The sequence below is a fragment of the Triplophysa dalaica genome, chromosome 2 (genome assembly GCF_015846415.1).
Source record: "Triplophysa dalaica isolate WHDGS20190420 chromosome 2, ASM1584641v1, whole genome shotgun sequence".
NCBI lineage: Eukaryota > Metazoa > Chordata > Actinopteri > Cypriniformes > Nemacheilidae > Triplophysa > Triplophysa dalaica.
Window position 1 is genome coordinate 8,311,279 of NC_079543.1, and position 60,948 is coordinate 8,372,226.

The window sequence follows — 60,948 nt, forward strand, 5'->3', positions numbered from 1 at the left end:
AGCAAAATAACTACATGCAACTATTGTACGTATTTGGACATTTGTTTACTGTAAATACATTAGCTACTTATTAAAAAAAAGTTGAACACATTTCTATTTATGTAAATCTTGTTTTAACACGTAGAGCTAGCTTATTGTGTAGGCTTGCTTAGGAAAGCGTATCAATATTGTTAAATAAGTGGTGTTAGAGTGGCAAAATCCTATAGAGATTCAGAGAGATTAATTTGTATACGTTGATTGTTGCACAATCTGCAGGCCGCAAAGTCATATTGTGTGTAGCTTATTTTAAGAGGCGCTTTCCATGGTGCTGAAAACAGTGGACATTTACCACAACCCTTCCGCGAAAGTGTGACGAATGCGATGCTTATGTTGTTATGACTGTATATATTATATACTTTATTTATTGTTTTGTATCTATACTATAAAAGGCCATATTTTGTTTTGCTATCCAAAAAGGTATGGCTAATTATAATTAGATTACAGAGAGTAAAAGTAGCTTTGTGCGTTTTTATCAAAGGCTTGAATAGTTATGGTTAAAACATGTTTGAAAGTAAGTATTGTTGTAAAGATAAAAGATGACGTGTACAATAATAAGATGGTAAAAGTAACCATGAACGAGGGGACACAAATAATGCGAGTTGCTAAGAATCTTTTATTTTATTTTATTAACAGTGCAAACCTTACAACACATTTGCATGCCCGTTTATTAGAAATGTACGGTATGTAAATAAAAAATAAATATTTCTAAATTCATAGACATTAAATTAAGACGTTAATGTAATTTAATTAGCCTGAACTTTTTGTACAAAACAAGTATCTGACAATATAAAAAAGTGACTGCTTCTGAGTTGTCTATACCGTTATGTGGTCAGCTTCTGACCAAAATTAAGCCTGGATAATAACAACAAACAGCTGTTCATATATTTTATTTTATGCTACAGAGGAAATTAAAATATTAATTTATTTTACACATTTTAAAGCTCTTTACATTTGTTCTTGTCAACATCCCATGTATTCGAAAACGCAATGTAAAGCATATATTTTGAATTAGCAATAGATCTGGGCTGGCTCTCCCTCGTTCCCTTACATTGAACGACAAACTTGTTGAAGCGTCAGAACCGTAACTCTCCTTTTATGGGGAAGCCCGTCATATCCTCTGTCCATATATGGTCACGAAGATGACACGCAGCGGGGAATCCTCTCACTGGAGACAATGAATGGGGAGGAGGGCTGATCGGTTAGACGGAGTGTATAAAAGGCGAGCGAAGGGAAGCCGTTAGTGTGAGAATCAACAGATCTACTTATCAACAGATAGCTGGAGAGCTATAATACCTTGACGCATATCTAAAAAAAGGGAATTCCAGATCATTTACGTTTCTTTTGGACGAGCACCTTTACGGACTTAACTATCGGATCCGTTTCTGTTCACACTTGTGTTTGCATACCACCTTTTTTAATAACCAGCTTGGACTGACAGCCATTGGGAAGCAATCGTTTTACGGGAAAATGCTAAACAACATGGATTTAAACTCTCAAGATTCTTTCTACTCTCAGTTTGAAAACTGTAACAGTTCTGCTATCGGCATGGAAACTCACGGCTCGAAAGACAGCCAGGATGCCTTCGTGGACTCTGGAAGGACAGCACCTACCCAGTTTGCACACGGTGAGTTTCTGACAGACTTCTGCACCGCAGTTTCTTAAGCTGTATTTGTTATAGACTATGTGGGGTTTGCATACTTGTGCATAGAAAATATGTAATACATAAAGGAAAGTTAAATCATTTTAGACCGCCCCTCAAACTGTATAACGTGTGACATGTAGTTACATAACTGATTTGCGCGTTCCACTAAAAGCTTTTCGTATACTGACGCATGGCTGTTTTTCTCCATGGCAGGTGCACCTATTACCCCCAAAACAGAGCCCACCAGTACAGACCAGTACAACTCTTGTCACGGTCCTAAACAAAGCTACGCAACCTCCTTGGCTTACTCAGGCAGTTTCTACGTGGAAACATCTCAAGGAACGCCGTGCAGCACGGAAACATTGCTCAACATGATCACCGAAATCGTAGGCATCTCAACAACCCCCGTGTCGGACGCCCGTCAGTGCGCGGACGGTACGATGATTGGCACTCCTTCCACTGTGCCCACTGGCAGTAGCAGTTTTGGCGACGAGGCGGTCCAGAGACAGGCCTCCACGTGCTCGATCGGCAGCGCCACCCCGCCGCTGTATTCCCCGGGACAGGCAGGCCACAGCTACCCAGACTCCCAGACCACCACGCAGGCCCAGGACTCTGCTGCATCGCACCTGAACTTTTGCTCTTCCGCGCAGGCTTCGACCCATGACGCGGAGCCGCTGTCAGAAAGCGCCACGTTCCCTGTGGTGATAAAAAATGAATTCGAGAGCAGCTGTTATGAGTGGGGAACTTTTAATAAGTCGGATAACTACCTGGATGCTGGCTTTCAGTCAGAGGCATTCGCAATGTCCAATAGTTTTTCAACCGATCAACAGGTGGACGTGAAAGAGCTTTTGGACTCCTACTCTCCCATGTGCCCAAACCCAGAGATTGAATTCAAAGTGGAAGGCACCCTAAAACAAGAGCAGTGCTTTGGAGATACTTGCACACAAGGTTTTAACACCACCATGTTTAACTACTCCGCTCCAGTGATGGATATCCAATCCAACAGTCTTTTGAAACCCACCGTATTTCCAAATATTGACCTCCAGTCTAGCTGTGACACAACTTACTCGACCTCAACGATAGACTCAGTCTTGTATTCATCTTTATTACCAGAGTCCTTTAGTCAAACTTACACACGGGCTCAGAAACCTAATAGAGCGAGAAAGAGCCCTGCCTCATCCACCGGGCCCGCGAAGGAGAAACCCTTCTCGTGTCCCATGGAGACCTGCGACCGTCGATTCTCTCGATCGGATGAGCTCAACAGGCACATCCGCATCCACACGGGACACAAACCTTTTCAGTGCCGCATCTGTTTGCGAAGCTTCAGCAGAAGCGACCATCTGACCACGCACACGCGCACTCACACGGGTGAAAAACCTTTTTCTTGTGATGTCTGCGGCAAACGCTTTGCCAGGAGCGACGAGAGAAAACGGCACGGCCGCGTGCACCTCAAACAGAAAGAAAAGATGGAGTTGAAGCCACAAGTTGTTAATTCATGGCCGTTTACTTTGCCCGAAGCCATTTGAACGAGAATTGCGATGGGCGTCACGGCCTCTTGCTGTGCGTAATGTTAAATCTTACCGTCTTGGAAGATTCAAGATTTCTATTGTTTAAGGTACAGATTACGACTCCAAAGCTCAACATAAACGTTGTGGCAATTGTTGCAAGCGACCCGTACGAGCGTAAAGGTCCACTGAGGTGACAGGTTGCCTAAAAAGGGGGACAAAAATCATAAAACGGGACCTCCCACAATGAACCTTGCTGCATGTGCAGCAAGTGCGTAATGTTGTGGATTTGTATCGTTTTCCTCGGCCATTATCTTTCCCTATCGGGGAGCGTGTGTTGCAGAACACATGAACTGAAGTTCAGCACTTTGACCATGGAACAGCTCCAACCTCGACCTTGCATTGTAACGCGGTGGTAAAACGCACAGCTGGAATGTATTGCACTTATCTCCACTTTCGAACTTCAAGTGTTTTATTTCGTGCTTTTTTGGTCTTTTATATTCTAACGCCGTCACCTGTAAGACTTCTTTAAAATGCATGTATATGTTTGAGTGATATTAATAATCTCTGATGGATGCCTTGCTGCAGATGTCAGATTTACCTCGTTTTACAACATGGTGGCATTATTGGTTAGTGTGCCAAGGTTTTTACAACGTTTTTCCCCTTTTATAAATGTTTCATTTTGTTGCTATGCTATCGAATGGTAATTGTGTTGTACAGTTAAAGGTTTCAGTTCTGCTATTGTCAAATCTACATAGCCAATGGGAAGAAATAAATACATTTATATTCCAATGATCATTTGTATTTTTCTAACAACTGCTACTTTTTACATTTAATTTTAGTCAGAGAAATGATTTATATCTCTATTTAAAACGTCTCCTGTGTGAAGACACAGGCCACACCAAAAGATGTCTTGAACTTACATAATCAGCATCTATTTGAATGTATTATTCAGGTTTTAATACCCCTGTCTGCCCAAGGTATCTGCTATAGGACATTTCTTTACCAGATCATACTTGTGTATTACTGTTCGAAATTATGACCCTAATTATGATTCATGAATCAATTATCCAGTTCACATGACTCCTATATTTTGTGATGTAATGAGGAAAAAAGTAGAATAGCACTGGATTTGACATTGCTGTTATGTGATTAGAAAGCATACACTGCTGCAGATTTCAATAGCTCTTTTACATCTTTGAACAATTTTGATATGCCTTTCAGACTAAAAGCTTTTGTTTTGTAATAGCTGAATTAATCAAACGCAGTAATAGGGGAAATGTAGAAAAAAATTGAACTTGCCTTAAGTTATAGTAATTACACTGGAGAACTGAATTTGTACATATCAAGACAGTTTATACGCAATACTTTGGATGAAAATTGATGTTTGTTATTTTTATGACAAATATTTACAAATAAAAACATTTCTTGAGGTGTTTAAAGAGAAGGCTGTTCACTGAAAATGATAATTTATCCATGCTATAAGTGCAGTTTTGCATATATTCCACTGATCTGTCCATGTCTCTCTCATGCAGACACACCTACATGTTTCAAGTTCTTGCAATCTGTCACCAAAAGCGTAGCAGCAAAAGAGACTCCACAACACGTAGGCTGCCCTGTACGCATGACGCGTCCCACTCCGATGCTGTCTCACTGATGCTTAGGCACTGTAACCATCAGGACGTGATGGGTTTTATATTACGCCACACTACATTTCATCAGACAGAGGAATAGATCTCTTTAAAAAGTAGATTAATATGAAACCAGGATGATAAGGAGTTAAATGCTGCCTTATATTACAGTGTGCATATGATAGTACAACATTTCATCTATGAGGGATTGTTCAGCTATTCGTCAGAAAGGTTCAGAAGGACCAGATGGAAGCAGATATTCATAACATGCCAAAAATCATACATACCATGTTTTCTAAACGCAACCAAAAGGAAGGGCACTAGATGACTCACAACCAAGGTTCCACAGTTACTACTCTGTTGAGAGAATAAAAAAAATAAAAATGAAGTTCACCCTAAAATGAAAATTCTGTGATCATTTACTCACACTCTCGTTATTTCAACCTGTAAAACTTTCTTTCTTCCGCATAACAGAAAATATTTTAATGAATGTTGTTAACTGGCCCCCATTCACTTGCATTGGTTTTGTGTCTATACAATTGAAGCGAATGGGTGCCAGCGCTGTTTGGTTACCACATATCTTCCTTTGTGAAAGAAAGAAAGACATATAGGTTTGAATAACAAGAGGATGAATAAACAATCCGTTTTAATTTTGACTCTTCAAATTAAATTTTGCTCAAATTTTGACCTAAAGTCACCATGAAAAAAAATGAAATCCTTATTTTCCATCTAATATGGCAGTGTTTTTTATACATGATTTATTGGTGTGGGTCATTATACTTTTTTTGTTCATGAACCTTCATAATCTTTAATCAAAGTCAGAAATTTACCCTCCAATTCCAAACTACATCCCTTCTCAGCACGATGGCCAGAGGGAGAGACTCTACTCACTGTACAATTGAGTTTAAGCTGAATCACCCTGAAAACTTTTACCAACCAATAATATAAAGAATTTGATTGGTTAGACATAAATCCAATAGACATAAAAATGTTAAGTTTGAATAGGTACATTCTTCAATCCTGTGAATCGTACAAAAAAGTACGATAACTAGAAAAAATTCTAAAAAGCTCTAACTCCACCCCTACCCGAAAGACACTGGCATGAAAGCAAATTGGACAAAAATGTACAAATGATTTAGCACGAATTGATACAAATTAGCCAAAATTGGCCACAACGTACAATAGTTAAAATTTTGTCGTGAGATTGTGTTTGGTTTGTTGCTGAGGATGCTATGTAATAAAATAAGCCTACTAAAGGACTAGTTATAAGGACTAAGTACAAGGAAACACTAGCTTACTGTATAGGTTTATTCATTGCCTGTCGAAAGGCCCGTCTAGGTTTCTAGGTGCATGAAATTTCTTCATGCCGGTCAAATTAAGTGTTTGTTTTATGACGCGTCAAGGCCGACTTTTAAAAGCCGGAGGTCTCGTTAAGTGCTACTAGCTATATAGGTCTCAAGTACACCTTATTAATCATAGTTGCACTTCAGACTAAGCTAAAAGACGATGCGGCAGCGAGATTGATCCATCCCAGCGCAATCATTGCGTGATTTTATATCCACCTTGACGATGTGTAGCCGGTGTAGCACGGTCCTCGGGTGGGCTTTGTAATCAGGGTGCATAATCATAAGCCACTGATGGCAATCAGCCTTAGCGGATTAATTCGTCGGATGGCTCCCTGGCCCGACGGTCCTGTCTCCGATCGTGAAGAAGGGTGTGGGTGTTTTGGAGAGTGCAAATGATTAAGATGGAGAAGTGGCGAGGTAAAAGAGCTCGTTATGCAAACATTTAAGTGTTTGATTCTTACCATTGTTCCGTAAGCGAATTTCTTCATTAATATTACCAGTCAGGATAGACACTAGTGTAGGGATTCGAGAACTTGCCGAGGTGTTTTTATTCCGCACTAAATGGCAAGTTAATCCAAGGGGTCAAGGAGTCTCGTCCAGGCTACCGCTGTATTCCACGGTGAAACATCACTATGGCAACAAGGGTTAAGCGTCACGGTGCGCCAAAATGGAATGGAGAGGTGAACGTTTTGAGTGAGATGAATTGCCTGAAAGCAATTCAATCACATGGTAGAACGGCTCAAAGCTGTCCTTGATGGTGCGGTGGAGGCAAAGAGCCTTTAGACCCCAGAACAGTTCAAAACTGTTAAACTGTTAATGCAACGCTGTCAATATAACACCGTAAGCTTTGAAGCAGGTGAAGAAGAGCATTCCTACGAACAAAAAGTAAGTCTTTTTATAGTTCCAGTATTGCCGAAGGACAATGTTGTGTTAGTTTCATGCTGTGTGTAGTTCAAAATAAACATACAAAAGTAAGTTCTCACTTTTTACAAATTACATATTCTTTCTTTATTTCTATTTTAAAAGATGGAAAAATTAATGTGTTATGTGATGTGCCAAAAACAATGCATGTTCTTGAGAGACAACATACAATTTATGTGAATTACATGTGCAAACCAAAAGCAATAATACCATACAAACATACAATAGTTATTAATTTTCATGAGTCCATTTTAAGTTTGAGGAAAATGGACCGGGATGCGACAATTCAATTATCTGACTGCGGAAAATGTGATCATTTTTTTTGCCGACAATTCACATATTGACATCTGACCAGTATGATGAAAACCTTTGGTAAAAACTTGATTTTGTTATCTTAAGGTTGGCATTTGCATGGAATTGTGTAAACTGTAGCTCAGCTCTGAGAAGAATTTCAGGAGGACTGGCAAAACATTACAAACCAAACATGTGGACAGTTTATAAAGACAGCCCAGGAGAATGATTACAAAATATTACCGCAAGAGATTAACCACAAATTAGATTTTCTTTCCTTTTTTTACTTGTGGCCTCTATAATATGACTTTGCCTGTTGGAGAACATTTAGAAAGATTCATGGTGTATGATTTTTTTGCCCATCTTTTAAAACGAACCATTCAGCCGCTTTCTAGGCTTATTGTGAAATCCATATGATCTGCCATTAAACACCAACAGTTGCCCTTTCTTACAACTTACAAGTTGTTTATCTTGAAACTCAATGTTATGATTAGCAATGATTATCCAACACTTTACCTTCAACTAAAATGCAAAAATACACATGTACCCATATGGCACATTCTGTAGTCATAAGGCAGGAAAAGCCTTGAATAGAGACTGTTACCCAGTTCTCAGTGGGACAGTGATTGTGGTGTGGCTGACATTTGTGCTGCGGTAATGAGGCTTGGCCAGCAATGGCTATGTCACATTTGGCCATCCATGTCAGCGTGTGTCAGAGTATGAACGGAAGAGGTGAAGAAAGAGAAAGAGAGGATGAAATTGTGCATGATAAATGGAAATAAACAGCATGGCGTGTATTCAGATTAGTGCGGGACCATGATTAAAATTAAGAGATGAAGATGGGCTGTTACATACACAGATGCATAGATCGCGTCAAATTAGTGAGTGCCATGATGAGGCAACAGTTACCTCAAATGAAGTTTACCTCATTCATGAATGTGCAATTGGAACTAGCGCTGTAGTGCTTATGAATCGCCAGGAATCATTTCTCTTTTATTTATAGCATATGATTTTGGTCTCACTGTTTTGATAGACTTCTAGGTTTATGGAACATTTCTATATAGTAATACATTTCTGCGTGTTTTCTGATTTTTTGCCACCCCCAACCCCCCTCCACCCCCACACTATCAGAATGTAATAGTTGAAATCCTTTTTCCAAAAGGGCATTAGCAAATGAGTGGGTTGGGTGTGCTTAACTCACACTGTCAGGGCTCAGCGGGAGTAGTCTATACATACACTTTCAGTACTATTCCTCAAAACTCTGCTTAAGAATAATGTGCTATTATATGTGCATGAGCCGTGTGCACATATATCATTTGTGTGTGGACAGAGCTATCACTATTCATGTGGATATTATTGTGCTTGAACAGGCTATAGAACTGACAAGTTTGTTGTAAAAATGACTGCATGTGCTTGCACATGACTAGATAGAATGCTGTACAAGGTATAGAATGACTGTGCTCTTCTATGTCAAACCATCCTTTATTTATAGAGCACATTTAAAGGTTTTGATATTGCTTAAATCAAGAATCTAATGTGTTCAGTAGTCCTTTGAGTGAAAATCGTTCCACCTAACCCATGAAGAATGTTTTTTATTTTATTTCATTGAATTGCAAATCATTTGCTTTTATTCTATGTTTCTGTAAAGCACCATGGGTTATCTTCTTCTGTTAAATGAAGTATGAAATATGTGTTTTAAATAACGTTTTTTTAAGAATAGAAATTCTTTCCTATAAAATTCAGATGAATTGTGACTGAGGTCAAGGGTTGACATTGTCAGGGTAAGTAAATAATAACAGATTTTCGTTTTAGGTGAACTATCCCTTTAACATATATGACAGGCTTGAACATTGGTGTTGAAACTTTGTGTGTTGCAATCTGACTGCACGCCTGTCTATCATTCTAACAATTTAACAATCTAATGTGAAGCTGAAGGCCATTCTCCGACATATCACATAACACACTAAGGACACCTGTCTGCTGCATTCTCCACAATGTGTCTTCAAATCAAATTGCTACCTGTATTACTGAAATCCTGTAAGGTGACTGTTGAACAGTGACATTCATTATTCCTCATGTAGTTGCTCTTTTCTGACTTTAAATGATGACATTTTATTATAGATAGAATAAATGTAATTAAAGGAGTTTCCTTAAATCTCAAATTTGCCATTTTGTCTTTAAATTAAAAGAATGTGTTAAATTATCAATAGGATAAATATAGCACTTGACGTTTCATGCATATTTGGACATTATAGGGTTCATCATCAATAAGTGATAAATACAGTAGGAGAGTTAAACGATTAATCACTATGCATCGCATCCAGAACAAAAGTTTGAGTTTACATAATATATGTCTGTGTACTGTGTGTATTCATTTTGTATTCATAAAAACATATGGATACACGCATATACATTTAAAAAGATATAAAATTAAACATTCATATCTGCTTTAAATTATTGGTTAATATAAATAAATACATCAAAATCTTTCCTAAATATGTAGGAACATTTATAAAGGATGTGTTTACAAAATTTATATACACAGTACACAGATTATGTAAACACAAACGTTTATTCTGAATTCGATTAATCACGATTAATCGTTTGCAGGCCCCCTAAAATATAGTATTCTTTCCTAAAATACAGAGAAGTACGTAAGAAATATATTTTCAAGGCTGCAGGTAGCACAAATAAAAATCCTTTAAGCAAGGCATACTTTTAAAGGGTCCCTTGCATATTGAATTGATATAATCTGTTTTAGGAAGGAAATTATTACATGTTTATATTTTGTTCTTTATTGTATCTCATCTGAGATTTCAAAGCATTGCCAAAGTCATTGGGCATGTAAAGCAATTAGCTTTAACAGTCTCTGGTGCACAGTCTCCTTTTTGTGAAAAATATGAAAATGTTTGTTTAATCTGGTTCATTTTAGGTTCGATTTCAAACTGTGTTTTATTTGTTAATGGTCTTTTGGGAATATGTGCAGAGAAGCAAACATTTTTCCTTCCATTTTTTTTCTACAGTTTTCAACAGAAACTGTAAGAGCCTTGTTATCTCCCCACCCCCTCTTCTTTAAATCGTGGTACAGTCCCTCCCACTGTGACTTTTTACTGAAAATGGATTGTCACAGAGAGTGGGGGGGGGGGGGGGGGGGTGGGGGGGAATGGCATGAAATGTGGGTTGTGGTTTCTCTGTTTGGGACCTTGCTGTGAAAACACAGTACCCCTTTAAGGACTCCACTTGGCCAGCAGGTAGGCAAGACCCTACCACAGAATGAAACTGACCTTCTCTAGTATCCTGCAGTGCTTGAACATTTACAAAAGCTCTTCAATTACTCACTTAATTACAGAGCCATTATAAATACTGTAATTATTTGACTTCATCCAAGGTATGCTGATTATCGCGATGATATAGGTGGATGAGATGTGGCTTGTGCAAATTAAATAGGACATTTCATTTTAAAGCCTAACAGGGACTGATGGCAGCTTCCTCAATTTAAAAAACCTTCTTCTCTTATTCCTGTGAGGGCAAATAAGGTGAGATGTTTGTGAGCCATTGGGAGGACAGATGCATTCTCTTCTTGGCAGTAATTATCAGCATTTACTACTGAGAGGAAGTGTTACCGATTGCGATTTAGCTTCCCCGATCTCTGTATAAAATCACATTAGGATATATATTTACAAATTCAAGATATCGTCAATCCCTGGACGCAATACAATCTTCACCTTAGTAAATGTGATGTTTTCCAACAACACGGACGCTTGTGGCCATTTTCACAACTCTGAACAATTGTGCTGACAAATCAAACAAGATACAAAAATGTTTTTTAAATAAAATCTTCAATACAGGGGAACGTGATTGTAGCGTGAAGGAAAGGGTACCATGCATCAAACAGCAGGAGCACCTCTAATCCATTGATGTTCACTTCTTGTTTACATCCTTTAAGAGTCAGCCGACCATTCAGAACTATTAGAAGTCGGTGGGAGACAGATCGCACTGCTGTTTCTCTCGTCCCTCTCTCAGTAAACTGTGGCGGTGGGCTGGATTGATGGCTCAATGCATTCATGAGGCGTCAGTCATGTGGCGAATACAGTAGATAAGACGTGTTTAGAGGCTAAAATCTTCGCGAAGTTTCGCGCTCAGGCTCACCTTGTTCGGCTGATTAAGACGGGGACGTGGGTGTGCAGCAGCCGCTGATTCTGTGTTCATAATTCAGTAAATATTTTACTAAGCTAGCTAGATAAAAGCAGGTCATGTAGCAACAAAAATAAGTTTTGGAATACAGGAATAGGGCAAACTACCTTTCTTTTTGAAAAACTGTGTGACATACTGTCGACTTTGGCGTTCTCTGTCTTCTCTTTCCTTCTTTTCTTTCCGTATTTGATGCCCTGACTTTTGATGTGACATGCCTGCGTGTGTCACTGTCTGCGCTGCATCATAACAAGTCTAATAAGCAAGAGACGTCACACTAGCGATCGTAGCTCGGACAGCGCAGGTGGAATGAACCATTGTGAGAGGGAGCAGGGAGGGGTGTGACTGAAAGAGTAATTACATTATTTGTTTTTTAAATATTAAATCTATGGTCAAAACGGAAAAAATGCACATTTATTGCACGAGGGGCCCTAGCACATTTAATGTATGTATTAAAAAGAGAAAATAAATAGGAAAATAAAAAGGGGGTCTGCTCTTCTGGGCCCTGAATCAGGCTGGGCCCTTAGAATCGTCCTAACCTTCCACCCCTTTACGGCGCCCATGGCCATAGTGACGGCTCATCCAAACAATTGACTAAGTCGAAGATCTTCATGAGCATGATGGCCGTCTTCAATCCTTAATGGGGTATACTAGATGTTTGCTTTGTTTTTAGCAACACCTGACAAAAAGGTACTTTGACTTATCCACATTCATCTGGTTCTAAATGTACTGGTTAATTCACAACGGTAACTGAAGAAAACATATTTTTCTGTTGAAACTATGCTGGACGGATACAATCATATTGTTTGTTTGCATTCAAAACCATTTGGCTGTAACATCAACAGCATTTTATCAGGAATACTTTGTTTACTGACTCTCTGAGTTGCTTTGTCAGATGGAACTCCTGGTGTTGGATTGGCACAATAAGCTTTGGGCTGGTAATTAAAAAAATGTGTGTTTGAACCCCTAAAAGTTTTACCTCCTAAAATATACCTTTGTGATGTTGATGTTTCATTCATGAATGTAGGAACATTAAATTAACCATGTGCCATATTTTAGTTACATAAGAAAGAAAATCACAGATGAGATCTCTGTATAACCTCAACTATTCTTTCCAGACATTTATAAGACGCAATGGAGAGCAAATTGAAACTTCTAGGTACGTTTTTTTTCTCCTAAGAAAAAAGACCCACAAATGTTTCCGCTAGAGTTTCAAGAATTATCTTTACAATGTTTCAAACAGAATTTGGATTTTCTACATCTGCAGTCAAAAGGCTTTTGTTAAAGCTTTTACTTCATGGTTGCAGTGACAAAAAAAATGCTGTTACGATATAATCATAATATTTAGTTAGTCAAATACATCTTAACTTTTGTTTATTTTGTGTTTTCTCCTTTTCTGGCCATAAAAATGTCACTTAAAATTTGAGGGTAAGGACTAGAGAGAGAGTTTGTAACCATTGTGGCTTATTTACAAAAATATGTGTAGAATTAACACAATATCAATAATCATGTTCTTTTTTTAAGTTACCATCAGTATAAAGTGACACTTCTAATATGAACTCAAACATTTCCAAATCCTGAAATCCCAAATTTCAGCTATCCAATATTTAAGAATTTTACACCCCTAAAGTATTTTAACAGTTGTCTCAATTGTTTATGCTTTTGTTTCCCCCAAACAATTTTTGGTTAAATATCTGAGACTGAGCTGATACTTAAATAAAACATAACTCAGGACTTCATGCATTCTCCTGAAGGAGCAACATCTGAGCAATGAAATCCTCTGGGGAAGTTTGAGCATATATATGAATGCAAATTATTTAATACATACCATGTCCTCCAAATGTAATGCATTAAATGTGATCTATAAAGATGTCTTTTGAAACTGCCCCATATTTGTCCAGGCCATCGGAGTTCAGCTTTACTTCTGCAGCGACCCAGCAAAGGCGAGACATACTTTCACATGTTCAGAGCGGCACATGTCCCTCATCATGTACCACAAGTAACATAAAACACCCTCATTATATTTGACAATGGTTTGTACGCCAGGTAATTCCCTGAGGTGAGCTGGGATTAAAGTGCAAGCGATTCAACTATTTCATCTTTATGGATTTGTAACATGGGCCGCAGGCCACCTGCCTTGTCTCGTGCACCCAGATTGTTGAATTAAGGCAAAGAAGAGAAAGAGACTATAAATTCATGTACAGTATGTTGTTGCTTGCTGTGCAGCAAATAGCAAGAACATCAAAGTCATGGATGGAAGCAGAGTTTCATCTGCCATTCTTCTACATTCCTTCAGGAATGCAAACAGGATTCAGTGGAATGATTATTCTTTATCAGTACCAAACTGGATGTTTTTGTATGTGTAAAATGCACCATCGATTCAGCCTCCTCTAAAGCGACTCTATTTTTAGATTACAAGTGTCATATACCATTTACATAAAAGCTCATATTGATCCTAATTCAGGCTATATGACATCAAATTGATGCTACCCTTGCGAGGGGTTAAACAAACCACCGTAGCTGTTAAATCTATTAACATGCAAATCAGTGTAACAATTCAAGAGCCTGTTGTCATACCTACACTGACAGCCCAAATAAGTTCCAGAAAATACACACACACACACTCACACAAGAGCCATACTTGATAAGATATACTCTGTTACTATGGCAACATCTGTGGCTCAAGCTAAGAATGCAGAGGTCTGTACTATTGTCATTGCAGAACGTGATTTTCACACATTTGTCATTAAAGGATAAGGATTACTATTGTTGTACAGGTTTTCAAATGATGTGGTACCGTTTTAGTAAAAATGCCTTCTCGTGCAACTTTAAGATATTATTTAGCAGGCTAATGATCCTTGAAATCAGTATATTTTGTATATATAATCTAACTTAATATGCATATTGTGTGCTGGTCACAATCATGCCCTTCACTTAGACCCTGTTTGTTTATTTTGTTCTCTCATTATGCACAATAGCCACTAGAGTTATATTACTGGCAGGTACTTCAGAAGTAAAATTACTTTCTCATTGTTCGATTCATTACATTTCATGAAGAAAACAAACTTTCAGTATTTGCTAGAATCTAGCTTCTGGATAGCTTCTGAATGAAATACGGAATTGAATTTTGTTTTATTTTCAGTCCTTTCATAAACAATTACTAAAAAAGCTTGATGTTCTTGTGTGTTGATATTTGATTTGATCAAGCGTTTGTGTTTACAGCACTGTTGGGTGAAGTATGACAAATGTACATCTTTTGTCACTGTCTCAAGAACTCAACAACACTTTTGTCGTTGTGGTCCATGGAGTTGTTTGCCCTTTTGAGAAGCTTAAGCTTTTGCCACCCCCTGTTGGTAGTACCCTTGTTATACAGGACATGTGAAATATGTATTGTTTGTATGTGTATCCACTTCATTTGACCCAAGTGATCACTTTTAACATATAGACAAATCTACTTTATCGAATTTATGCCCAAAGTCTTTATATGATTTAATCCCTGCTTTTCTCTATGATTATGATGCATACCCCTAACCTGTCACTGTTTAAAGTACAGCAAGAAAGCTGCAAATTTCAGACACATGCTATCGTTGCTAAGCAAACAGAGGCTAATAATAACCCCAGTAAGGCTTTTTTGCTAAAAAGCTACAGAAAAGCACAGCACATCATGAATGGGATCCATCAAAATACAAAGGTAGATGACAGGCTAGTCATTAGCCCATAGTGTGGTTGTCACTTTTTGAAAGTCTGAATTAAAAAAGACTGAGTAGAATGTGTGTGTGTTGTGTGTATATGTGGAGGAAGTCGGAGAAGAATAGCGTTTAATGTGCAGCAGGTGTTTGAGAAATTACTGATCGTATTAAGAAAGCTATGAGGACACCAGAATCCACACAAACATGATTGTAAGGGGGCTATATGATATAATTCCTGTCATATATTTTCTGTGTTCTGTTTGTGTAAGCCACTGATCGAATATATATCTATCTTGTTATGCTCGAAACCCCTGAGACACAAACAGATGTCAATTATAGACCTTTTAAGAGTCCAGTGTATGACATTTAGCGGTGAGGTTGCGAATTGCAACCAACGGCTCACTCCTCCGCTTTCGAAACCCTACGGTGGCTGACACAGAACGAAGTCGTCACGTTTACGCTTCTTGAGTACAAGACGTGCTGAAGAGCAGAGTGTCTGTATAGGGCTACTGTGAACCAACATAGCAAATTCAAAGGGACCCGCGGTGTATGTAGATAGAAATGACTCATTTTAAGGTAATTATTTTAACACCTCTGAAGACATAGTTATATTGCATTTCTGTCAATAGATCTTCCAAAAAAAATAACACACAGCAACTTTAGTCAGTGACATTCCTTCAACCCTGCCTTACAATCTAAATGTTTGAACAGATGGGTTGAAATTATACCTTTATAAGATTATTATCAACACTAGTATGTCACGGCCAGGGTTTTATATAAATAATAATTGTCGCTCGATATGTTCAACATTCCTTTAATACAACCAGCGGTTGGCACACAAGACATCACATAAATGGTTGATTTGAACTATTACACCTTGTATGACTAATTGTCAGAAAGCTATTAATGTTGACAAAACAGGTTGCTTAAATAGTGCTTTTTATCCTTTATAGATTATACGTAAAACTTCACAATAACTTTCTTACCAGACCATTAAAACATGAGCTCTAGAGGAATTCCTGTCATAAATAAGCATGAAGCGGAAATATGGCAAATATTTCTTATTATAAGGGAGCATTAAATAACAAAGCAGACTTTCTCGTTTTATCGGCTAGACAAAATTTCAAAGAGTTAGTTTCCTCAAAAATTTAAATGATGTTGTTTCCTCATGTCTTAACTTTCTTACGTGGGAAAACAAATGTTTTTTTTGCACAGTGTTGAGATATTTGTATTGCATTGTGATTTGAACATACCTTTAATTTGCTTCGGTTGCGAACGAGATGAGTATCCTGCAGGAATCTAATATTGATTCAGATAAGTAGAAAGATTTTTGGGGAGGCTGTTATGCGCATTTACAATGTTACCACAAGATGACGCTATTGTCCTTATGTCCTTCACAATCTACACCTGTTTCAGGGTTCACACAGGGCTGCTTTTCATTCTTTGCACTCCCCTTGTTAAACATCTACCTATCAACTCAAAAGTTTAATTTGACATTAATTACCACCCAAAATCACAGCTGGTCAAACTAGATGCAATAAGTAGGCTACGTCCCGCTTACATTACACAAGACTCTTTACTATAATATGCGATCCCTGGTTAGGAAACAATGAGAAATGCATTCACTTAACCTATCTTCACCGTCTCTTATTATAAAACAACCCGTCATATTTTCCCTGTAAAGTTCCTGCACGTCCTACTGAAAACAGAAACGCATCCAAAGGCAGCACAAGTAGGGCATGTATTCCCTTCATTGCAGTGAGCATCACACACACGCCCCTTTATTTCCCCGCTCTGCGCGTGTTCGCGCGCGTCCTCTGCTGCAGAGAGCGTAGCTCGTGACGTCATCCTGCCGGATCGGCTGCTGGGCACGGGCGGAAAATGGGCACAGATCCGCGAGGTGAGAGGCACACTTTCTGACACATGTAACATGTTTTGGAGGATGACAGTCGTAACGGCGTGTTCACAGGCATCGTTTTAGGGACGACACCGCATGGTTTTAGCAAGCGGCGATCGTGTAGTGGCTGTAGAAGAGTGAGACCGGGGCACGCTTACGTTATGAAAAAATGGTGAAAAATCTGTTGAACCGATGATGTTGCGCCGTCGGGCACGAATTTACAGCGAGGTAACATACCTCAAAATATATGCAAATAAGCATATCACCGATATGCTTGAGGTGCAGTAGGCGTTGTTACATTTTCTCTGAATTAAATGTGGCATCGCTTTAGATAATAAGATGTAGAGCCGCATGCGGTATCATTCACACATCCTCGGACCCAGGAGAGAGCGAATAGAGCTCCATTTATGATCATTTAGGTGTCTTACCGTGAACACCGTGATATGTTTCGTTATGACTGAATCAGCTGTCAGTGACACGGAAACGCACAGATCCTAGTTATTTAAAGAACGGTCTCCTGTAAAATGTTGGACTCGAAACGACAGCATTTTAGGCCATAAGTCCCTTCTGGGTTGTTGTCTTTTTGGATTCTAGACAGTAAACAGTGTGGTTAGCCTATACAGGAATCAGCTGCAGTTTGCTGTTGAACTTTTTGTCAGGTTTGCAATAACATTACACACGTTATTGACCCATGTTTTGTATCTTAAAAATAATAACAATCCCCATCTATTAAAATCTATTAAGTAGGCTACTATTTCAGTTTAGCTTGAATGTGATTTTTGTAATTGTTGGGCAGGTTTGTATATTATTATTTTGTGATGAAATTGTGAATGTTTCATGTATTTCACAGTTTTCTCCTCTCATTTTGGAAATTGTCTAATTAAGGACGTTCATGAATTTGGAAATGAACCATAAGGTCGTTTCAAGATGAATGTAAAGACCAGACAGTCCATAAAGATTGAATCAAGCGAAGTAATGTATTAAGCTTGACTTAATAATTGGACTTCATTAGAAATGACATTGGGAGATAGTCGTATTTACTGCTCTAGGCACTGGTTGCCCATGTGTGTGAACTTTTATTGATCTCAAGTATGATCAGGGCTGGTTTATTTCTGCCCTGTATGCAGTCACTTTTTCAGATTATGGCAGTGCATATTAAAACTGACCTTTTGTTCATAAGACTATTTCTAATTGTGCCTCTGAACCCTGAGTCTCAAGTATGCCACCTTAGGGTCATGTAAGTAATTAAAGCTGATGCAGTCCTCACAATTTAAAACCTATGCCGTAAGTTAATTTGGGACTTTTATCCTACATGACTAACGGTGCTTTAAAAGTACACATTTTGTGTATCGCACATTAATTACACAGAAGCTGCTATTAGGTGCTTAAAATCATAAAAGTACAGTTGCTACAAAGTAAGTTAGGGCTTTATTTCTGTTCAGGCAGCTGCTAAGCATACCAGTCAGGATATTTTGGCACAGTGTCCCTGTGGATATTGCCTTTTGGTTTATCACTGGACAAAATGCAGAACTTCCCAAAATGTGCTATAATATAGAAAATGATAAAAATCTTAAAAACATCAGTGACAGTGAAAGATGATTTTACAGTAATTCAACAGATTATAGGGCTAACTGTTAGCATTATGACTCTTTTGATTATACATTCACCATGTGTTTAATAGTATGCAAAGGTCTTTATTCAGATTCAGCTCCCCGTAATGAGCTTTTAGTAGGAAATTTCACAAAGTGAAATTAATGTTTGGAGGACGAGGTCCTTTGCACATTAAATGCACAAACGTTGTTTGTCTTCTCCTAAAATTACTTGAAATGTGTATAAAAAAGATTGATGTTACAGTGGCAGCAGAGTGGTAATAAAAAAAATCTGGTTCATGTAAAAATGATGGCAACATTGAAAATTTGTCACAGTTTTGCATACAGCTGCCGGCCTTTTGTGTTCAATAAGATTAGAATAAACAGAGGCCAGAGAATACAGTGCTTATGTTTGTTAAAGGATCCGTGTGGAGATTTTAGCGGGATCTATTGGTGCGGTTGAGAATTGCAACCAATGGCTCACTCCACCACTCCCTTTCAAAGCACCTAGGCAACTGACACAGGACAAAAATGTCGGCACGTATTTGCTTCTTTGCCGAAGTAGATAACATAACGTATGTACGAAACACACTTCATTAGAGCTATTTGTCCGTATAGGGCTACTGTAGAATCAACCTGGTCATGTAAGGGGACCTGCTGTGTATGTGGATAGTAATAGCTCATTGATTCTAAGGTAATAAAAACATAACGCTTCATCACGTAAGGTCTTTATACACCTATGAAGACATAGTTATATATTGCATTTTTGTCAATAGATCCTCCTTACAATTAGACACTGACTGGTCCTTTAACTGTTTTTAACAAAACAGTAATGATCTTTGGTCATTTCGTCTCAACTTTCAATATTCTAAAGGTCTTCTGATTGAGTTGATATGGAATGGCCCGTTATTGCGTGTGTATTTTGAGCATGTACTGTAATTTTCAACAAACACACATTGTTTGTCAATGTTTGCTTAACCTGTATAGAGTTAAACAATTGTGTGATCATTCGTCCTGCATCAGCTAGTGGTACAGGATAGGAAGTGTGAGAGAACCTTTAATGTTCTATCTGGATGTCTCCCCAGACTAGAAGCATGCAATGAGCTGTGGGTAATGAGGGATATTTGGCTCAGTGAAAATCCCACAGATCAATATGAGCCAGAAAAGTCTGTATCTATTGAAGCTTCAACTTTTGGAAAAAGCCATCCAGACCTACTGTGGCCATCAGTATGTTTAGTGTTGCTGTGGCAGCTACAAAGCTTTTTTGCTTGATTAATAATAGCATTAGCATTGTCCTTGTGATTCTTGAATTTTGCCAGCTGGTTCTATCAGGCTATGTACACACTACAGACAAATTCATGATAATTATGTTTACAAAAGAGCTGCCATTGGTGTCTATGAACACATACAGTGTTGTACTATGGTACATCTGTTTGGTGTCAAGCATTCAACCTGAGTTAAATGATGTACTGTATTTATCCCAAAATGTTATATTCGGTGTAATAAGCTTGATTTTATTGAGCAGGAATTCAATGGAACGTGTAGTCAAGTAGTGTGTTGTGACATCACATGAAAAGTCTTAGAATAATGTAATTGGTGTTTCAGTTTTGTGTTTTAGTGTTTTACAAAAAAGCCTGATGGTCATTTGAGAAGTTGCAGAAGTTACATAATAAAAAATGGAGGTAGGACAGTCTGTGTTTATTCAATGGAAATATTCTCAATAAAGCTGTGCACAAACATACTTTCTATGGCAACCCCTGCAGGGACACATCACTCAGTCAAGTAACTCGACAAATTGCATTCTAATTCAGTTAACATGTGACTGGGAATCGGAGGAAAATGTCAGAGGCAGACGCTTGGTGTGTCTTCCCTTTTGACTGTTATCGATGAGTGTAATAGACCTAGATAAAAACGTTAGATTTCAGCAAATATAATAGGTAGATGTGAAATCCCCTAAAAACGATATATCATCAGTAAATGTGAAACTTGACTCTTGAAAAACACAAACAGATTTTTTTTATTATCACACTGTGAAGCATGCCACCCTGTGATACTGAATTCTGCTACAGTAGCTTTTTAGCATTTCATTTGTGCTGGAGTCAAAATTTGTTGTTTTGCTTGATTTATCATCACAACACGATAGACTGTAAGGGTTAAGCTGTCTCTGCTTTTATTCACTGGGACATTGCTTACATCATCCAGCTTTGCACATGATGAGAAACAACCAGCTACAAAGAGAAGAAACTGTAAAGCTGCAGGCCAGGACATCAGAGTGACCTCAACAGTACTGTTGACTTCAGATCAATATCTTTGAGGACAACTCTCTCGGATTTGGCCTGCTCTCCATTTTAAGCAAAATCACAAAATATAATGCGACCTTTGCAACCTTTTGAAATTACTGTGTATCTATTGAAATGCATGAGCCATTTTGCTTGAATTATTAAGGAGAGTTTTGAACCTTGGATCATTACAAAGACTCATACAACTGGACCAAATCATGTAGGCTTTGAGGATTTTTATTTTATATTTTTAACTTGTTAGTTTTCTAACATAGTACATTTTGAGTCAGTTTGACCCAGAAACACGTTGTCAGTTTTTATGCACTGAGGTAAAAAGGCTTTTTTGTCTGACAAACTACAGTGAGGGAAATAATTATTTGATTCTCGGCTGATTTTGTAAGTTTGCCTGCTTACAAAGAAATAAAGGATCTATCATTTTATGGAAGGTTCATTTTAATGATACAAACAGAATTTCGAAATAAATCTGGAGAATTTTTTATGTAAAGGTTATTAATTGATTTGCATTTAAGTCAGTGAAATAAGTTTTTGATCCCATACCAACCAGCAAGAATTCTGGCCCCATTGATTGGTTATGTGCCTATATGGACCACAGATTAGTCCTGTCACTTTAAGAAAGTACTCCTAAATCAGCTTGTTATATATAAAAGATGCCGGCCAACAGAATCTGTATCTTCCATTTCAACTTCTCCACCACCATGGTCAAGACCAAACAGGTTTCAAAGGATGTCAGGGACAAGACTGTAGACCTGCACAAACCTTGAATAGGCTAAAGACAGAAGTTTGGTGAAAAGTAGACAACTGTTGGTGCGATTATTTGGAAATAGAAGAAATACTAAATAACTATCAATTGGAGCTCCCTGCCAGATTTCCCCAATGGAGTAAAGATGATCATGAGAAAGGTTAAAGATCAGCCAAGTACTTTACGGAAGAAGCTTGTTAATGATTTCAAGACAGTTGGGACGACAGTTAGCAAGCAAACCATTGGTAACACGCTATGGTAGCATGTATAGATTGATAGATTGAAACCCTAAAGCACCCGCAAGGTCCTCCTGCCCATGAAGACATCTGAAGTTTGACAATGAACATCAAGATGATTCAGAGAAGGTCTGGAGAAAGTTCTCTGAGACCAAAATTGGCTCCTGTTTTTGGAGGGAGAGAAATGCTGACTATGACCCCAAGAACACCATCCATACAGAGAAGCACAGTGTTTCAAACATTATGCTTTAGGACTTTTCTTTGCTACGGGCACAGGATGACTTCACCGCATTGTGGGGCTGAGGGACAGGCCAGTGTACTGTAAAATCTTGGACCAGAACCTCCTCCCCTTAACTAGATCACTGAAGATTGGTCGTGGATGTGCCTTTAACAAGACAAAGACCCAAAACATATGTGACCCTGGATCACAAAACCACTCTTAAGTAGCACAGGAATATTTTTAGTCAAAATTATGGATTTTTCTTTTCTGCCAAAAATCATTAGGATATTAATTAAAGATCATGTCATGAAGATATTTTGTGAATTTCCTACTTTAAATATATAAGAAACTTTATTTTTGTGAGTGAATGGCCTGCTACAGTGCCCCTGATTAACAACTTCAAAGGCGATTTTCTCAATATTTTGATTTTTTTGCACTCTCAAATCTCAGAGTTTTAAAAAGTTGTATCTCAGCCAGATATTGTCCTATCCTAACAACCCATACATCAATAGAATGCTTATTTACTCAGCTTTCAGATTATGTAAACGTCTCAATTTCGAAAAAGTGCATAAGAATTCATAAGCTTTGGCTTTATCAAAAAACAGTAACAATGGCGTCAACTTCCCTTCATCAGTTAAAAACATGCGGATTGATCGAAGTGTAACAGAGGTCTGCTAGTGCATACGCAAACAACAATCTTTGTTAGAGATCGGCGAGGGAAAGGACACCGGACCAAATGACGTCAGACATGTTATCACTAATAACAGAAGCGTTAGTTTTGCCTTTTTATATTGGACCCGAGTTGGATAATAAAACGAGCTGATTGAGGAGACTGCGAGCAGGACTACAGAGGATGTTTAATAGAAGTGTTTTAGACAGAGCTACACACTTTATCAGTGTATTACACAGAACAGCTTTCACTGCCGATGTTAAAGTTATGGAAGCTGTTTTTTGACGGTTGGTTATTTTAGAATGTGTTTTGCTGAATTCTTATTACCAGCTGTAGGACTGTGATGAAAGTGAAAGTAGTTTAGGGTGTAGCTCAGTTAAATGTTTACAATCTCTGATAACCAAACACTACTCCAGCGGCCATTCCTCTTCTCTCAGGAAGGCCCCGCCCCTTTTTTGCCGTATTTCTTTGGTCGGATTATATTAAAAGCTCTCGGAATACTGATATCATGTACCCGGGAAATAGAGGCATGTAGACAAATCCAGCCGTTTCTGTATTCATTGAAAAGTGAATTCTGTTAAAGACAATATTTTGCTTGGCATTTAACTTTGAGCTTTATCCTTTTGCAGGTATTATTTATACTATAATAGCAACATTGTACACTAACTAAATTTTGAAAAATGCGATCGCGGGGAATGGTTGCTTTAAATGTCCTAGCTAGTCTCTAGACCCTAGTCCTATAGAAAATCTGTGAAGGAATTTACTGAGCGACAGCCAAGAAACCTTAAAGATTGACAGAGGAGTGGACTAAAATGTGTCCTTCCTGACACATGTGCAAACCTGGTGACCAACTATCCTCCACCAAGTATAAATTTATGTTTTGCTCTGGGATCAAATACTTATTTCACTGACTGAAATGCAAATCAATTTATTACCTTTTATATATAAAAAAAATCATTTATTCTGTCTCTATCAGTTAGATAAACCTACAATAATTATAGACCCTTCATTTCTTTGCAAGCAGGCAAACTTACAAAATCAGCAGAGGATCAAATAATTATTTCCCCCACTATATGTACATTGGGGATAAAACACTTGGAGCAAGACTGACATGTAGGGTTAGGGTTGGGCGATGACATTGAAAATAACATTTCAAGCGGTTCATTCAGGTTTTTCTTTTCTTATAAATTGTAGTAAAATGGAGGGGTGATGGGGGTCATCTTGTAGCGCTCCTGTTAAAATAGAACAGGCAGTTACAGCGATTTGTCAGAGCACATTGAAGAGCATTAAAACCACATTCAACATTTAGTTTTTTTTTATGGATAAAACTCAAAATGAATGTGAATGTATTGTGTCATATTGTAGTACCATCACAAATGGGATTTTAAAAATATAGCCGCGGAAAAAAAGTTAAAAGACCATTGCAAGATTATCTTCAGTTTTTTATTTACTATTTATTTATAAAATGATAACTTTTGTTTAATTCTGTTAACAATTTTAAGAAAATTCTCCCAAATTTCAAATAAAAGTATTGTTTCTATTTGCAGTTATTTGCAGTAAATGAAAATAGGATGAATATGTCAAAATAACATAAAAGATGCTCTGTATTTTTTCAAACACTGGAAAGAAAACAATTTCAGATTCACTTTTAAGCAATACAACAGTAATTCTTCTACATATTTTTAGGGAAAGTTCAACAATTATTTTTTATTTGGTAACCTGGATTTTATAGCAGTTTTCAAGTGTCTTGTCATGCTGTCAGTCTTTCACGTTTGCTGTTGGATGACTTTGTCACTCCTGAGGTTTGATTTTGTTGAGATTCAACAGACTCTGGACTGGAATGGCCACAATACATCTACAAATGCTGATTAAATGAAAATTTGTCTCTTCAAGTCTCTTCATTTTTTCGCCTCTGTATGTTTATTTTTATGAATGGTTGCCCCCCCTCATCATCCACAACAATATCTAATGTCCCTTGACATATGCAATTTAATATAAAAAATAACAAAACGTTAAGAAATACACTCACCTAAAGGCTTATTAGGAACACCATACTAATACTGTGTTTGACCCCCTTTCGTCTTCAGAACTGCCTTAATTCTACGTGGTATTGATTCAACAAGGTGCTAAAAGCATTCTTTAGAAATGTTGGCCCATATTGATTGGATTGGATCTTGCAGTTGATGGAGATTTGTGGGATGCACTAAGCTCCCGTTCCATCACATCCCAAAGATGCTCTATTGGGTTGAGATCTGGTGACTGTGGGGGCCATTTTAGTACAGTGAACTCATTGTCATGTTCAAGAAACCAATTTGAAATGATTCGAGCTTTGTGACATGATGCATTATCCTGCTGGAAGTAGCCATCAGAGGATGGGTACATGGTGGTCATAAAGGGATGGACATGATTAGAAACAATGCTCAGGTAAGCCGTGGCATTTAAACGATGCCCAAATGGCACTAAGGGGCCTAAAGTGTGCCAAGAAAGCATCCCCCACACCATTACACCTCCACCATAATTGCATTAATGAGAAATTGAACAGGTGTTCCTAATAATCCTTTAGGTGAGTGTATGTCAACCTTTACATTCATTTTATGCTTATTTTCTTTATTTTTCATGTTTTTTTCTTACAGCCCCATCGAAATGATGTCGAGGTACCCTGGTTGAGAAACCCTTATCTATGGGGCACAACACATAGATTTTAGTTTTTTCCCCGCCTTTAGAGTAACCTAAATTTAGATTAGACCGGCTGACCATGTGAAGAAAGAGCAGATGCTGTTCCTGTAGAATGGTCAAATGTCTCAGAAACAAAATAAATGAATGCAATAATAGCAAATGATATATATTGACAGTTCAGTGTTTAAAAATAGTTTGATTATAATGTTGAAATTGGATAAAATGACACAATTCAGCTCTTTCTGTTTAATAAATAAAATATTAAGATGTCACCACAAAAATTATGTATAACACGTATAAGGCAAGACATGCAGAAAGTGTTGCTCATCAGCATTTGATATCATTCATGAACATCGAATTTACAAGTGTTTTGAATGTTTCTGAAGTTGATTTTTAATAAAATGCTCACTTATCTAACTGGGTTTCTGCGACAAACAATGAGTTTTCCATGTCCTTGTCTATAAAAACGTATCCACTTATCTTGTTGGCAGTCAATTTCAACAATCCTGCATTCTTTGATTTGTCCGTCCCGTCCTTCTCTCCTTGTTGCCTTTCTATAATGATTCATCATTGTTGGGTGGCTTGTTTGTATCTTTTTCTCTCCGTGCTTCACATTCTGAGCTTGTATCCGTGGCAACTAAAGACCTCCATCTTGGTAGACAAGAACAGCTCTCTGCCCATCAAGGTCAAAGCCGATCTCAGGAATGTTGATCGTGATGTGGCATTATAGCAGGACCTCATTCATAACCTCTGAAAGCAGAGCATTATAACTCAATCTTAAATGCCTGCACGCTGTTCAAGATGGTTTTATTTATGTTTTTGCTCCTTAGCCTCTTAATGCTTGCAAAGAAGGCCCTAATCAAAAGCCTTTTTGTTATCCCATTATACCTCTGAGAGAAGAGAGTCTTCAAACCCCATTAGTAAGGAAAAGGTTTTCTTTGTATCGCTCAGCTTTGCATGAAGGAGGTAAGAGAGAGAGACAAACCCAAATGGACATTTATGGAACAAATGCCTGTACGCCTCAGTAATGATGTGCTGTCTTGACGGAATGACATGTAAAGATACACAGATTTCATAGATTGAAAAAAAAGTGTGTTAAAAGATGATGTAATCATGATGTTGATAAGTAAGCAGCTCGAGGGCAAAAGCTCAGGTTTGTATTGTGTGGGAGAGAAATGTCACCAAGGTAACTGGGCTTGATTTGATGACCAGTGACAGCAAATGTGCTCTGTATATTGACAAGGTTGTTAAAGTGGGTTTTAAGATTTGTTTTCTTTCCCTCATGTTCTTTTTTGGGTTGAGAAAACAGGAGTATGATGGTGGAACCTCAGATGCTGCTTCTATTGCTTGGTTGCTATTAGATCTCAATAGACTTGTTTTATTTTAATCGGAATTTTTTTAACATGCTTTTTTCATTGAATGAGATGCTTAAGCATTTTTTTACTTGTCAAGAAGACTATGATGTCAAATCCGAGCACAGTTTGAAACATAAAGCCACCTGTGATTACTGAGGAGCTGGAATTTTGATGGACATTGTGTTTTTCTTTGTGATTTTCACCACAGTTATATGGCCTTTTAGCCAATCGCTTTAGCTACGCAGTCCAGTAATGGTGAGTAGCCATCCATTAGCTTACTCAGTTTACTGACTTCTATCACTTGTATGTACTGTAAGTGATGTGGATGATGCTTCATGAAGAAAGTAAAACTGTTTAAGAGTCTTACCAAAAACTGCCTAATCTGGCTTGCTGGTCTCCGCTGGTTTTAGCAGATTTAGACCTGCCTAGATAGTTTCCCAACCTGCAAACAATGTTCTTTGCCTGGTTGGCCAGCTGGTTTCCCAGCCTGATTTGGTGTTTTGTGCCTTGATAATTCTCAACCCATCAATCTTGACCTGTACCATTGTACCATTTCTTTTTGCAATTTCATTTGATGATGGTATTGACGCATAAATTATACACTTCAGATTTATGTTCACATGTTCTCATGGGGATGTGGGTTCGAGTTCGAACTGGGTCATGTCCCGATCCCACACCCCTTCTTTTCTTCCTACTTTCTAGTCTGCTACTTCTTCACTGTCCTGTAAAAATAAAGGCAAAATGCAATAAATAAAATCAAATTTAGTCACAATATACAAGAAACATAAATCAAGCTTTTGTTATTAACTTTGAACAAAAGTTAATTCATGAAAATGTTTTGTTCTTCTTATATCACATTAATATATACAAATATGCATTGTCACAACAATTTTTTCACTTTCTCTGTACTACAGTAAATAGGCTGTCATGGTTACTCAAACTATTTTAAGGGTTAATTGAACTGCACATTTCCTACTATGACAGATGATTCGCATCAAGCTCTTAGATTAATTTTGGGAATTGCGCTCACGTAATCCCCAGATGAATGGATTAAGCCTGACTGGCTCGTTGACTGGGACCCAGGCTGAAATCCATTCCTGGAACATGTGTGCAGTTCAGGTTCTCATCATTTCAGCTGAATGTAGGTTCTTATCTGCAGAATCCGCATTGCTGTGGGAATGAAAAGATGGGCAATTGGAGGGGTATACAGGTGGAACATTAATGGGGATTAATTGCCGCTTTATACTTGCGTTTATTAAGTCTGAGTATTATGTGAATTATTGTGAAATGTGAACCTGTATCATTTATGTAAATAATTGGTTCCTTCTTCGCTGTGTTATTTAACCCCCGTTAAACTGATCTGTTGCCCAAAATGACAGGAAGTATTCTCCTTTTATTGTGGCATATTGACAGATGCAGTATAGCTTGATAGAAGCAAGCATGAAACATTTTATCTTCCACTAGATCACATGAGTGCTAGGCACCCTTGAGGATGAGATCGGAGATGTTAGTTGACCTATTCCTGTTTTACCTCTCTAGTACTGTAAATTATCTAGACATTCTTCTATACTTCATTTTTACTATTTGAATGATCATTTAGATGGACTTTATAGGTTTTAACTTCAGAAATCATGGGTGATTTTGCAATTTACTATATGTTGACAGCAAGAGAGGTTGCTCATCCAGATGCTCACCATACTTTGAAAAAGTCTTGGACGCTGTTCAGTTCGTCTGTGTATATAGCAGTCTCTTGGTTTTTAGGTCAAATCATTATTGTGCTTCAGAAAAGTATGTTTGACTTGAGTTATATCTTATCTTTTTGTGGGAACTTATCCAAAGACGTCAATAAAATAAATTGTTTTTCATATGTGCAGCTTTGTGGAAGAGGTGTTTATCTTTCACTTATCTGTACAGCACATTGTAATACACAAATATAACTGCGTATCTCCGGTGAGTTTATATTAGCCTTTAATATTTGTCAGGCTGCAAGCAAAGCTTGTATGTGCACCCTCAGCTCATTGAGTTTGTTTAAATTTTGCTTTGATGGCTAAATATACAGCAAAGTTATTTCTATTTGTTAATTAAATTGTGTTGTTTTGTTTCATTTCTTTCTTTTTCTAGGACAAAAGGTTGGGAACCCAAGGAAGACAAATTAGGTGCAGCGGTAGGAGACCTATCGGTGGTCAAGACATAATTGAAGAACTAATTCAAGGAGAATGTTTGACGATCTCCTCTTCCTTCCTCAGCCGCTCGCAAACCCAGTGTTTCGAAGATGAGTTGTCCTCTGGGGTGCCTGGCCACTGTGCTTGCCTGCTCTTGGCAGTGCTTGGTGGCGTGAGCAGATTGCTCCATCCTGGCAGCCGCAGGAGCGTGGAATGGCCTCTTTGGACCTGCCGTACCGTTGTCCTCGCTGTGGGGAACACAAGCGCTTTCGAAGTCTGTCCTCCCTGCGCGCCCATTTGGAGTACAACCACACCTACGAGACCCTGTACGTGCTATCCAAGTCCAACAGCGTGTGCGATGCCGCTGCACTGCTCCCCTTAGTGGCCGACGGAGCCCTCACCGCCGAATCTCGTTTTCCGTACCGTGAGCTTCCCTGCTCGGGCGAGGAGCTCGGCCTCGCCCCTTCCTCTACTGCTTGCTACCTGCCCAATGTGGAGTTTCCCCTGGGCGAGATTCTGGTGAAGACAGCCATGAGCTCTGGTGATGCCTTGACCTCCACAGGGAACAACGCTGTCGCGGTGGCTGCTAACGTGGCCGCCAGCGCAGTGGAGGCAGCTTACGAGGAGGGCCTGGCTCGGTTGAAAGCCCGGGCGTTTGAGAGGCTCGAGCTAGATGAGAGGTTGGAGAAGCTGTCGGAGGAGGTGGAGCAAAAGATTGCCACGCGTGTCGGCCGTCTGCAGGCGGAGCTGGAGAGGAAAAGCACGGAGCTGGAGAAGGCCAAGATAGAGAGCGAGAGGCTCAGTCATGAGAAACAAGACCTAGAAGACAAGGCCACCGAGCTTTCGCGGCAGGTGGACGTGTCCGTGGAGATGCTAGCCAGTCTGAAGCAGGATCTGGTTAACAAGGAACAGGAGCTGTCACATAAACAACAGTAAGTTGTTAACATTTTAACATTGGAAAGCCAGGAATCCGATTGCCTAAAAACAAATACTCACAGTTATGCTGCAACTTGCAGAAATTGAAAGAATAAGTGGAAATGTGCTGACACACAGTCACACAAGTATTATGTACCATTTTGAACTACACACAGCTCTTGCTGTTAAAACGTCAACGTCAACTTTGACATTAAAATGACAATTATGTATTTTCCCAAAGGTTGTATGCACAAGAGATGGAAAAACCCATTATGTTAATAAAGGCTGTCATAGCTGTGGTAGACCAAAATGTCTTAATCTTGCATAACACGTCCAGAACATTTCTGAGCACCGGACTGGTTTTCTAACTGTGCCTATATATGGTCAAAGTCTGTGAAATCCAAATTTTGTGCTCTCGTTCTCGTTGCTTTGAGTGCAAGATTAACTCTTGTGCACAGGTGGGCTGTTTAATAATATAAGATTTGAGCTCTTGTGGGCTGCAATGGTGCAAGTTTTTAATGATTCTGTCTAATCAGATACAATTTTAACTCCACCTAATGGCCTATTTCCTCCAGGTGGCTGAGTGTTTCACTAGATCCCTCTGTTCCGTTGATGAGCAAGAGGTAGACAAAAAGAGACAGTAAAAAATGCATCATACACTATATGCTTAAAGCAAATTCCTGTTTGTATAGTTATCTATTAATTCCTAACTGAGAAGAACAGGGAGAAATCCTCATCACTAGGTGCTGCTGAATTTGATGCACTGGACCTTTGTGGTCTTGATTCTCAGGGCTGGCGGGTAACGACTGATGTGCCCTTGAGCAAGGCACCTTAACCCCACTTGCTCCGCGGGCGCTGCAGTGATAGCTGCCCACTACTCCGGGTATACAAGTGCTTGTGTTCACTACTCTACGGATGGGTAAAATGCATAGGTCACATTTTGGGGATGGGTCACCATATCTGACAAATAGGTCACTTTCACTTGAAATGCTATGATAATCTGAGATGCAATAAAATGGTACCAAATCTTGACAATAAAAGCTTTTAAATGATAATGGTTGTCAGGATAAACTAGTGATGAATATGAAAGAAGTAAAACTGCACCACTAAATGACATCCTGCTATTGTTAACAGGTTAAATCCGTGCTCTAAGTGTTCACTATCAATCTCCCGTTCAGATAAAATATAAAATTACTGATCAATATACTGAACAAAGAAGTGGAAGAAAGAGGGGCAATTCAGCCAGCGGAGTGGTCTGAGTTTAGAGGGTCATATGGAGTGGGATATACTCAGCAGGGCTTCATCTGAAATATAGACCTGTGATTGATTTGCAGCTGCTTGTGGATTAAAGCGCTCTTGAGAATCCTGTCACGCACTGCTGGCAGGTAGAGAGAAAGAGGCCTAGTTTCTTTCTTCTTTCAATGTCTCGGTTTTATCGTCTTTTTCCCCATCACTGTCACTTTGATGATTTTCGAACCTCATACCGATCTCTGATCTGATCTGCTTCTGCATTGTGGGAAGGGTTTTAGATCATTTGCTTTTTACCTTCTTGGTGAATTGAATGTAATTTTACATGCAATATCACATATTAACTTTTGAGTTGACTTTATTCAAATTCTTCTAAATTCAACATAGATTTGTGTACTGTTTGCTGTTTATCATAACTAAGCTGCATGATTATTGTAAGCAAAGATGGCCAGATGTCATGTAGTTACTGTTTTCCAGAGGAAGCAAAAATACATGCATTACACATCTGATTCTCTCTAAAGCAATTTTCACACTTCAATATACTATTATTCTTATACTCATTGGATGCTTATTTGTGTTACAATGTCCTATTCAGCTGTTATATATTTGAATATTCATAGAGTGGGTGTCTATTGCCTCCATTATTATGCAAATGTGAGGTTTGTGGATTGTAATATTGTGTTTTGCAATCAGAGTACCTTTATTTAGCCTGTATGTGTTTTACCATACTCCAAACGCCCCTTTACACCCCTCCCATATCTTCTTTATTTTGTTTCTTGTATCTAATTATCATTTATATTCTGGTGACTATGTGTTATTTACAGGATTACAAAATCTTTTCCTTTAGTGAGCTGCTGGTTATATTTCTGCTGCTATTTTTATGTGCACTTGAACTAATTGTCACCATGTTGAATATGAATGTTACATGTTCAGAGGCATAGGTTGTATTTCCACTTATCTAAGACCTATGAAACTTTGTATCTGTAGTCTAAAATGTACGATGCCGTTTTAGTGCCACGTTAAAAAAAAAAATATATTTTGAGAATAAAGTCGAAATGTTACGAGAATAAAGTCGAAATGTTACGAGAATAAAGTCGAAATGTTACGAGATTAAAGTCGAAATGTTACGAGAATAAAGTCGAAATATTACGAGATTAAAGTCAAAATGTTGCGAGATTAAAGTCGAAAAGTTACCAGAATAAAGTAAAAATGTTACGAGAATAAACTCGTAGTAATACGAGAATAAACTCGTAATATTTTGAGAAAAATAACAGAATTGCTAGAAACAATGTATGTGGAGGATTTGGTTAAATCCTATTTTAGATTCTAAATTCTTTGTCTTTTGGTAATAATTAGTAAATTATAATTAGTAAAAGGACACTGCAGCGATTATGTAGGAAACTGAATTTATTCAGAAGAAAAAATCAGACATGAACTAAGAACAAACTCACTGGTTCAGAAGACATGCTTAAACATAATTTAAACTCTTAAACTACAACTTTCACGTAAACAAAATACGTATTACGACAAGTTTATTCTAGTTACATTTCGACTTTATTCTCGAAACATTTCCACTTTATTCTCGTAACATTTCGACCTTATTCTCGTAAAATTTCGACTTTATTCTCGTAACATTTCGACTTTATTCTCAAAATCTTGGATTTTTTTATTTTCAACATGGCTCTAAAACGCCGTCGTAAAAATTAAGCCGTATTTGGTTCCGATATATATCAAAAATATATAATTAAACTAATACTCAAAAAACATATATTCACTCACCTAAAGGATTATTAGGAACACCATACTAATACTGTGTTTGACCCCCTTTTGCCTTCAGAACTGCCTTAATTCTACGTGGCATTGATTCAACAAGGTACTGAAAGCATTCTTTAGAAATGTTGGCCCATATTGATAGGATAGCATCTTGCAGTTGATGGAGATTTGTGGGATGCACGAAGCTCCCGTTCCATCACATCCCAAAGATGCTCTATTGGGTTGAGATCTGGTGACTGTGGGGGCCATTTTAGTACAGTGAACTCATTGTCATGTTCAAGAAACCAATTTGAAATGATTCAAGCTTTGTGACATGATGCATTATCCTGCTGGAAGTAGCCATCAGAGGATGGGTACATGGTGGTCATAAAGGTATGGACATGGTAAGAAACAATGCTCAGGTATGCTCTGGCATTTAAACGATGCCCAATTGGCACTAAAGGGCCTAAAGTGTGCCAAGAAAACATCCCCCACACCATTACACCACCACCATAAGTGCATTAATGAGAAATTGAACAGGTGCTCCTAATAATCCTTTAGGTGGGTGTATATATACATAGTTTTCGCCCTTTACTCTCTTGCAAATACCTTTTTAAGCTCTCATATCATTTTAAGTATCGTATGCAATTTAAATTCAGTTTGTGAATCTTCCTTATGCATGCAAGACCCACAATGATTTTTTATTTTAGCTTGAAAATCATGAATATCTGTAAATACTGCAGGCTTCAGATCACATGGAGGCGCGGTATACAAGATATTGCATACTGTTTAATATTGTTTTTATGTAGCATGCAGAATTCAGAAAAACCCATATTTATATTCAACCATCTCATCACAAGTTCTGTCTCATGCCAAAAATATCCCAAAATAGTCGTCTCTCATCCAGGTTGAATGGAATATTGTCCTTCAAACTGAATGAAATGGCTTATAAAATCACTGTAAAACCCATCGTGTGCTGTTCGTTGGAGCTGTAAAGCAATAAAAAAGCTTTTTTGTGTAAAGACATATCTGACAGCAATCGAGTAGTTGTTTCCATGGCAACCTGTCCAGAAATTATTCTGTAGTCAGTGACAGATCAAGGTTTCTCTAAGCAGTGCTAAGCTGAAGTCTGTGAATACGGAACATCATATCTAATGCAGATGTAATCTGTTGCTGTCAGATAAGTGCCATGTGAAAGTAACCAAGCATAGAGGTTATCATTATTACTCACTTTTTTCAGAAAATCTCCCTGAACAGTGCAGTAGTTGTGATGGTCTGGGTTTCATGTTACGATTGCTGTTCTTGGCTATAGAGTTTGTGCATGTGTGTTCATTATGTCTTATGGGTACATTTTTTGAAATTGAGACTTTTACATATCTGAAAGCTGTATAATTAAGCATTCTACGGATGTATGGGGGTATCTGGCGAAGATACAACAGTTTAAAACTCTGAAATCTGAGGGAGCAAAAAATACTAAATATTGAGAAAATTGCTTTTTAAGTTGTTAATCAGAGACACTGTTTCAAGCCATCTACTTCCAAAAATTACGTTTTTATATATATAAGGTAGGACATGTAAAAAATATCATAATATCATATAACATGATCTTTCCTCAATATTCGAATGATTTTTGGCATCAAAGAAAAATCTATCAATTTGACCCATACAATGTATTTTTGTCTTTTACTAAAATCTCCCATGCTACTTAAGACTGGTTTTGTGATCCAGGGTCACATGTAAAAAAAAACTGGTCTTATAGTTTCAGCCTTACCAGTAGTCTTGCAATCGAACATGCAGGCCAAATGCTTTGTGTGTACCCCTGGGATTGAGATATCAGCTTTCTGATCAGGTGGTTTTATTTGTAATTATGCTCCCCTGTGAAGATGCTTCAGTCAGCTCCAAAACTTTCTGTGTAGATGAGGGCACACGGCAGGAGATGCACTAACATATGTCATGCTGTTTCACTCAGTTGCGTTTGTAGGTCTGTTTTCATAGACAGTATCTGTTGGATCTGTTTTCATGATAAGGATATTGCCTAGGACTTAATTAGTTGATTTGGCCGATATGAAATGATTTTTATTACATTAATTTATTTGAATTTATTTATATTTTATTCATCAAATTTTAACTAAGTGTTAATATTTCTTGTCAAAAATCTCCTTGACATGTTTATCTCCTGTCAATAAATTGTATTACAAACATATACAGTATCAACGTTATTTTGGTCCCCATTCAATATATTAGTATATCTGTCATTAAAAACCAATAAAAAGAATAAAGACAATGTTGTCTTGAGGTCATGAGTTACATGAACACAGCTATAGGAATGTACTTGATTCTAAGTAAGCTCAGTGTCTATAGAGAAAATTTTATTGGAGTACAACAAACATTAATATAAAGAAAATAGTTTGCCCCTGGAACAGACTCTTTTACAAAACTCAGTTTACACTATCAGAGTAAAGAAATTTTGTGGCAAAACTAGCACAACTACTCATCTGCTCTGTTCATTTTGCTCAGCAGGCTTCTTCTTTCCTTATTTGGCCTCTTACAAACCATCCGTCAGAAAATAAGGAATAGGACAGATTTTAGAGTTTAGTTTAGAATCAAAGATAACTGGATGTTAATATCAAGGAAGTCATCTGTTTTTGCCTGAAGTAGATTGCAAACACAAACAACGACTTAAAAGCTCCATGAAATTTTGTGATGAATGCAGTTTTCTTAAGTTTGTCTTTACTTTTCATTTTAAAACAGGAAGTCGTGCCCAGAAATATTGATCCATTATGTGCTACTTCTACTTCTTTTAAATTGTGAAGATGTGCTACTTTTTATTGCAAGTCTGTTGTGGGCAGTATCAGGGGGCAGTTCTCAGTTGTTGTTGTTTTTTTGTTGGAAAGATAATTTTGTAAACATGTGAACCAAAAAACACTAAATCTGCTTCCATGGAGTCTTTTAATACAACACATGTTAATTATAGTGTTGCTCTCCCTAGAGCAGCAAACCACATTAAAGCCAAATACAGACTTAAAACAAATGAGCAAAGAAATTATGTGCCGGGCCTTTAATTACTGAAAAGGCTCAATTACAGTGAGATTGATACGTAGATACAGTGAAGGTACATGGACTGTATGTGTGACACAGAGTAAACACACACTGCCCTGCCCCAACATAGCCCTGTAATTAGTCAGATTTATAATATTTGCAATATTTTGTCTGTTATTAGTAAAAAAGTAAATAGAAAAGTATTTTTGCTTGTTTACATAGACTAAAACTAAAGCTGAGGAGCCGAAGTATGACTTTATTTCTCTTTCTTTATAGTTCTCATTTATTACATGCATACTTTGTTTTCTTTTTTGTAGCTCTTTAAGTGAAAAAGAATGATTATTCTTCATTCATATAAGCATTAAGTTGGACGCAATTAATTATTATGCCACAGAAACGTACCAGTAATAATACTTATGCGATGGACTCCATATCTTTGAATTACAAAAGCGCTGCAGAACAGACTGTAGTCTGACATGATAATTTAATACCGTCTGATCTGTATCACTGTTATTTATCATTTGAGATTACACAAGTACATAAATGTCATTTAAGATTACATTTAATTTTACATTAACTCACTACCGTTTCCCTGCTTTCAATTCTCGTGAATAATTAAAATATCCAGCCTGTGTACAGCCACTGTTTCTTTTTCAAACTGCAGCCTATGTAGTTTTCAGGGGGACAGACACGCAGTAGCCAGGAAAAGCTGAGGTAATGATATCCACAGTGTTTATGTTTACAGAGACATTTCCAACACAAAGATAACACTCGCTGTGCTTTCATTGGCTGTCCGGATGCCCCGGGGATTTGCAGAATGCTGGATGAGATAAACAAATATGGAAAAGGGACAAATTGGAGGTGGAAGGGCATGAGTGCACATACAATTTTAAGATTTTTCGTATTCGGCGTTTGTATGGTGTCTCTCAATTGCCATAACACCTCTCAAAGGGCTTGCTACAGATGTGGAAAACGCAGAAATTTGAACCCAGTCCGATTTTTTTTATGACAGACGAAAATATCGGAGGCAGTGTGTAAATGTGATTGACACAACGTGAGGTCGTATTTATTTTTTAAAGTGCGAAAATTTAGAATGCAAAGTTCGGACGCTATGTGCAATTACCTTTAAATGCCCTTTTCCGATTTCACGAGGTGTGACAGGTTTTACAATAGCATGTGTTTCTTTATATTTTAGGAAATGTACAGGAAACACTGGCAAATGGTTGTTTACAAACACCACTTGCCATTGGTCTACAATATGCTTTACATTGTTAAGAAACCAACTTTGACAACTTTAGCTTTTTGGCATAGATATTATTCCACAGCAACCGTTTTGGTCAAAAACAGGCTTAATTTTCTGACTAACTCGTGCATTATTTCTTACCTAACATCATTGAATTTCTGCCTAACATGTTCACTTTCTTTTCACTCAGAGAGGTGTCCCAAATTGACCAGTTCCTGCAGGAAACAGCTGTGCGTGAAGCCAGTGCCAAAGTGCGTCTTCAGCAGTTCATTGAGGAGCTGTTGGACCGGGCCGACCGCGCTGAGAAACAACTTCAGATCATCAGCAGCTGTAACACCACTCCTAATGGCAGCCTGGGACACTGCAGCCTGCAGGGATCCAAACCTAATGGACGGCAGGTACAGTCACAAAGAGAAAAAACCAATGTAATTTCTTGACTTAATTTCAAAATGTGAGTTAAATAATATTTAACTGAAAAGCACAGATCTAACACAATGTATTTTGTTGTGTTTTTTATTCAGTATTGAATGAGGCTCTGTTGCTACCACCTCTCAAAATAAGGAAAATCTGTCCTGCTCCAAAAAGTCCATTGCAATTCTAGTTTGTTTTTCAGTTTTTAATGTACAGAAATGCTGCTACTCCAAAAACTGACATACAGTATATGGTCTTTCCTGTAAACAAAATAAATGACAGAAAGAAATTGCCTTAAAGAGTACATAACATGAGATCATGAAAATGACATTTCATGATTTGTATAATGTTGCCGTGTTTGAAAGCAAGCAATCTGCCAAGTTGTAAATCCGAAGGTGTATGAAAAACAAAGTTATTGGCTTGGAAAAAAGGGAGTCAACTCTGAATCACACAAACGAGTCGTACCTAGTCCAACTCGCAAACAGCCACGGATGTACGCCGCTACATATATTCCCCCCTACTTTTTGCTAGGACTCCCTGTGAACACTTCACTCTTCTCCCCCAAATACTGTAGCTCGTGAGCCTCATTCGCGGTAGACCAATCACAGCCGTCTTGACCATCTGACCAATCACATCAGACTAGGCTAGCGGAAAGGAGGGGATAAGACAGATGAGTCGCGGAACGAATCATTCAGAGTCAGTCAAGAAGTAAATTAAGAATAACTGCCTATTGTTGTGACGGTCCTGTCCTTCCTGTCATGAGTATTCGGGCATTGGGGACAGAGCCGTGACAATATCATGTCTTGTGTGTGTGTTTCGTCTTGTGTGGACACGTGGCGGTTTGTTATGACATTTCGTCGCGTGTCTTCCGTGTAGCTCCGCCCCCTTGTCTCTCTGTCTAGCGTCACATTAGTGTTTTATCTCCCTCACCTGTCCTTGCCTCTTCCCGCTAGTTGCACTCATTGTTAAGTCTTGTCACCTGCCCGTCCCGATCTCTTTGTCATCTCTCCTCATTAGTTTCCCCTTATTTAATGTCCCTCATTCCCTTACTGTTTGTCGGTTCATTGTCTAATGTATATTGTCTATTGTCGATGTTACTGGCTTCTTCGTGTCTCCACCACCTGGATTACCTTGTTCCTGTTTCCCTTCGTGTTTGGACTTATTATTTAGTTTCTGTTTTGCCCCATCGTGGGTTTATTGTTTTGTGTCTTAATAAATATTGTTTAACCCCATCCCTACTGTCTGCGTTTGGGTTCTGTCCGTCCGGACGTGACAATTGTAACGAAACTTCTATGTACATAAACTTGTAGTTGGACACTCCCTAAAACAAAGTAGGACCTTAAAAATCCCTAGTTATGTACTCTTTAAAGGAACAGTTCAAAAATGAAGGATCGGTTCAAGGTTTTCCAAATCTGTATAAGTGTCTTTCTTCTTTTGAGAACAAAATAAGATATTTTGAAGAATGTAGCAGCATTCTTAAGCAACTACCATTGTTTTTTGTCCAACTAGGTGGTCAATGGTGCCCAAGAACTGTTTGCTACAAGCATTCTTCTAAATATCTTTCTCTGTGTTCGTCTTAACGAAGAAATGTATACAGGTGTAGAACAATTAATGATGTTTGATGATGTTAAATTAATGGAGTTAAGGATGACGGAATTTTAATTTTTGGGTGAATTGTCCCTTTAAGTCTTGCGACTGGTTTCAAACACCTGATTCAGTGACTGTCATAAAGATAGTGGAAATTGCCTGAAATTGCTTTCTAATGGTTGTGTTATCTGCAGTGTCTATGAGGTAAATAAATCTGAATTCAGCACTCACGAAATGTCACTAAATGCCCGTCTGTGCTTACCTGAACCCCCTTTATGTGCCAATAGTTACACTATCACACTCAGTACAAGAGACTGTTAAAATATGACCAGTTACTCAGCAGACTTATAACTGAGTGTAAACAGTTGGGTCATACAAAGTGCACAGGGATCGCCAAGGACCTATTTGGCTTTTTATTATGTAGGACAATTCAATTTAGGACTTTTGTTGCATGGTCAGAAACAGCCAAACTGACTTCACTGTTGCTGAGAAGTGAGTAACATTTTTTTTTTAAAGTTTCAAGATATGTCAATTGTGTGTGTGTGTGTATTGCGGTCTTCAAAGTAGAAGTCTTCTAACTGCGGATGATACATTCAGACAACTTTCCCTCTGACATCATTGGGGACCCCCTTGGTTTCCATGGTGACAGCAATTTACGTTCATCAGTTACTCATATAGTCTATTACACGCAGCTTGTGTTTCAAAGTGCCAGCCACAGCCTTTCTGTCTCCTGTTATCGGGGACGTCAGAACCGGGGCATTGTTTTGAGGGGGCAGGCTCTGAATCTTTTGGCCTAAATTAGAGGCGCATGTAAGCGCTGGACAGTGGCGGCTGGTCAATAGGGGTCACAGGGGCGTCGCCCCACCAAATTATCCAGAGACGAAAACTGTTAAACGGGAGTTCAACATATATTAGAAATTGCAAAATAATTTTGAAAAAAACATACTAGACTGCACTGCATTAACACGATATACAAATATATGTTATATAAAGGTATTTATTTGGTCATATGACACGGCTAAAATGAATATTATCGTTTGTTTTAGATGTAATGTAATGTGTATACATGATTTAAAGTAAAAAAAACGCTGTATTTCCCACATACCGTGCATGTTTGTATCTCCTCTTTGCCCCGCCTCTCTGAAACACGCAGATTTTCTACAAAGCTCAATGCTCTGAAAAGCAAGGTGTGCTATGATTGGCCAGTTAACCAGTGATTGGTTGAATACTGAAAGGATGTGAGGGAATTGTAATGTCTCATACCATATTTGAAACATCGGGTTTCAAAGCAATTGTACTGACAGGTCTGCTCACCATACTTGCGTTTACATTTGGTCGGTCTTAGTCAAATCATACCACGAACTGATGTCGATTTGTGGAGGTGTGGTTACAAAGAGGCGTCTCTGGCAGGTCTGGTTGAGCATACGCTTTTAGATAGAATGCATCTTTTGATCCGACACTTACATTTTTTTCAATTTTACGTGTCTAATACATGCATGGGCAACTTATAACACGCCAAAGACACAGAAAAACACGTATTTTCACCATATTAGACCTTTAAGTCTATTTCTTAAGCATTCTGATCAGCCGATGTGAATTTGCCATGCACCACTTTTCCGTCCCATTTTTTGTGGGCACAACGCCCAGTGTGCAATGTGAAGGTGTGTGTGCACTGTCAGCACTTTGGTACCTTGCTTGGCCCACATTGTCTTATGACCTAGCCATCTAGAGCAGCTATTTAAAGGCACAGTATTCATATTTTCTTCTCACTGTCGAATCCTATCCTTACGTATGATAAATGACGGTCATTAGTTTTGGAGCAGTATGGCTTTGCAATGGTATATCTAGAGAGCACAGTGGCTTACTGTTAATGCATTGTAGATTTAAAAGAATATACAGTTAGTTATTTACTAATTTACATATCGCATATTTGATAAATCCTATCAGATCTATCTAAGCCAAAACTGAGGTTCTAGGTTCTCCCATGTATCTCTATTAATTTCATCATGAATGTTTTAGACAGCTCTCAGTTTTTACCTTTGATTCGGTCAGTCACCTGCTGTTTCGATGTCTCTGATTTGTTTAGTGAGCATTATGGTTAGAATATTTATGCAGACTCTTACGCTGGCTCTCTCTCTCTCTCTCTCTCTTTCTTTATTTTTCTCACAGAGAAATTCCAGCATCTCTGGGGCATCCCGAGGAATGTACCAAGTGTCCGATCGACGTTCTTCCCCAAGCACTGCGTAAGTTTTAACATTAGGCTGTTGTCTTTTTTTATTCTTGTATTATTCTAGTATAGTGAAGAAACTGTTGGTTTTAAAACTCTGACAACAGTTGGTTACAACAAAAGGAATAATGGCTTTCTATAGACCTTCTATAGAGCTTTCTACGCTTCATGTTTCAGTTCCTTAACATTACACGAAATACAACCAACAGAACATTTATTACAGGTTTAAAATGTGAAACAAATACCTTGAAGATCTTTAAGATTTAAATGTAGGTGTAAGATAATAAATCTATATATAAGAAATTAATTAAAACTGAAACCGGAAGTGCTTTTGAACCCCTTGTAAAATGGTCTATTGGGATGTAGATGTGAAAATATTTTACAACACAATTCTGCTTGTATATTTTTGTGCCAATAATAGCTCATTTTTATATTTTGGGAAAAAGAAGGACCAGCTCTGTTCAGAGCAAGTCTGTGAAAAAGCGAACCATACTAGTAATCTGGATTATATTCATTTGTTTGGTTTTTGCAATACCCCGAATGTGCCAAAAATATAATCACTGAAAATCAGGGTGAAGATAAAAGAGAAACAATGACGTAAAAGTGACATATTATATTACAGTTGAAATAACTACAACAGGCACACTTAAAATATTTTTGAGAACCAAATATCAGTGAAATGTCATATCACCAAGTTCTTTCTGATTCCCATGCATAGAAAAAGTAAATGTGTTCTACTTTTAAATAATAGATCGAACTACATTACAATTTTTCTGGTATCTCACATATGCTAGAGCAGTATATTTGCCCATTTTATCCGGCATGTGTCTTGAAAAAAAAGGGTATGCACCCTCAGGGTTAAACCAGTCTGTAATCATTCAGCCATGCAGAAGATATGCTGAAAGAGTCCTATTGCATTGCACAAAGATACACACACATAAACACATTGCTGTCCTAGGCAAACTCAAGCATCTCAAAGCATGAGGCCATGAATTTATGACCCAACAGGCAGTACCGAAAGCTACTGAAGTGATTTGAGTGCATTACTTTAAACATCTTTGCACGGTTGTGTGTGTGTAGGGGTGTCTGCTCTGGATTTTGACTTAACATCCTCAACCTAAATGATTAAAATACCTGGTAATTTTTTTAAGGAATTAATTATTATGTATAATGTTCACATTTTGAGTCATTTTATTAGTGCTAACAACTCAAATTTAGTTTGATAGCTTTGAGCATCTCTAAACCAGACACGAATGCCATTCGCATGCATCAAAACAGATTACACTACTTATTTTTAGACCATTAATGTTATTCCATAACGCACAAAATCTGACCTTTGTATTGCTAATGTGTTTCCAGTGTTCTGATCTGTTAATAAAACGGCACCATCCATCTGTTGTGTGTGTGTGTGTGTGTGTTTCTGCGCATGGGCAGGTGTGTATATCGAGTCATTTGGTGCTCTGATTGGGTAGGAACGGAGCGTGGGTTGGCCCAGAGTCTGTTATCCTGAAAAACTGACATCACACATGTCACAGGTCTTCCTTGTGAATCAGAGTCCAGAGAATGGAAATACCGTTCCTTCATTATGACATAAGCACCATCCTCCATCTGTTGTTTATAAAGACATTTAATAAACAAGGGGTATTAAAATCTAATCCTAACTAAATGATCCGTCTGAGTGATGTCAATGTGAGCTACATGTTAATTTTAGCTTTACTAAATATATTCAATTTAACATGATCTTTCTCTAATAGATAAGAACAAGAGTTTTAGTCTTCATTCTTTTGATGGTTCTGACTGTCCCATTGTTTTTGCATTTATTTACATTTATGCGTTTGGCAGATCTTTTGCACTTGGTGTGAATTCTCTGTGATTCAAACCCACATTTGTTAACTTTAGGCTTTACAGATTGAGCTTCAGAAACACTACCTTGATTTTATTGTTTTTTTGTTATTTTGTAGTTATTGGTGCTACAACACTATCACAAAAGTTTAGTCTCAAAGGTGTCCTAACTTTAGGGACATTTTACACAAAAAAATGAAAATTCTGTCAACCGTTACTCACTGCCATGTTATGCTCTTCTTTCATTTTTTAGTGACTACAGTAGCACCATGTCTCTTTAAGGCTCAGTGATAACATCTGGAGAGAGTGACTAAATGTCTGGCTGGAATCCCCAGTGGAAATTTTGTACTTCCTTTAAGCCTTAAAAGAGAATGTTCCTTAACCACAATGCCATGCGAATGTCCTAACTACACCATTGAATTGAGTTTAGTGATGTCTGTATTAATGAGAAATCATTACAGTCCTGTATCCTTAATTGAAGCGTGTAATTTGCTCGTTAAAATAAATTCTATCCCAGCTTGATACTGTATGCAGAGATTAGAGAAGTTATTTTTAAGTTGATTGCTTTATAACGTGTGGCTCTGTGAATCCCAACCCCACCAACTGCAGAAAACTGTGCTGAAAAGAATCTCTGAGGAGCTTTTTGCTTGAAAACGGTTATGAGTCAAGCTTATATATGCATTTAAGGAAATAACCCATCTTTACTCATTCACAGGCTTAAAAATAATATTTTGTAAAGTAAGATGTGATTAACTCTTCCCACAATTTAACTTGATATTTCAAAATTTCAGGAAATGTATGTGTAATGTACAAAGGATGTCTGTTTTTTCTCAAAACCCTAATTTCACAAATCTTACAATAGTTCTGTGTGTGAATAGAGAAAATTCACACACACACACACACACACACACACACAAATCACTGAATTTTTACATGCAATACTGTGACTTTTTTCGTCTGTGCTTTTCCCAAACAGAGCATCAGGACGAGGAAAGTCTGTGTCTCAAGGTTCAGGTGGGTATGACAGCGACAGCGTAGACCTGCACGCTCTGGAGGACTGCCCTGATGCTCAGTACTATCACGTCCAGTGCCGGCTCGGAGAGGGAGGCGGTGGAGGCTATGAGAAAGCGGGTGCTTCCCGGAGTTGGGGTCTCCGCAAACAGGCCATCCAGAACTGGCAGCGTCGGCCATACCGGAACAGCACGGAGGGAGAAGAGGGCGACGTGTCGGATGGGGGCTCCCGCACCACTGAGTCCGAAGCCGATCTTTGGGAGCAGGACAGGAGAGCGGATTGCCAGCAGCACGGACAGATCCGTGGGGGATACAGACTGGCTTCAGGTGCGTTCTCCTGTGGGGGCAAAATAAGGATAGAAATCTAGTTAGCTGCAGTGAGGACCAACTTAAAGTTAAAAGTCTGGCTTTGCACAAAAACAATTGAAAACAGTTTTGTGGTAAAATGTAACTGTGTGAGGTCAAAGTTTAGCTCACCGTTTGTCCTCCAGTTTGTCAGGCACAGGGCCCCAGGTTCCACTGTGCTCACTGTGTAAACAATGACGATACCGTGATGTCAGAGGATCAGGATGCCAGCCTGAGGAAATTATGTCAGCATGAGTGTAAATGCCGTACGGAGCCAGGGTGCAGTGAGAGCATGTGTCAGAAAGCCATGAGTAATAATCACAGTTTTACACCTACTGACTCCAGGTCAGTGTGGGAAGAGTGTAGCATGAGTAACCAACATTCTACGATATACTTGCATGCATAATCATAAACCATATGCAAGCGTCTGACGTATGAAGGAGACTGGGGCTTGTTGTCACAAGAGGAAGCTGATACAAATGCTACAAAAACATTTTTGTGTGTTGGTTTTAAACATCTAGGCTAGTTCAAAAAACTATTGAACAAATGAAAATTCAAGCATTACCTTCTTTTACTGTAGCTGTTGGGTAACTGTGTGCAAAATAAAACCAAACAGCAGGCAGATATTAAAGGGGTCATATGGCGCGAATACGTGTTTTTCTGTGGAGCATGTAAGTATATTTTCATTTTAAAAGACTTTGTTAGGGACTAAGGCGAGTTGAGTTTGTCGTGTGTTTGTGATCTGCAAATACAGACACGCGTGCAACGTGAAAAAAATAATAATAGTCCTAATAATCAGTTATAATGTTCCAACTAGAGGCAATAAAGTGTTTATTATGTCTTTTTATTTAGTATTCATTTTGGGTTTATTGTCTTGTTGAGTTGAGACGAGACGTGCCGTAACACTGCTTGATCAAGAAGGGCCAAAACACTCACGTTATTTATTATTCCTTGCTGTACTGCGAGCTTCTTTCTAACTCACCCAAACTCTGTATGATGTATATGGTTGTTTGTTTATAGTCTTTATAACGTTGTGAATAAAAGGTAAAACATTTAGCTATAGTTTTTAACTATTTAACATAATTTTTTTAATAAAACTTTACCAATCCTTTACAGTCGCGCTGGCAAAGTTGATGTATGGGCTTGATCATATTCATTTTCTGTGTCAGATTCGGTTTCGAATTTATATAAGGAAGTACTGATGACATTTTATCACCTGTAAGTGCAATTGCTTGTGAACATGATGTTTCGAATACGGTAAAAGACGTTACATTTCCCTCACACTCTTGCAGTATTCGACCACTGGTTGGCTGGCCAATCAAAGCACACCTTGCTTTTCAGAGCGATGAGATTTGTAAAAAATCAGCGCGTTTCAGAGAGGCGGGGAAAAGCGGAGATACAAACATGCACAGTATTCAGAATATACTGCTTTTATCAACCTTAAATCATTTATACACACCCTAGCCTTGCTTTGAAACCCGATGTTTCAAATATGGTAAGAGACATTACAATTCCCTCACATCCTTGCAGTATTCGACCAATCACTATGCACTGGTTAACTGGCCAATCATAGCACATCTCGCTTTTCAGAGCAACGAGCTTTGTAAAAATCAGCGCGTTTCAGAGAGGCGGGGCAAAGAGGAGATACAAACATGCACGGTATGGGGAAAATACTTTTGTTTTTTTACTTTAAATCGTGTATACACATTAAATTACATTTAAAACAAACAATAATATTCATTTTAGCCGTGTCATATGACCCCTTTAAAGGAACAGTTTACCTTCAAAATTAAAATTCTGTCATTATTTACACGCCCTCTTCTCATTTCAAACCTGAACACAAAAAAGATCTTTCTAAATGATCTTTTGTGTTTTGCACAAGAAAGATAATCACACAGCTTTAATATGGCAACAGGGTTGCGTACATGACAGAATTTTCATTTTGAATATGAACTATTTCTTTAAGGCAATGGCCGAGAATATATTACTCAGTCAATGCTAAGAACAGTGTTTTTAAGACAAGGGTGTTGTTATACAGTATGTTGTTTTAAAGTTCTGCTGTTTCATAAGTTGGCTTCAATATAATTTCTGATTTGGCAAAAATGCTACAGTAGGCTGTTAAATGGCAGGTTCCATGTTGACAACATGCCCCAATACCTGTAAGCTTGTGTTATCATTTTCCTACGATAGTGGCGGAAAAGTCTGATATACTATTTGAGGCCAAGACTGTTAGGTTTGTGAATATTTGTGTAGAAAATGTAACAGCTAGCCCCTTATCTATACTTTTTGTTTACATTCGCTCATTTGTGCTTCCCAGATCACTTCTAGCTAACAATGCTTGGGTTATGTTGGCATTAACATGTAAAACTAACCTTTTCAGGATGCATCTTTATCCTTCTTTCACCATCTCTGTTATTTCAAAGAAGACATGCCATTTCAGAAATGATTTCAAGAGACAAGAATATTCTAGATAAAGCAAGCCCCGTGACCAGCAACCATCCTTTAGTTTTGCGCTTCTGGCATGTTGTGTTGCACCATTAGATCTGTTTTTCAAAGAGATGTTTGCGTGAAAGCTTTTGGCAGATTTAAGCGTAAATTAAGGCAAATGATGCAAACACCTTTTTCACAGGCTCAGTCTCATTAGATCTTCAATATAGCTTGTGTGACTCAGGAGACTCGTCTGTCATGTCTGAACTGTGAGATAGTGATGTGGCCTGCGAATTGCATGATTTGGAGGATGTACAGCACCTGTGGGAGCCAGTTAGAACAGCCCGTGGACCCTTGTGAGTGTCCTTTGTTAGTGTAGCTTTGATGCCACCGTATGGGCATGTAAAGTATTACAGGATGCAGAACACAATAGATAATATATTGAGAAACGTTGGTAAGCAAACAACCTTATCCCCCATTAACTTCCATTGTATGGACACAAAACCCCTTAGACATTTCTCAAAATATCACAGAAGAAATTGACACAGACAGGTTTTGATTGGCACGAGTGTGAATAAATAATGACCGAATTTTTATTTTGGTCTCAACTTTCCCTTTAAGTGATCTGCTTCTTTCAAAGTATTACATCTCCTCCTTTACCTTATGTCCTCTCATGCTCCGTCTTCCTCTTTTTTTCTATCACCAGGACGTTCTGAAGGAGGATACAAGCCTTGCAGACACGAGAAAAGTCCCACTAAAGTCAACGAAGTGATCAGTCCCGAGGTGCTGAAAATACGTGCCGCTCTGTTCTGCATCTTCACCTACCTGGACACTAAGACGCTTCTGCGGGCGGCCGAGGTGTGCCGGGATTGGAGGTTTGTGGCTCGCCATCCAGCGGTGTGGACCCGGGTGCTTCTGGAGAACGCTCGCATCTCTTCAAAGGTAACAGCATCACTTTATGGAGATAAATATAACAAAAATTGTGTGTATGACTAAGCCATTTTGCATTATATTTTCATAAGGTCAAAAGCTCTCTAATTCTCTCGCTATGTTTTAGTTCCTGTGTACGTTGTCTCAGTGGTGCACCCAGACGCATTCCCTGATCCTCCAGAACCTCAAACCCAGACAGAGGGGCAAAAAAGAAACAAAGGAGGAATATATGAAGAGCACACGGTAAGCAAAGCATTCCACCATGCCGGCCCTGCTGCTCGCGTGGCTGCTGGCTTCCCACGGCTCCGCACACCTCCGCCTTCTCTCATCACTGTTTCATTGCACGCGTTCCTGATCGCTCTTTCACACCAAACAGATACAAGCTCGCTCGCACAATCTGACACTTGTGAAGTGCATGTCCAGCTTGAGAAGCGAACAGAATGTGGTCCCTGTTAATTGATCTGCTAAATCACCTCATTGAGAGTGACAGTCCAAAGCCTCTTGAATATTTGTTTGCATACGACATACTGGATTTGTATGTCGACGGATTTAAAGAGACAGTTCACATAAATTCTGTCTATATGCAGGCGCACATGTTTTTTTTAACTTTTGTGTTTCTTTAAAATTCAAGTGAAGATTAAAGTGGTTTTTATTGTTCCGAAATGATATAGTATGTCCCAATTCACTTTCAATAAGAGAATAGAAGAAGTGGCATCAAATATTGCACATATACAAAAATCACATCTCATGTTCAAGGAAGGTGGAAAGTCATACAGGAATAACATAATAATGCTTAAAAGACAGAATTGTAATTTCTTTCACTGTAAAAAAATAAAGAAACAACGCAGAAATTTTATGTCAGCTGGAGCGACAGCAATATAACGTATAATAGTATTCTTTTCCTTTAAAGTCAAAGGATATAAGGATTAATAATAAATAGTTTTATACGTTTTTCTAGTAAATTTGCTAGTAAGATAGTAAGTTTTCCCTGTAAAATTACATGATTTTCCCATTTTTCTTCTAAAATTGCAGTCTTTTTCTCCATATTTCATAAATACATTAAAAACAATCTTAAAAAGCATTTAAATTCAGTTTTCTTACATTTTGCATGGAAAATCTGTAAAAAAATAGCAGACAAATTATGTAAAATTATGTTTTTATAGTGTGGGTGAACTAGTCCAGAGTTTAGGTATGCTGCTATCACATAAACCTTTCTATTTTTGTTTAGTGGGTGTCTTGAGGAGGGTCTGGAGGCCATGTTGAAAGGTACTGGCAGTAATCTACTCATCCTGAAGGTGTCTCATTGTCCCAATCTACTGACTGATCGCTCTCTGTGGTTAGCCAGCTGTTATTGCCGAGCACTTCAGGCTGTAACATACAGGTTTGTCCACAAGGGGGCGATATAACCTTTCCTCGCTAACGTGCTATACAAAACACACTGGATTATTTGATACTGGTCAATTTCAGTTAGTTTTTCTCACAAGTTATGTGTGTATTAGGAGTGCCACAGACCCTGTTGGACAGGAGGTTATCTGGGCATTAGGAGCTGGTTGCAGAGACATCATTTCACTACAGGTGGCGCCGTTACATCCATGGTAAAACATGAATACATACTTATTTATTCTAAAGACAATTGTATTGTTTTGCTTCTTGTTTCGTGTATGGTCGATAGCCTAAATACAGAATTTGTTTAAATGTTTAAATACAGCCTATTTATCTTATTGGCCCCGTCAAAACATTTCATTATGCCGAATATAAGTGTACTACAAAGATTCGGCATGAAATGTCAAGCTTGTATTTTGATTAAATAAGTGAATGAAAAACAATTTTATAATATGATGAATTTGAATTGAAATGTTTACAGTCAGCAGCCGGCACGCTTTAGTAACCGGTGCTTGCAGACCATTGGCAGATGCTGGCCACACTTGCGAGCTCTGGGTGTGGGTGGAGCGGGCTGTGGCATACAGGGATTGGCTTCTTTGGGTGAGTGAGAGTACCTGAGTGTTTTACTTCTTGTGTATAACAAAGCAAATAAGCAGATCTGTCAGGTTGTTGTTTAAACCATCGAATAAGTGTAGTTGTTTTTGTGCAAAGTGGTACCTGTATTTGACATTCACATGGCACTCTGGGATGCAGAGATGCCTGCAATTACAGTAAATGACGCTTTTATGTTAACATGCTGCTATGATTGAACCACAAGAAAATGACTTTGCTATAAATAAATGGTTTAAACGAAGGGCCATTTTTTCCTACTTTATATACATTTTAAATGTCTTTGACCTTTATGAAAATCACAAGACTTCCTGTCTGCAGTTACTGTAGTATAGTACAAAAACCAGCAGAGCCTTTTAAATACCTCTCACCGGTCTGAATCAGTAAGATTGATGTTTGCAAAAGAGATTTTACTTGTTTTTCCACATTCGATTTGCTTATTGTGAAGCGCAGCATTAAAACCACATGTTCTGAATTTTGACAATCCTCATCGTCTACAGATGCTGTATATTATCAGAATTGTTCCCTTCCTGTGATGTTTTTTGAAATATTAACCGCATTTATACATTTTTAGCATTGCATATGTGGAACCAAAATATATTCATTTAACTGGAAAAATGTATGAGACCATTCCAAAAATGTATTTATCAGCATTTCTAAATGTATTGTGGCCAGTCCAGTGTTTGTTGAACTTTCACAAAATCAAACCTCAGGAGTGACATAAAGTCATTCAACAGCCATGTGAAAGGCGGACAATATGACAAGACGCATGAAAACTGAGATAAAAATTGAGGTTATCCCTTAAAAAGTGATACTTACATTTCTGTACATTTCCTAAATACGTGTACAAATTCTACTGTTGTGTTGCTTAGTAAAAGTGAATATGACTTGTTTTCTTTGCAGTTTTTTTAGGTCTGAAAAATACAGAGCATCTTTTCTGTTACTTTGAGCGGTTTTTCCAGTTTTTATTTTCTGCAAATAAATGCAAATAGAAACAATATTTTTATATGAAATATGGATATCGTTGGTAGTTCATAGATTGAAACAAACATCATAAGTTTACCTTAACATACACCTATAAACAGTACATTTAAAATCTGAAAAACTGATTTTGAAATGTTTTTTCACGGCGGTACAGTATACTTCTCACTTAATGCCTAGTAATTATTACAGTTTTACTCATGTTAACTAGTTGGACAACAAAAGCATGGTCAAATCAGCATAATTTGCAATGTTCAAGACAAAAATCAAATGTTAAGTCTGAAAAAACTTGTATCTGATCATCAAACGTAAGATATAGTGACAGAACAGTAATGGCTGAATACATGAGAGTTGTCAGATGTCCCTAAACCATGGGTCATATTGAGTCAACTGATTCTTGTTTCCATCTCCAGAAGACTTCAATAACCCTCTGTGTTGGTGTGTGTTTTCAGCGAGGAACTGCATGAGGCTGCAGGTATTAGAGTTGGATCATGTCAGCGAGATAAATCAGGAAGTGGCCGCTGAGATGTGTCGTGAGGGACTGAAAGGGCTTGAGATGCTGGTGCTCACATCCACTCCTGTTACTCCTAAAGCCCTGCTGCACTTTAACAGTGAGTCCACATACTGATTCATCAGCTATACTTTATTCAACAATAATAAGGTCGATTTTGGCATGTCAAGGTACATGTCAAGCATCAGCCAAAGTATAGCTCAATGTCAAATATGTTTTAATAACATCTCTTAAATGTTTTCTAAATATAATTTGTGTTAATTGTAATTTAAATCAGTTGACATGATTTCATTATTGTTTATTCTTTAACCACATATTATCCCACTTAAAGCCACTATTTTTGCAAATCGTTTTAAATGGCATTTATCAGGATTTTTTTCTCAAAAGGAGAACAATGTACTTGGACAAAACGATAGATGTTATTTTGACACCTAAACTTGTTTTAAAGGGATACTTCACCCAAAAATGAAAATTCTGTCATCTTTTACTCACCTTTGAGTTGTTCCAACTATGTATACATTTCTTTGTTCTTCTGATGAAAACAGAAAGATATTTGGAAGAATGCTTATAACCAGACAGATTTTGCCCCCCATTGACTAACATGGTAGGAAAATATACAATGGTACTGTAGTCAAAAGTTTCCCAGAACTGTATGCTGTCCTACATTCTTCTAAATGTCTTCTTTTTGTTTTCAACAGAACCAAAAAAAAGATAATGTCATTTTTCCTGCTTTGGTAGTCAATGGGGAGCAAAATCTTCATTTTTGGGTGAAGTATCCCTTTAATGCTTTGCTTAGACAAAAGTAGACTCAAATTTGTCTCAACTTTTTGAGACCTGATGTGTTTGTTAATGTGCCAAAACAAAATTTTCAATTTCCTCTCAACAAAGGGACAATTTTTCATGAATGTTTGCTTAATGCAGCTGAAGATAACCAGACGATTTCTCATACACAACACAAAATTGAACCCTCTTCCTTCATTTCTTCAACCACTCTCTTGTCTTTCTTCTCAGGTGTGTGTCGTAACTTAAAGTCCATTGTAGTGCAGATTGGTATAGAAGATTACTTTGAAGACCCCAACAGTCCTGAGGCAAGAAAACTGTTTGACGAAATGGTGAATAAGCTTCAGGTGAGGAATCATCAATGCAGTTATTTTCTATTTTGGGCCTGGAGGCGAATGCATTGTAGGCAGCAAAAGAACAGGTTACTCTCTGCCAGACTAGAAGTTGTTCTGTAGTACATTATTCTCAGGCCATGGGGTTTCCAATGTCTGAAACATCATCCAACATGAGTAAGTGAAATCAGAGGAGTTCTTCCAACGCTGCTGTTAATAGGAACCGTGAGTCAAATAAAACTGAGTCATCTCATCCATACGGTTTCTTTGAGGGCACCGGAAGCTTCATATGACTGTAGATGAGCTGGAAGAGGAAAGGGGAAGGAAGTTGATGGAAGGTGACATCAGCCCACATTTAAACTCAAGTTGAAAGCTACTTACAGCATGCAGACCTGCTATTCCACATAGACAGTGCTGAAAAAGGCTGCTGTGGATGGTGGATTGCTTGCTCCTTGTTATATCATCACATCTTAAAATATGCTGTACTTGAACTTACGGTGCCCACAGTGTATTTCCACATCAGGCTTGTTAAATGTGCTAAAAGGCCTCATCACGTAATTATAATAGCTGTTGAACTTCATCATTTGTAACACAGCAGCCATTTATGGATTTGACCAAATTAACCTGAAAAGCTGATTCTCCTTATATGTACTATATGCCCATATCTGTCTAACCACCCATAGTCTGTATGAACCATTACTTACCATATCTGTCATTTTTCTGGGCGTGGCGAGTATCGTCCACCATGTGTGTGTTAGGGTGCGAGTCCTGAGCCTTCTCGATGAAGGTATGCACGTGACCACTGTATGATGTCAGATGATGTAGTGAGTGGCAGGGCTACTGTCAGACCGCCCGCTCCAGTTTGAAGTACAGAAGTTACCGACCGAGATTCAGAAATCTACTCCGGCGCGACAAGTTCCGTGCTGTGTCTTTCCCTGACACTTAAAAATGCTCCACACACTTCAGACATGTTCGCGGCATTAATAAAGCACGTGCGCCCCCTCTTCCTCTCTCTCTCTGCGCGGGTTCATCATATATCACACGTCATGTTTTTTTTTTACTATTTTCGATTGCCGATCATTCGGTGCATCACTACTTTGGACAAATATGAAAAACAATGTAATACATTGGAAAATGGCATTTAAGAATTTTTAATACTTTTAATGGCCTTAATGTTCTCTGAGCGTATTTATCAACTTATCAACCCCCGCGGACAGCCTGCCATCTGAACCAAATATGTTTATCTTGGTCTCATCAGACCACAGGACAGTTCCAGAATCACATGACACAGGAGAGGGAAAATTGAAAATTGGGCCCAATTTTGACATGTTCACTTAGGGGTGTACTCACTTTTGTTGCCAGCGGTTTAGACATTAATGGCTGTGTGTTGAGTTATTTTGAGGGGACAACATACAGTTATACAAGCTATACACTCACTACTTTACATTGTAGCAAAGTTGCATGTCTTCAATGTTGTTACATGAAAAGATAAGACAAAATATTAACGAAAAACGAGATTACGAGATACTGTATATTTTAGTATATCATGATTTTATATTTTCAATTTATATATATTTTTTCTGGTCCCCTGTCGGAATACATTACTTGACAGTGTATGGAATAACACAAATGTAATAATGCCAAATACGTCTTTTTTGCCATTTTCAATCAGAAATAAAATGTCAATAAAGTTACAGCTTTTTACAGTGTAGTTTTAGTGAATTTCAAAATCATCTTTATAAATAACATTTTTGTTTTGTAATAAAGAAATGTATTTAAAATATTTTTTATAATTTTTTTCTCCAGATGACTTATTTCAAACATTCAGATATATGAATGTTTTTTTCAGAATTCAGTAAAGTGACCTTAAATTTCTAAACAGTAGTGTAGGTCTAAAAAAAGTCTATTGTTGATGTAGTATTACGTTAAGAAGTTAAAGACCAAACTTAGAATCTTAAATTTCTTTAACAATGGAGAAAATATGACACCAAACGTTTTCCTTATTTAATTCCTATTTTTTCATTGTAGGCACTGAAGAAGAGGCCTGGTTTCTCCAAAATCCTCCACGTGAAAGCTGATGGCTTGTGCTAACTCTGCTTTGTCGAGGTCAGAGCCACATAAAGGTTCACAGAATATTTCAAACCGGTCGAGTCAACCTTGTCCTCAATGAAACGAGAAGGAACAAACACTTCCGCATCAGTTTGAACTCCAACCACAGGTCAACCTTATCGAGATGGAAGAACTTCTGTTAGCTTTGACGTGACGCCACAAAATCCAGGAGTCTATAAAGACTGACAACCAAACCTTTAGAAAAACAGACGCATTCAAAACAGGTGAAGACGACAGACTAAGATGTGTCCTTCTGCTGGCCAATCGCACTAAACTTCACGAAGGTCTCAGAAAACGTCTTCTCTTGCTTTAGAGCACAAAGCTGCAGGTGGGAGACGTCTCGGATTCGAAACTAAAAAAAGTAAAATCAACATGAAATCCAAACAGCACAAATATAAAAATGCACATTTGAGAGAGAATGAACTCAATTGCTTCCCCAGCAATTCAATGCGAGAGGATAATTCGTTTTGGACCAGATGCTTCAGTCGACCACATTACTAGGACAACTCTAACATAATCACCAGCTTCGGACATGGCTTATTGAGATCCTTATTTAGGGATGCCTTGTCTCCATAGAAACTACTTTTACATACAGCGATCTTGTGTTTGCAAGCAGGAGTTTGTACAGAACGAAGAAGAGAAACAACATGAGAACTTCTTCACTACCAGGATGGTCTTTCATCAGCTCTTCTGCCCCATTTGTGTCAAGATTCGCTCATATTGCCAAGACCACAGAGGTTTGTGGCTGTTCGTCATAGGATTTGTTGAAAGCCTTCTCCTTAACGTGCCATCCATAGCTCCATTGTGTTCTTATTACCATTTTTGTGCCATCAGTGAACTTTATCAGTGGAACCTAAAAGGTCCTTACGTCATACAGTACCATGCCAGGTGTGCACTTATCTAAAGAGGATTTAAGGGCAAATTCATGTTGTGAGGGTGCTGTACTACAAAGGTTTTTTCCATTTGTCTCACCCTTATGATTTAAATGTCAGAAGAACTAGTATGTCCTGTGTTGTGTGTAACTCAAGCAGGTGCTTCTGATCTGCTTCTGCTGCGTCCACAGCTCTACTCTGGGGCATTGAACTGCTGTAAATGTACACGCTGCTGAATGAGGAATTCTGGTTGGGAATTATGAATGTAGACATTGCACAACCCAATGATGAATTCGATTACTTTCACACTTGAGCTTATGGAGTGGATCCGAATCGGTTTGAAGTGAGACTTGATTTAATTTGTTAGTCTGTGTAATTGGTATGGAACCTATTAGTGGAAGTAAATTGATGACATACACACTCTCGGTTACAGTTTTGTTGATGCCTTACATTTTAATTTCAAACAAATTGGCTTTATATATCATTTAAACTCGCCGATTTACATCATCTTAACTTATTTTGATGGTTGGAGCTATGTGTAAACCAAACATTTTAAAGTTGAAATGACTTGGCAAAAAAACATTTGTGTGCACAATAGCAGGTGCTCATTTCTCACAGCTGCTTGTCTTTGAATAACTTGCCTTCAGAAAGCATTCTTTGCATTTTTTGCAACAGTTCTGTGCATGTTTTGGTGGTAAAGCTAAAGGGACGACAACAAAAAATATACAGTAGAGGTTATCATGTACTTTTGGAGTGGAAATGTCATTGCAGACAATATACAACTTTGGAAAATTTAAGATAACAATCCAATATGATATAATTTCAGAATTTATTTTATAGGTGTGTGTTTTCAAGTTAACTAATCATTTTCCTTGAAGGTTCTGTGTGTGAATTTTAGCGGCATCTAGTGGTGAGGTTGTGAATTGCAACCAACGGCTGACTCTACCCCTCCCTTTCAAAGCACTACGGAGGATGACACAGGACAAAGATGTTGTCACGTTTTAGCTTCTTTGCCAAATGAGATCACGTATTTATGAAACGCGCTCTATAGCGCAGTTTGTCCTTTTAGAGCTACCGTAGAAACAACATGGCCAATTCCATACAAGGGGACCCGCGTTGTATGTAGATGGAAATAGCTCATTCTAAAGTAATAAAAACATAATGCTTCATTATGTAAAGTCTTTATACACCTCTGAAGTCATAGTTATGTATATTATATTGCATTTCTGTTACTTTTAAAGGCAAAACTGGAGTGCTCTCTTAATTTTTCCTACGGCTCTATGTTCACCTAGAAGGGATCAGACTTCAGAATTCACTGCTTTCTTGGATAGTCCTTTATTGCGTGACTTCTGGAATAAGTTATGATGATATGTACAATAGGCCAGTGCAGTCACATCATACTACAAGATCAAAATGTTTTGATTTATAGACGCTTTGTGTCTGATAATATATTATGTTACTCCATGGTTGCAAAAGATAACTAAATGTGTTCAAGTTCTCTGAAATGATAGAGAAACGACAGTATACCGCTTGTTTCTTTAAAACGTGCAAATGCAATAATACTGTTGAAAGTAATGGTCTCTGTCATTACCCATCAGGCATTGCTGCTCAACTAGTGTGTGAATTGAAATAGCTGAACATGTCCAATCGGTCCACTCGAAGTGCTTCAGCGAGGAGAGCGCTTCTATTGTGCAATGTGCTGCTTCCTAAATCACATCACGGAGCTTCAACTGAGAGTATTTCTATTTTTACAGTTGGCGAAGACGAAGTTTCATTTGAAGTGATTTTTGCGGTGGTGGTTCTTGGTTTTGTTTGCTGAAATGTGGACCAGAATGCAAACCTCACTAGGAGGAAAGTCAAAAACTGGAACCTACCCACACCACCATATAATGACCGAGTGTGCTGGCACTCCTGTCTGTTGAAGACTGAAAAGAACTGTATGTATACGTCGTTTCTATAAGAAAGGAATTAGGTGTAAATATTCAAAATGTAATATAAAGATCATCTGTAGTGTTTATGGGTACCGCGAAAGATTTCCAACATGGCGTTCGTATCGACCAGATGAACTTGGAAAGTATTACATTTGCAGTATGCTGTGTTAGATAGATGCTTTATCAGGAAAGTGTATCAGAGTCCTATAGAGATGGAAATAATTTAAAAAGAGAGTACAGTTTATTTCAGCTATTTATTTCTATAAAAAGAGATGTCTATGATGATGGCATGTTTGTGCTAAAGCATTATATATCATGTTGCCTTTCAACTGTTCTGCTGTAAATGTCATTAGATTATTAGAGATCTGAGTGCTCTGGATTACTGCTTGCTGCCTTTCGTTTTTAGACTGTGCAAACGTTGCACCATTACAATAAAAACGAACTGTTGATGTTATATTTGGTTTTATGTTTTAAGTTTTTCAAAGAATTGGACAATGCACTTTTCTTTGAATCAGAGCTCTTCAAGCACTCGGATGAATTGTGAATCACGTGGAATTTTTCCGTTCCTAAACTTTCCTCTATCTAAGAGTTTCGGCTTTTCATGACAAGTGTTAGTTCCCTTTGATAGTTTCGATGACTTTTTTATGAAATACTTGGAGTGGTCCTATTCGATGCATAGCATAAACCTGCCATATAAATAGATGGTAACAAAATGTTGGTATAATGCTTGGTCATGTAAACCATTTTTTATGTTTTTGTTTTGTTGTCGGGAGAAGGTGCTAGGTGAATAATGCCAAGAGCACTTTGAATTAAACAATTGATGTAACCAAATTAAGGCCAAATATAAGCACTTCATTTTTTTACTGATTCTGTATGTTTATTCAAGAGATTTGGAACTTCTCCTGTAAACTGACGGATCTCGAAATGATTTTAGATAAAGGTAAAGATCTAGTAAAAACACAATGCCACTTTACCCGGAAAGAACTGAAGCACTCAGAAAGATAAATATATCCATTATATAACCTGTCGTTTTTATACCACAAGAACTTCTTGAAACAATCAGTTATAGTGGTGTTAGCTATTGTAGGTGCCAGGTGTTGTGACATATTTGACGTATTTGTAACCATTGCAAATAAATTAACTATTGTTACCAGTGTTTCAAAAAGACATGAATCTGCAAACATTTATTTAATAATAGTGGAATACTATAATTATTTGAAGCTTCTTTTGTTCCATTTATGTTTTTTTGGAATAGCCTGCAGTAACACAAAATGCCAATGTACTGTATGTCCAAAATTAAACTATTCAAACTCCACAGCCCTGGGATGACTATACAACACTGTATACGTATGTGCAGAATATGATTTTCATGTGTCTGATTTGGTGTTTATTTTATTCTTTGATTTCATTGCATCCTTGTTTTTTTGGAACTGTACCGTTCCCAGCTTTGCGCCATTAGTTTTTGGCTAAGATGTATTAAGCAGCTTGTCATTACCTCTTGCTTGAATGAAGGATTGTATTTTTTGTTTCAACTGCTTTTATGCATTACCTCAGACATCTTTGGAAATCTTGTGAATTGTGTTGCATTTTTATATCAGCTGATAGAGTGAATTGCATTGACATTCTTTAATGAATACCCACCATATCCAGTTCCATTGCACACAAAGGCAATTCATCACCCAAAGTTATTCGCTTTAATATTTATTGATAAATGTTCAATTTTGAACTCTTTTCTCTTTGCCTGTGGGAGCAACTAACTGCAGACATTTTTTAGCATTTGTTGTATTGTTGTGGTCTGCTTGATAGCATTTCTTATCGTCTGTTCGCTCCGTTATCACAGTTTGCTAAAAGCTGAATATAAGAGTGTGATGGAATTGTTTACATTCCAAATCTCATGCCATTTTATTCCAGGCATAATCCTATGAGTTATAATAAAAACCTGATACATATACTCCTGTTGTGTGAGTCTTTTATATTTTTATATGTCTTCATAATTGAATTTATTTTTTTTTTTTTAAAAGTTAAAGGTGCCCTGCAGTATCAGTCAGTCTAACCATTTGTACCTGATATTCAACAAATCTCTTGTGTGCAGTACTTCTCCCTTTCAATAGTTAATCACGATTAGCAAAGATAACTGATGTAATGTTGAACAAATGTCTAGAATAACCAATTTAATACGGATTCAGTATATTTTATGCAGACTGATAATGTTTATAACCAGACTTTAACATTTTCGTAAAAATATCATAAATTGTGGTTACTGTGTTTTTTACAACAATGTTTGTTTTTTGTTTTCCTACATGAAAACTTACTATGGTTTTTACAATAGTAAACTGTAGTAAAATCCTTATTATAATTAATTAGTTAACTAGAAGGTTAAATTAGTTAGTAAGATTTTATTAGAAGTGTTCCAGAAATAAAAAGGAAATGTTAAATTGAGAACAATAAAATTTACTTTAGTAAGGTTAAATTAGTAAAGTAATGATACTACATTATTTAAAACCGTAGATCAATTAAGTTATTACTAGTTTTATACTACACTCTTAAACCTTGATTCGGGTTGTTAATAAACCTATGCTTGGTTGTTACCAATTGTTTTGTAAAACAGAGTTTCTGGTTAAATTAAACCCACTGCTTGAGTTTGTCTCTTAATGCTGCCCTTACTCAAATTATAAAGTGTGCTTACCATGTTTTTTATTATTACTGTAGTAAAAACATGTTTTGTGTCTTAAACAATGGTACATTTTGTAAGGGTGTGATGTACTTGCATTATACTACAGTAGGCCAACACAAAAATCTAGTATAGTTTAGTATATATTTTCATGCTGGTACACCCAACAACTGATTATGTACACACATTCCAGTTTGTCCACTAGAGGTCACTAGAATACAGCTTGTTTTATGCTTATGCACACTTATGTAAATATAATTATCTACTGGCTATTAATTCAGCCCTTCACAGCCTGAGAGAGATCCACTTGTGAATGTTCTGAATGTTTTCATAAATGCTGTCATACAGACAATCCTAAGTGACAGTTTAGTGTTACTTGTTAAAACTGGTAGATGATTCGCAATTACTTGTTACCATTCAGCAAACTTGACTGTTTACATATAAACCTGGTTTTACCCACATTGTTTATTGGCTTATTGAAAGTCTGTATATGATAGAAACATTCATTTACAGGTGGAATTTCCCCTTCAAATCTTCCACATGGAGGAATAACCTCACAGCGAGTTGCTGGAGAGAGGTCTGAGTGTGCTTGTAATATATTAATGCTTGCTTTATGTAGATCAATGTCAATTATACAGTGTAAGCTGGTCTTCAGGATCAGTTAACCAGTGTGCACATGCTCTTTGCTTGTGT

General features: G+C 37.8%; 2 protein-coding genes and 1 long non-coding RNA gene across 5 annotated transcripts; all 3 read left to right on the forward strand.

The window, feature by feature from the left end:
* The first annotated feature begins 1,174 nt into the window (after positions 1-1,174).
* On the forward strand, positions 1,175-4,510 carry LOC130410121 (early growth response protein 4). The gene is made up of 2 exons (XM_056734571.1): positions 1,175-1,663; positions 1,895-4,510. The coding sequence occupies exons 1-2, from the start codon at positions 1,507-1,509 to the stop codon at positions 3,205-3,207; spliced, it is 1,470 nt and encodes a 489-aa protein (XP_056590549.1). The 5' UTR covers positions 1,175-1,506; the 3' UTR covers positions 3,208-4,510.
* A 7,663-nt stretch (positions 4,511-12,173) lies between these two features.
* Positions 12,174-13,683, forward strand: LOC130413104 (uncharacterized). The gene is made up of 3 exons (XR_008905446.1): positions 12,174-12,518; positions 12,685-12,725; positions 13,468-13,683. It is a non-coding gene; the product is annotated as an uncharacterized LOC130413104 (long non-coding RNA).
* Positions 13,684-17,098: 3,415 nt separating this feature from the next.
* On the forward strand, positions 17,099-59,535 carry fbxo41 (F-box protein 41). Of its 3 annotated transcripts, none has more exons than XM_056734107.1 (14): positions 17,120-17,155; positions 29,059-29,093; positions 29,184-30,031; positions 37,487-37,694; positions 41,464-41,537; positions 44,340-44,701; positions 47,853-48,088; positions 48,204-48,319; positions 49,305-49,457; positions 49,576-49,671; positions 49,941-50,059; positions 51,502-51,660; positions 52,572-52,687; positions 54,701-59,535. In XM_056734107.1, the coding sequence occupies exons 3-14, from the start codon at positions 29,313-29,315 to the stop codon at positions 54,761-54,763; spliced, it is 2,421 nt and encodes an 806-aa protein (XP_056590085.1). In that variant the 5' UTR covers positions 17,120-17,155; positions 29,059-29,093; positions 29,184-29,312; the 3' UTR covers positions 54,764-59,535. The 3 variants fall into 3 exon arrangements, with proteins under 3 accessions (XP_056590069.1, XP_056590085.1, XP_056590077.1); XM_056734099.1 differs by having other exon boundaries at positions 17,130-17,155; positions 29,059-29,101; XM_056734091.1 differs by having other exon boundaries at positions 17,099-17,155; positions 29,059-30,031.
* Positions 59,536-60,948: the final 1,413 nt, after the last annotated feature.

What these genes read in the sequence shown, in the direction of transcription:
- LOC130410121 (XM_056734571.1), top strand. Translation starts at nt 1,507, where the DNA reads ATGCTAAACAACATGGATTTAAACTCTCAAGATTCTTTCTACTCTCAG. An exon ending in ACCTACCCAGTTTGCACACG is followed by an intron (nt 1,664 to 1,894) that starts GTGAGTTTCTGA and finishes TCTCCATGGCAG; the next exon opens with GTGCACCTATTACCCCCAAA.
- fbxo41 (XM_056734091.1), top strand. Translation starts at nt 29,313, where the DNA reads ATGGCCTCTTTGGACCTGCCGTACCGTTGTCCTCGCTGTGGGGAACAC. An exon ending in ACGCTCGCATCTCTTCAAAG is followed by an intron (nt 48,089 to 48,203) that starts GTAACAGCATCA and finishes GCTATGTTTTAG; the next exon opens with TTCCTGTGTACGTTGTCTCA. An exon ending in AGCCCTGCTGCACTTTAACA is followed by an intron (nt 51,661 to 52,571) that starts GTGAGTCCACAT and finishes CTTTCTTCTCAG; the next exon opens with GTGTGTGTCGTAACTTAAAG.